Below are 72089 nucleotides of genomic sequence, written 5' to 3'. Positions count from 1 at the left end.
ATTAATATGTGCTTGTAGTTATGATTAATTCCCTGTACATGTTATATGAAATATCTCCAATAAATTGATGCAATTGACTAGTGATGCGATGTTAGTGGTAAAATCATACCCCTAGTTCTCTCTCTCTCTCTATTTACTACATCCTATTTAATCATTATTCTTTAGTTTATTTTATTTTTTTTCGATTTAGTTAATTTAGAATTAATCATCACAATTCGATTATCCTATTTTCAAGTTAATTTGGAATTTGAGAAATCTGTTGACAAACTTATTTTACACAAATCTCTTGGGTACGACACCCTTACAAGTAAGCCCTATCTGCAAAGATTCGTACACTTGCGAGTGGTACATATAAATCTCACAACAATTTTTACGTTTCAACAATAATTTTAGTTAAGTTTCAATTGAGAAATTAAATCTTGTTTTAATTTTGTTTTTATTTGCATAGAAGAAAAAAAAAATTAACATAATTAAAAATTTATTTTATTATTTACTTTAGTCAAATATATATTACAATTACAGAAGTACTTTACAAAATTCACCCGCCCCATCTTACAAGGGGGAGGATTTTAGTTGGGCTTTGAATCCTATTCCTACTTCTTTATCTGTTCATGCTCGTCCTCACACGCAAACATATCCAACTATTCATTTTGAGGTGTGGGGTGGTAGAATGAGATAGGGATGGCAAACTACATCCTTCTATTTAGAACTGTTATGGGAATGATCAAATGATTTTGAAGTGGAGATGGAGGTTGGAATTAAAAATTTGCATAGTTATGAGACGGGGATGGGGAAAGGTCACATCGTTCCACCCCACTTCATTTATAGTGATAAATTATAATTATATCCTTATACTTTATTTTATATTCAATAATATTAGATATATATTAAGCAAATCTTAGTTTATTCTATTCCAATCACTAAATATTATTTTGCATTATTTTTATCTGAGAACATTTATGTTTTATTTTGACGTTTCAACAATAATTTTTGTTGGCCTAAGGATTTTATCTAAAGGTCAATCTTATGTTTTGATGATTACAAACCATTAATGATATTTAAGTACTAATGTTTTAATTGAGTGATATATAGTTGATCAACATTCAATCCTCAATGATGAGCTAGAAGATCCATTCCAAGCATTCCAAACATTCAAGCAATGGATTCAAGGAAGCATCAAAGTTGCAAGAAATCAAAGAAAAACTTGGACTTCAAATATCACACAAAGCATTTCAAAGAAAGAAAGCAAGTCTTCATCAAGCCTAAACGATCATGGTCAAAGAATGAAGAAAAGGGTAGATAGGATGGTGAGAGCTTAAGATTCAATGTCAAAGTATATTTGAATATTTTTTGAAGCTCAAAATTATAGGACCATGCATATCATATATCATTCATATGCTCCTATGACCATTAGCAACAGACTAGGAACTTCATTTATATATATTGTCATATGAAATCTTTGCTAAGAAAGAGTTAGTTCAAGTTTGATAAGCTTTGAAAGAACTCATTTTTTAAGCTAGAAATTCTAGGACCATGCACATTAATCATTATATTTATTTTGGTCTCTAAAAAGAAAAGGAAAAGACATTAAATTAATTTTTCATCTTTAAAGCTTTTGTTGCCAAAATTTGGTAAATAACTCTAGGACACAATGCACTTGAAATTTATCATCTTTATATATCCCTAGACTCTTAGAAACAAGCCTTGAACTTAATTGAATCATTCATCAAAGTCCTAGGTGCTAGGAAGATGGATATCTCAAAAGAAGCTATTTTCAGCCTAGAAAATTTCAGACCAGCTTGTACTAAAACTGCTATAACTATTTGTGTAGTTGGAATTTTTACACAAGGCCAGTGGCATTGGAAAGCTGACTTCGAGCCCTTGAGTTTAGACTCAAATTTCACCTAAATTGGATTTAAAATGACTGAGATACGAGCTTCACAAAATACCTGATTCTGCTCTGCGAAAATTCTGACCAGGTTGCACTTAAACAGCCATAACTTTTTCTATGGTTGGAATTTTTAAGCAAGGCCAGTGGCTTTAGATAGCTGACTTCAAGACAATAAATTTAGACTCAAATTTCACCTCATTTGGAGTTTCATGGACTGAGTTATGTCCATTTGAAGTCATGCACTTTTTTCTATCCAATTTAGCAGCAGCCTTCATGAAGCAAGAGCAGCCTCTATAAGAAATAGAGCCAGCTCTCTCAAAGACTAGAGAAGGCTCTACAAAATTAGAGACGGCTCGAGAAAGTAGAGAAGGCTCAATGAAAAACTAGAGAGGGCTCTACCAAAATTAGAGAAGGCTCAGGAAAGTAGAGAAGGCTCTACAAAACTAGAGAAGGCTCCATTTTTCTATTGAGCCGTCTCCATTTCAGAAAAAGAGCCTACTCCACTTTTTTAATGGAGCCGCCTCCATTTGAAATTGAGCCGCCTCCACTTTTGCAAAGAGCCTGCTCCTTTGAGGGTTTTGAATTACAACGGCAATTTTTCTGCATTTATTTCCTTTAACCACTTCTAACAGCTATATTGAACTATGAATTTCTTTATATATACAGAGGGCTTGTCTGAAAAGTACACACCATTTTAAGAGACATTAAATTACATTGCAATCAGAGCTTTTGTTCTCAATCTTCTCTTCATCTCTCTCATTTCACTTTTATTCTATCTTGAGAGATTCCAGTAAAGATTAACAGGGCTTTTGCTCTTGTTTTAATCTTCAAAGAGTTTTTGCTCTATTATACTACTTGAGAGAGCATTCAAGAACATTCATTCAAGTGCATCAAAGAGAGCTTTTGGCTCTACCTTTATACAGAGCTTTTGTTCTGGTTTTACTCACTCATAGAGCCTCTCTTTAGACATCAATCTTCATCTCATATAGAAGCTTCCATAGCTGAACCAGAGTGAACTTCAGAGAGCATTTAGTGAGCCTTTGCTGAACTTTTGTTCTAGTATTTCATCAGAACTTTTGTTCTGCATTTTCCTCATCATCTCTCATACATTTCATACTTAGAGTTTGAGCTTCACTTGATTTCATATATACTCTATTGTGAGGTTTGATTTGTATCAGTTCTTGAGAGGATTTCTTGTACTACAAATTCTATCTACAAATCTGCTGTAAGCCTAAAAGGAAGAGTTTCTCTTAGCAAAGAAATTATAAGGGCTGGTGTGACCTATGTAAAACTAAGAGAGGTGGTCTCTTAGCAAGGATACTGTAAAGGGTTGGTGTGACCCAAAAGGAAGCCTAGGAGAAGGCTGTTCTCCTAGCAAGAAAGAGAAAGTCTCAAGAGGGATCTTGAGCCGAGGAGTAGGAGTTTCCGAACCTCGCAAAAATCGCTGTGTTATTGTTTGCAATCTCTCTTCCCTTATCTCGTTTACAATTGTGCTAAATTGATTACTTTCATATCTTGTTTTTTTTTTGCATAATTGGTTATACTGTTGATTAGAAATTGTATTTCAATAATTTACGAAAATTGACCATTAACTCTATTCACCCCCCCTCTAGAGTCAATTCTTGAGTAACAATTTTGGTTAAGTTTCAATTGAAAAATTAAATCTTGTTTTTAGATGTATAGAAGAAAAAAATATATATTAACATAGTTAAAAATTTATTTTATTATTTACATTCGTCAAATACGTATTACAATTACAAAAGTAATTTACAAAATCCACCCCGCCCTATCTTACAAGGGGGAGAATTTTAGTAGGGCTTAGAATCCTATTCCTACTTCTTCTATATCTGTTCATGCTCGTTGTCGCATACACCTTTTTTCTCTTTTTCTTTCAAACATGTCTTGGTACCAAATGAGTTAGAACTTAGGAGGCTCGTGGGTGGTCCTAATTCTACATGAAATTTGACTAAACATTTTGGACCAAACTAATAAAATTTGGTTAGCCCATAAAGAATACCCTGATCACCTTTTTTTTTTTTTTTTTTAGCTAGCCCCATCACAAGGGTTTACATCAAAGTTCATGTTTAATTAGTGTCCCATTTTCTTACAGAATATGATCTTTTTTCCTATGAGGACTGTTTTCCAAGCCTATAACATATTTCATTAGTTCAAAAAAAAAAAAAAATGAAGGGCAATTACATACAGTACTATGAGGTGTTAAAATGAGAAGACTAGAGATGATCATGTATTATAGTAGCTTAATTTTCCTCACTTAATCAAAAATTCGGTATTGAATTAATTCAACAACAACATATCGATGATCTTTCAAAATAACTTTTTGGCACTGTTTTGTTCAAAGTCATCTTTGCCTTATTTCAATATGAATGGAGTTATCTACGTTAATTATCTATCTCCATTCTTTTTAATTATCCGTCATATTACCTACTTTGTTTAACTCTTTAAAGTCATTCTTAATATCTTTATCCTACATTATTTTTATAGGTCTCTTCTCTCTTACTAAACTTCTTCTTCTCATGTGCATATATAAGTCTCACGCTTTTAGCGTTAACTTATTTTGTTCTATTCTTACTCTTAGAAATTTTACCATTAAAAGTGAAACAAAATTTAAAAGAAAACCATCACAATAAGGTAAAGAATAACCTAAACATAACACATATCATGATATCAACACGTCAGTAATCTAGTGGTACCAAGCTTTTACTTTTCAAAAAGAAATCAAATGTTCGAGTATGTGTGAGTACCAAACTAAAGAAGAAGAAGGAAAAAACAAAAAAACAAAAAAAGATTGGACAAATTTCCTTTGGGCATTAATGAGAGAATATGGATACATAGAAAATTTCCTTTTTTTCTATAGATGAGCACTTGGATACAAAGCCCCTCATCTCTTCAAGCACAATAAGTCACATGCCATGTGGCTTGAGAACAGTGGTAATTTGGATGGTTATGACTGGACTATAATTATCAGATTCCAAATTGATTAAAAATAATAATAAAAAATAAAATAAAAAGAATGAAAAATAAAATGAACTGTCCAAATGGTATGTGACATAATTAAGTACAAAATCCAATAAAATAAAATGTACCAGATTTAATGTGACATATAATTAAATACAAAGTCCAATAAAATAAATGCACCAGATTTAAGTGTTCTTATCCTTGGATCTGGCAGTGTTTGTGCACAATTGGCATGGCTTTGATGAAAGAAATCACATGCTTAAGCTTTTATAATACTCCATGAGTGATGGCATGTGCCTATGTGAGACATATGGCATGCCTACCCTTTCTTGTGACAATGACAATCCTTCTTTTAGAGTACAAAATGGGACCCACATATTGGTCATTTGCTTTGTCTATTAAGTTCTAATTTACTAATTTTTGTTAAATTTAATTGAATTTGGTGGGTGGTTGGTCATTTGTCTCTCAAATCCAATCTATATAATATGCGTGTGTTAGTCGTTAAAACATATAATATGGGACCACAGATTGGTGGATTATTCAAATTATTGGACATGACCCATGTGTCTCTTTTTCTTCTTTCCATTTTTTTAATAATTTGGTTGATCCAATTGTAAAAATAATGTGATCAGATAGATCTATAGATGATTAGATGTGGTAACAATACGTGGTCCATCTTTTATTTTAGATTGATATATTTACCATAAACCCCTATTTTGCTACAAAATTATTTTTAGAACTTGAAAATTCTTTTATAAGTTTATCAAAAGTTCTTTCAAACATTATGGGCTTGTATGGTTTGGTTTTTAAAATTTATAAAAGATGGTTATCTAATTTTTTTTTTTTTTTAATTGAGTTTTTAAAAAACAATTTTAGAATCTATCAACCAGTCATATTTTATTTTTTAGTTTTCAAAAATATAATATTATTATCACAAAACTGAACCGAATGAAAATTAATTTTCTAAATGGACTTTCTAATTTGTATTATCACTAGTCTTCAGTGTAATAGTAAAGTTGATTCATTATGACACAGAGGCCGATTATAATTTTGAAGTGTAAAATAGTTAGAGGCATATGGCCTAGTAAGGGGTTCGAACCTCAGTGGAGGCAGTGTGTGTGAGTCCCAACTAGGAAAAAAATAGTTAAAGGTCACTTAAATCTAACTTACCACCTCCGCCTCCCCACCTTGACCGAAATTCCCTGCATTGGACTAATCTTTTAAAAATCCCATAAAATTAAAATTTGAGTTTGTTCATACATAAATTTTCTAGAAGGGCAAAAAAAAAAAAAAAAAAAAAAAAAAATTCCATAATATTTAAAATTTGGGCAAATATCACTGCTAATGTTTTTTTTTAGTATATAAGTGCATTAAATTTGAAAAAATGATCAAAGAGCTTGAGGTCACTGTTTGGTTACAAATTGACATTTTTAAAATATAAATTTTTAAAAATACCCTTCTATACCAATAAGACCCTTATATATAAGAAGAAGAAGAAAAATGACACTTTAATTATTTCACATTTAATTATTTTTTTATCTTTTTTTTTATTCATTATAGATGGACACTTTAGTCTTTTGAGTATCAGGTCATTGTGAAGTCAAAAATTAAATGTTAAGAACTTTTTAAAATATATAAAGGGTTAAACACTGTACATGCATACCATATATAAAAATATTTTTCGCTCCCGACCCTTTCCTGAATTAATCTCACAATGACTCATTAATCATGGACACTACAAAACTTACTAACTTACAAAAGAATGTTCTCGGTGTTTTTCACTACACAAAAAAAGTGCTTTGATCCTTTGACAAAGCAGCCAATGACACTGGTCAATGGGGTTGGTTCTCTTCATAATTTAGTGGCATGAAATAAGTGCAAGATGTAATGTTTCAGAGAGCAATGGGGAAGTATATACTCAAGTAGTGTAATCAAGGGATAGGAGGTTCTCATTGTATTCTGATCCGAAGATAGGTGGCAGGTCACATGGGTGCATAGCTATCTCATGTGACCCTTCCTCCAAAGATCTCTCTCTCTCTCTCTCTCTCTATATATATATATATATACTATATTGTACATATATTAAAATATGTTGGGCTGGTAGATACAACAAACACAAATATCTCTCAGTTATCTGGTTGGATTTTATGGCATTCCATGCAAAATGACTTGGATAACCTTGTTTGTGCTTAGGATTGCTAGATTGTTTACAATTGAAATGACTAAGAAAACCTTCCAATTATATTACGTGTTCCTAACTTAGCAATCTCAGGTGCTATTACAATTGGATTATTGGGTCATACTTCGCAATTTGTATATGAATTTTAAATTTTAGATCCAATTCTAGTTTGATCAAACTGTAATAAATACAAATTTGGTGAAAATTTTCATATCCAGTACAAAAACTGTTAGTTTCGAATTTACAATTGCCTTCAAATTCAGAATTTATTGTCTATATATTCAAACCAAAATTGAATTTTCAACATTTTCAATTGGATAGTAGTTTGGGTTTGGCAGATCTATCTTGAGACTTGAGCAAGAAGTTGTTACCATAGGCGTATTTTAACGTAAAATACGTCTAGAGCAAGAATTGTATACAAAGTCTCTTGTATTCTTTAGGCGCAAGTCTTTTTAATTCACATATAAGTACTACACAAAATTAAGCTAGAGTATTAAAAGAGATGTAGTGCTTTTCAATTCACCTAAATTAAAATAGTATAATAAAAGATATGTAACCCTTTGAGCTTTTGTGTGTCGTGGATGTAGGTGATAGGATGAACCACATATATCATTGTGTTATTTCATTCTAAAATTCTCTTTTTAATTTTTAATATGGTATCGGAGCGGGTTGATGGTATTCTACTCTAAATCTGTCTTCCAATTGGTTTATCTCAATTGTTTTCCCCTTCACTCTCAATTTGTTAGGCAAAGAATTGCTGGTTTTTTTTCCCATCATTTTGCATGTAGCATAATTTCGTGCATTTCTTTTTTCATGTCAAATGAACAGTGACATCATCAGAGGAGTCTCTTTGTGACTATATCATTCAGGGGGAGCCTCCAAAATTATTTTTGCTATGTTAAACACATATTGTTGGCTATATGGCAAATCTTTTGATCAAGTGTTGATTTTAAGACTTTTTTTTTTTTTCTAACAAATTAGGATGAGGGGAGACTCGAATAAGAGCACACCCATTTGGGAAGACGAGTGTTCTATCAACTAGGCCACTGAATAATACCCATTTAATTTTAAAAACCACCAATATATTTTTCATAATCTTGGTGCTTTCGCCTAGGTTTGCTCAACAGGGGGAGATGGAATTTGTTAACCGAACAAATCCATATTTGGGTTAAAGTAGACATTACCACATAGGTTTGCCAAATTTTCTTTTGCTCTTCTTTAAGGGTGGCTTTTCCCTATTAAAGTCATTACTCATTATTCACCAATTGCAAGGTGATTCTTCAAGCTTTGTTTTGGTCTATTTTGACGCTATCATCATTCCTGAAAATGATGATTTGGCTGTTAAGTTTCTCAAGTAATTTCCCTCTTCAAAATTTTTAGTCAAATATTTGGGCAGCCTAAAATATTTTTTTAGCATTGAGGTCACCTGTTCTCAAAAGGTATTTCCTCTCTCAAAGGAATTACACTTGGACAATCTCAACTTGCAGATATCTGATATGCAAGTCGAACGTTATTAATTTCTATACACCCTCTACCTTAGGGGTAGTGTTAATGTTACTATACTTGAGCAGCAAATTGTTAACATATATGTATTTGACTTTCTTTGTATTCCCTAGGTACAAGTCTTTCTTTTATTATGAAATACTTGGAGCGTATGAATATTTTTTTAGGTGCAAGCCTTTTTCAGTTCACCTATGAATAGAGATTTCATTATACACAAAATTAAGAAAGAGTAATAAAAGAGGCGTAACTTTAAGAGGTTTGTGTTGTGGATGTAGGATGTAGTGGCCAATCTACTGTATCATATTGTTGTTTCATGCTCTCTTTTTTCTCTTCAACTTCGTTTTTTTAAATTTTTTTTATATTTACTTTCCATTCCCCAATCCTTAACTATGTGTAGTTTAGTTGCTCGTAAAGAACTAAAAATTTCTTCGTGAGAAAATACCCATTCGGCTACTTACGGAGGAATGAGGATGGAAGAGAAAATCAATGGACATTAAGTCATATATATGTATGACTTTTTTTTTTTTTTTTTGTCTATCAATGGAAGATTGAGTGTTCGAGTTCTATTAAAGGCAATATGATAAAAATGTAAGATGCTTCATTCAACTCTTTTAGAAGAAATTCAAGAAGACTATAGTTGTTTCTTTTTATAGGAATGTCAATCTAACCCATCTTGGAGCTCTGCATTAATAGAACGGAACAGAATTGGTGCATTCTAATGAGGTTAGGAACGAGTTGAGAAAGAGTGTATAGAAAACAACAACAGTCACTTTGTTGAATTTCTTCCAATAAACACTATCGTTGACACAAGTTAATATCATTAGAATGCACCAATTATGTTCCATTAAAGCAGAGCTCCAAGATCGATTAGATTGACACTCTTATAAAAAGGAAACAACTTTATAAAAATATTCGTCTCGATTAGTCATTAAAATATAAATAATAGTATTAGTTACAGTTTTTTTTCTTTTTAATGTTTTTCATAATAATTTTAAAAACATTAGGTTGTTGAGTGTTTGTTTATAATTTTATTCTTCCAAAAGAAATATATATAGAGCGCGATGACTCGAACCAAACAATGAAAGAAATTCAAATTCGTAAGGCATTCTATCCATAGGAACACAAAGATAAAAAAAAGCCTCCAATTGATTAAGATGATTATCATTAAATTTTATATCAGTCAAGTTATCTAAATCACTAAAATATTTAAAAATAGTGGGTAAAGTTTTTTAATTGTTTTAAGCCACAATTCTTCCTAAAACATACTCCCTTTTTTTTTTTATAACTCGGAGTGTCTGGGATGTCACGAATGTTTAGGGCCTCTCAACAACCCAACTAATCACTGAGAATCCGGAAGGGCGCGTCCCCACCTGGACAGGAGTAAGTTACTGTAAGGGCAGCAGACGCTAGTCACGAAGAACACCTAACGGGACTTGAACCCCAAATCTTGGGCTTGCTAAGTTCCAAAGTTCAGCGAATGAACCGTTAGGCCATATCTAAAGTGGATCATACTCTGTATTTGAATAGTATTAAATGTTCTCTAAGGGTTTGTATATTATTTACTACGAGTATATTTCAAATTTACTAATGGTCCTAAAAAGAAAAAGGGCAAATTAAAATGACCTCTCTTGAGGTTTGGACTAATTGTAACTAAACTTGAGATTTGCCATTTTGTTGCAATATGACTCCCCAAGGTTTATCCCATTTTGCAAACACCTCCCCTCCTACAAAAAAGTAGTACTTTTTATCAGAAAAAATGGTTGAAGTGACCAAAATGCCCATCAACCAAGTAAAAAGACATTATTACCCTTATAGTATTATCAAATAACAAATTTTAATAGACAAAAATGCCCCTCGCCCTCCCTCACATTAAAATTTTATTTACCAAACACATTCAATTTATTTTATAAATCACTTATAAATTTATTTTTAAGATTTTACAAAACTTAACTATCTTGAAAATATATTTAATTAAAATTTTAAACTCACATGTTAAATATGTAATTTATATTTAAATTTTATATTAATTACATTTTAATTAAATATTCAAATCAAATCTATAGTTTAAAATAATATTTATTTACAATTTAAAAACAAATAGATAATTTAATAATTATTATTTAGATTAATTAACTTAAATTTAGGATTGCTAAAGAAAGAGAAATTAGAACTCTTAATTCGCATTGACTATGTTTATTTTAAAGTGCCTTACTCAATTTTATTTAGAAAAAAAGCAAAGAAATAAAAGAAAGTACAATTAAAAACCCAAACGCACCGCCACTCCACTCCCTTCACCGCCACCGCCAATCCCCACCCTCCTTCACCACTCTTGTTTCTCTTTACTCTCGAACCCAACCACTTTTCCATTTTCGCCACCACCAGGCCCACCACTATACCACCATAGCCACTACCATTAATTGTCTTTCATTATATATATATATACACACACACACACACACACGTGTATATATATACACTCAAGAGCCACCACCAGACCCATCACTATACCACTAGACCCCCCGCCACTACCATTAATTGTCTTTCAATATATATATATAGACACACACACACACACACACACACATGTATATATGTACATACTCATGAAGAGCCATAGATCGGAAAGCGCCAAACGGAGAGGTTTTTTCGGAATCCTGCAATTCTAATTCAATCAACTAAATATTCAACTAGTCTAATTAATTGTCTTTTCTCATCTCGGCTTTTTCCCCTAACCTTCCTCTATACCCGGCCTGAGCCGATGATGTGAATGAAGAAAGATTTAAAGTCAAAAATTTTGGGGGAATACTTTTTGAGACCAGATTTGGAAACCGATTCCACATAGAAAAAGAAATTAAAAATTTAGGGGGAGTACTTTTTGAGACCAAATTTGGTGGTGGTGGATTTAAGGATGTGGCGGTGTTTGTGGAGGTGGAATGGTGCGAATCCATGGTGGTGGTGGTGGTTGACGAGGTAGGGATTGCGATAGTGGTGGCGCAGCTATTGTTACACCCAAAGATTGAAAGGGGGGAAGTACTTTTTGAGACCAAATTTGGTGGTGGTGGTGGTTTTAGGGATGTGGCGGTGTTTGCGGAGGTGGAATGGTGCGAATCCATGGTGGTGGTGGTGGTTGACGAGGTGGGGATTGCGATAGTGGTGGCGCGGCTGGTGTTACACCCAAAGATTGAAAGAGAGACTGGAGATTGATGGAAAGAGCTGAGACTTTGGAGATTGATGGAGCTGTTATTCTCAAGGACGCTAGGTAACAAATGTGGGGTTGTAAGTATAGGGGTTAAAATTGACATTTGATATATTTACATATTTTAATTATTTTTATAATATAATAATGAGGATAGATAAATAAAATCACAACAAAATCTGACAAAGGGGGCCTTCGCAAAAAAATAGAAAACCTTCAGTTTTGTTGCTATTAGTCCAAACTTTAGGAGACGCGATTGTTGTTTGCCAAAAGAAAAAAGCTAGTACTATTAATAGTCAACACTATAATATTATTTTTCAAATAAATATTAATCATAAAAGCGATACAATCATTCAAAATCAATGACTAATGACTGCCGCGGAATCATCTCCTACCTTTACTAAAATGTCCTTTTATTCAAAATCAAAGAGATAATATGAATGGTACGAAAGTCATTCCACAAAAGGGCATTTTCGTCCTAATACCAATAAACACCAAATTTTGAAAAAAAAGCACAGCAGTTATTACATCAAATCAGACCACCATCCGCACCGTCAAATCATTTCATCCGACGGCAACCGACGTTGTTAAAACAAGTCGGAGGGAAACAATATTGACCGTCCGATCTCACAGTCTCACCCTCCACTCTTATATAAATCACTTTCCTGTGTTTCATCTTCTCCATACCTACTTCACTCTCTCTCTCTGCCTCTTCGAGGTTCAGATCGGGTACTCTCTCTTGCTCGATCGCCGGAACCTCGCCGGGACCCTCCCATTATCGTCTCCGGTCGCCTGAATCTGCGGTATGTTTACAGTTTCTTCTACGATTTTGGTTTCACTTCAGATCTAAGTCATTTAAATTTTAGTTTTGTTCATTTATTTGAATATTTCATTACATTTCGCAACAATCTTCGATCTGATAACTGGATTGAAAGTGTTTATGAAGAGATAATTTTGTAGTGAGAGTGTGTTTGAGAGAGAGTGGGCTGAGCATCAATGTTGGAATCAGTTTGGTTAAAGTTCATATGGTTACTCTGGTAAGGATTTAGTGTGAGAGAGAGAGTTGCAGCTTGAGGTTCTGTGAATTGAGAAAGAGAGACTTCCTTATTTGAGACGATTTGGAAACCAGATCGGTTAGGGTTTCCCTACGATTTCATGTGTGCTTTACTTATTTCCCTTACAGATCTTGGTATTAGCATAATATATTGTTCTTTCTGCTGAGAACTTGATTATTGTGTTAATTGCAGGTAAAAATGAGGGAAATTCTTCACGTTCAAGGTGGTCAATGTGGAAACCAGATTGGATCGAAGTTCTGGGAGGTTGTTTGTGATGAACACGGTATTGATCCGACTGGTAGATACACTGGAACCTCCGATCTGCAATTGGAGCGAGTGAATGTGTATTACAATGAGGCTTCCTGTGGGAGGTTTGTTCCTCGTGCTGTGCTCATGGATCTTGAGCCTGGTACCATGGACAGTGTGCGAACTGGTCCGTATGGACAGATTTTCAGGCCTGATAACTTCGTTTTTGGGCAATCCGGTGCTGGAAACAATTGGGCCAAGGGGCATTACACCGAGGGAGCGGAGCTCATTGATGCTGTTCTTGATGTGGTGAGAAAGGAGGCTGAGAATTGTGACTGTCTTCAAGGTATATATCTGTTTTGGTCATCTTTGTGGTTCTCAAATTGCTATGTAGTTCATCGAAAATACCTGGTTGCATCTTCTGAATTCTTTTGTTGCCATGATATTAGGAACTAGTTTGTGGTAGACTAATGTGGAAGCTAGTTTCTGGCTTATTCATAATCAGGGTTGTGTTTCTATGTATAGACTATACAATTAAATTAACCTGTATATGAGTGAGAAATGGGTATTTCTATTAGGAGTTGGTATTTCTATCGGTAGTCATTTTGATAAGATATTTTTGTTTCCGAATTTAAATTCTGAATCTTTCATATCTGTTGTGTTGAAGGTCTATAATTCTGTTTCTTACCATTTTTTCCCATGGAACATGAGTTCATTTATTTGGTTTGGAACTATCACATGAAATATAGATAAGATATTTCCACTAGGAGTTATGGTTTTCTTTTTCACTATATCATTAAGCAACTTAATATTTAAAGAATGCCACTGTTTTTGGCAACTGGTAGATGGAAGATTGTTTTGTTTGCTTTTATAAAAAGTTGAATTGGCAGATCTTGACACTTCAGTAGTAACTTATGTCAACGATAGTGTTTTTTAATCCTTTTTCTATTGTCTCTCTTCTTTTTATCACAGTACACTTGTTTTTAAGGGAATTTGTGCTTGTAATTTGATGTCATTACTTCCTTGGTAAAGATTTATTTTAAAACTGCTGAATAAAAGCTTTGTTTTCTCTGAATTGTCGTGCAACTGATACATTGTATTTTCAAGACAATAACACATTATCTAGTGATGAGATTTCTCAAGAGTGAAAATGCATGCTGTTTGCTAAATAACTGATCTATAATATATGGTATTAGTTTTGCTGAATGAGAAATCTGGTGTTGAACTTTCTCTAATTTTTATATTGTCACTCGCTGTGATGAGATTTCTTAGAAGTGAAATTGCGCACTGTTTGCTAAATAACTGATCTTTATTATGTGGTATTAGTTTTGCTGAATGGGTAATCTGTGTTGAACATTCTTTAATTTTAATATTGTCTTTGTGTAGGTTTTCAAGTCTGTCACTCTCTGGGTGGTGGAACTGGTTCTGGGATGGGGACTTTGTTGATTTCAAAGATCAGGGAAGAATATCCTGATCGAATGATGCTCACCTTCTCTGTGTTCCCATCGCCGAAGGTCTCAGATACAGTGGTTGAACCATATAATGCAACCCTTTCTGTTCATCAACTTGTAGAGAATGCGGATGAATGCATGGTGCTGGACAACGAGGCCCTGTATGATATCTGTTTCAGGACACTCAAGTTAACTACTCCTAGCTGTAAGTTTATCATGCCCTTCTAGATATTTATGCTCTGTTTGATGCAAATGATGGAAATTTTAATAGAAGGGAAGGTAGGAAGGAAGGATGGAAGAGGCTTCCCTAAGGAAAGTAAAGAGGCTAATGTTTTTTTGGTTGATTTGATGGAAATAAGTAAGGGAAAACATACTTTGAGACTTGAATTTCATACTCTTCAACATAGAAAAATGGCTTTTTTAGCATGGTATGTGAAAAAAGAGGATGTTTCCCTTGTTTCTTTTCTCTTTCGTTGAAGATATATGATGGGACCAGAGGGATGGGGAATTGCCTCTTTCCTCCAGTCCCTTCTTTGTTTGCCTCTTCTTCCTTCCTTTCATTCTTCCTCCCTACCAAATATGCTATTAGAATTAGATTGGAATATATTTGCAGATGAAAAGCTACATTGGTTTGATTTACTTAATTCTGATATGTTCAGTTTGTTGCATGTTTGTACTAAATCATATATGATAGCTAGCTTGCTTGTGCTGATATCAACATATTCATCAGTTGTGCATATACATATTTACTTTGTGACTGTCTTTTGTGATTTTATGATAATACTGTTTTTCTTGTGCTGAAAATTTATTGATTATTTATCTTGTTTATTAGAAGTAAAAAACTTAAAATGGATGGAAATGAAAATCATGAGAAATTGATCCAGACAAAAGACCGAGTTCCAGGATTCTGTCTTTTGTATCTAAAATTGACACAATGCTCATTTGTAATGCATTAGCGAAACTATTCAATTATTTGTTGCACGAATTCTTCCCTTCCTCAATAGATCATTTCCTCTATATGCTTGTAGAGTAGCGGTGTATGCCCTGGTTTTTTATTGCTTTAATAATTCCTTCATAGCATCTGATTTGTCATTTGCCAGCTGTATATTATCTACTTGAGCTTGCATTTAGCTTGGGTGGTCGGGGTCCTCCTTGTTGGTTCTTTAAGATTCTTGACAAATGAATTTTGGTAGAGACTGGCATTTATATGGGTTGGTAAGCTGTTATAGTCTAGTTTTTACATGTATTAACTTACTGCCAAGGTTTCATAGTAGTGTGGGGGTGCTGATAGACAATGACAGAATTCTGGAACATAATCTTTTGTATCTAAAATTGACAAAATGCTCATTTGCAACTTATTAGTGAAACTATTTGATTATTTGTTGCAGAAATTATTGCCTTCGTCAATAGATCATTTCCTCTATATAAGCTTATAGGCCTTTGGATTAACATTTTTTCTTCTTCTTGGATATACACCTTTATAATTTGTATATATGGTTGAGAGTTGTATGATATGTTCTTATTTTTTATCGCTTTCATAATTCATTCATAGCATCTTATTTGTCAATTGCCAGTTGTATCTTATTATGGTTGCATTTAGTTTTGATGGTCCTTCTTGTCTGTTCTTTGAAATACTTGACAAGTGAATGTTGGTACAGACATGCATTTATATGGGTTGGTGAGCTGTTGTTCTTACATTTCTTTAACTTGCTGCCAAGGTTTCATCATAGTGCGGGGACCTAAAGACTATTATCATGATGCTGATAGACTATTACATTTCTTTAATGCTAGTTTTTGTCATATCAGTAAAAAATCATGTAGTTCAACATTTTCACGATTAGCTGAATTTTTTTCTCTTGCATACTACTACCTCCGTCCCATTTTAAACGTCGGTTTCGGGAATTGTGACTCACAATTTTATGAGTCACAATTTTGTGAGTCACAATTCCCGAAGCTAACGTTTAAAATGGGACAGAGGGAGTATCTGAATTCTAGATTACCGTTCAATGGAAACTGTATATGTTATCACTAAAAACAGTTTCGCTTCCGTTATTCGGACACAATTTCACTAGGTGCTTGTTCCTTTATCTTTTATTGGGGGGGACATGCTGAATTTTATTTCTTATTATGACAGTTGGTGACCTGAACCATTTGATCTCTGCAACTATGAGTGGGGTAACATGCTGCCTAAGGTTCCCTGGTCAGCTTAACTCTGACCTCCGTAAACTTGCTGTCAACCTCATCCCTTTCCCTCGTCTACACTTCTTTATGGTTGGTTTCGCTCCCCTTACTTCACGTGGGTCTCAGCAGTACCGGGCATTAACTGTTCCTGAGCTCACCCAGCAGATGTGGGATTCCAAGAACATGATGTGTGCTGCAGACCCACGTCACGGACGCTATCTCACTGCCTCAGCCATGTTTAGGGGCAAGATGAGCACAAAGGAAGTCGATGAACAAATGATCAATGTTCAAAACAAGAATTCTTCTTACTTTGTCGAATGGATTCCAAACAACGTGAAATCAAGTGTCTGTGACATTCCTCCCAGGGGGCTTTCAATGGCCTCAACCTTTATCGGGAACTCGACTTCCATCCAGGAGATGTTCAGGCGTGTAAGCGAGCAGTTCACGGCCATGTTCAGGAGGAAGGCTTTCTTGCATTGGTACACTGGAGAAGGCATGGACGAAATGGAGTTCACTGAGGCCGAGAGCAACATGAATGATCTTGTATCCGAGTATCAGCAGTACCAGGACGCCACAGCCGACGAGGAACTCGATTATGAGGACGAGGAGGAAGCTGAGCATGACATGTAATGTGTGAGAGATTACGAGCCTTATGCCGCTACTATGGTGAAGAATGATGGATGCCTAAATATATCTACTACTGCTAGTTGAGCGCTGGATGTTTCAATTTATTTGGAATATGACTGCTATATTAGTATATAGTAGTAAATATGTGGTTGGAAAAATTCCCATTTTTCCATCTGGTTATGGTATAATAATATTCATAGGTGGGAGATTCAGAAAGTTGTTTGTATTGCCCTGTTTGAATTCTTTTTCTGTTTTCAATCCATTTCTAGTATATCTAAAGTTTTATAAGCCTCCTCTTGTAAATGAGTGTGGTCCCTATTTGCTAATTTGGATGCTTGTTATATTTTATCACAATGCCACCCAGTTTTCTCTGACTTGACAGAGCTTTTATCTTTTGATGATATATGATTGTGCACACGTCTTAGCATGGTTTGCCATATCGGTTCAAACGTGTGCATCGGTCGGTTCTTAACATGTTTTTTTTAAGGTTATGATATTGTTATATATTTTCATAAACCGGTCGGTTCGACGGTTTAAATCAATATTCGTCTGAGTCCGTTACATTGCATCAAACCGTCGGTTCAATTGGTTTAAATCAACATTCGCCTAAGTCCATTACATTGCGATGTGATTGATACCGCAATTGCGAACAATGCGAACAATGTGTGTGAGTCATCATGGCGGTCCGATGTGGTGCATCACAACATTGGATCCTAACTTAATTAAATCCACAAGTTTGGTCAGTGAAAGATTAAATTTGCTGAGAGCCCGTCTCAAAATTTTTGTCTACTTTATTTATTTATTTTGGAATGTCTTAAAATACATGTCTCAATTATAAAAGTGAATGTATTACTTTTTATAATATTTTCAAGCTATCATTTTGAATACTATTTAGTCTTTTAACAAGGACAAATTTAAAAATTTACTCTTATCAATATAATAAAAAAATATTTAAAATATACAACCATACAAAGTAGGTAAGTTTGTTTAATCAACAATATTTATGAAAACAATTTTCAAGTTTCCAGAGAACAGAAAATAGTTTTCCAGAAAACAATAAAATACAATTCCCTAAAAATAAGTTTTTTTATAATTAAATTTTCAGAAAACGTAACCAATCAGATTTTTTTTTTTTTTTTTTTTTACAATTTTCTATTTTCATTTTTCTGTTACTGTTCTCTAATCTACAAACCATGCAATGCCTAGAAGTTTTTTCTCCTTTCTTTTCTATTCTAGTTGATTCCATCCAACCAAACAAAGCCCCCAAACAATACCCAAGTAGCGGTTGTTAGTTGGCAATCAAATTGCTGTTAGGGTTAACAGACTACAATCCGGCGAACTTCATTAGTCAACAATGGAGACCAGAGCCTCAAATTCCGGCGTCGGGTGGTCTCCGATGAGGTCTTAGAGCTTCTACACTGTCCTTCAATTTGAGGGTAAGGATCTTTTTCTCTGACATCGTCAATGAATCTGTGGAGAAACAGGGATTGAGTCGAGCAATTGCCTTGAAAGATTATTGAATTTCGCTCCATCCAGATGTGGTAGATCGATGGTAGCAGGGATAGTCTAGAGGTGAGAGAAATCGATTGCCCTAATTCACAAAAGAGTTTCAATCAAGATGGGATATATATAGAAACCACATTTGGATTGAATGAAGGACCAGATAAGTTGTGTGAATTGGCAAGAGAGAGATAAAAATGAGTGATTCTCAGTGGCTGAATTGCAGAGGATTCACAGGTTATCAAGTCTGAGGTAAGTGGCATATTTCTTGTCCATTGTTGGAAGTTGATCGTGAACAGCTAGCAAGAAGTGAAGCTGTGTTTGGGGAATTGATGGCTGACTCCAAACCAAATGGAACCAAGGAATTGGGGAAAGAGGGGAAAGGGAGAAGGATTATGATATGTTTTGTTTGGAATATGTAATAAAAATTGTGAATATTATTAAATTATTATTTTTTGATTTATCATTATTGTTTTATTGTCTAATGTGACTTCTAGTTTATTATTACTTTTAACTCATACATTTTAATCGCCAAATTAGTTCTAAGTCTATACAAATTTAAAAGGGTTCTCTATGATACATGAATATGGTGGTGTGAGGCTGTGAGCCTATTACGTTGTATCTTGGACCCGAATTAGTTCCCTAGTACTTGCATGTAGGGAGGACTTCAGGACAGTGCCTAACATGCCTCAATATTTAGGCCAATTTTTTCCTCCTTATTTATCATAGTTGTTTTTTCATACTTAATTTCTATTGATATCTAAGGCTAGTTTGGTTCGTAGCTTTTAAAACAGTTCATTTTTTAGAAAATAATAAAAGAATATTCTTTGAAAATAGATATTTTTATAATTGAGTTTTAAGAAAACTAAACAAAATAAAACTTTTTTGTACAATTTTTTTTTTTTTTTTAATTTTCTGATAACAGAAAATTATTTCTATAGTGACAAACTAAACATGTCCTAAATTTTCTATTGTTGAGAATTATATGGCTTTTTGTAATATTTATGACTTGTTCAATATTCATGTTGTAGTTTCGATTGTATTATTATTCAATGTTCATTCTAAATTCTAACTGTTGTACTACTCATTTTATAAAAATAATTGTTAATTATTGATGTATTATTAAACTGTGATCTTTGTATATATGTTGTCGTTCTACGTAAAATTATTGAAGTGCTAATAAAATTTGATGTATTGTGTCTTAGAATATTGTGCTAATTCCCCAACATGTTTGAGTGAAAACAGCCCTGTTGGGGAAGGGGACCACATCATAGTGTCATCTGCAGATTGATTAGGGTTTGGAAGGGATGTTAATGAGGGGATGAGGTTTCTGTACATGAGCCGCTAAAGTCCAGGTCATGCCATTAATGAAGAGATCGAGAGTGGCGTATCGTGTAATGGGGGAAGTTTGAGTTGCATCAAGGCTTTGGCTGTGGTAAAGTGGGACCCCAATTATCATACCAAAAGGGAGTTATTCTTTCGTCAAAGACTGGTTGATTATGTACTCCGGTGGCCTTTTCAATCAATTTCGTTCTACTGTCCTGAACTTTTAGTATTTACCTTAGAAATTCCCCACTATTGGCCCGCGTGGTCATCTATATCTGAATAGTGTCACTAAGGCACGACTCCAAGATTTTGATGATTTTTAGCTTAAGATCAACTTACAAAATATGCTAAATAATAATTGTCATTTTTATTAAATTCTATCACTATTCAAAATACTGAATTGAGAGACGAAATTAACTTCCAACAATGTATTTTGGGAGACTTGAACCATCTACCTTTCACTTTGAAATGAGAAGAGATACCAATAAATCACAAGCGGTCATTTTATTTTGGACTTCTTTCGGTGTTACTTTTGAAAGTTCGCATTTAAAGGAAAAAAGTAAGAATAAACCACAACATAATCCATATAGCCATACCCCTCCTTTTCTTGTTCATATTTTTGCTCTAATTTTTTTACATATATATGCCAAAAAATTGGTTAGACGTTATTTTTTTATTTTTTATTTTTGCACTTAATGAGATATGAAATGCTCTTCGTCTAAAAGAATAATCTTAGGTCTACGAAATACTCTGTTTAGAAATAATCTAACCTTTTTTTTTTTTGTTTCATATTAAGAATATACACTAAAACATCTATCATAAAGAAAAATATACAATAGTTCATATTATATGTTTTGAATTTTGTTTTGCTAAATCATTTATTATTATCATAATTTTTTTCGAATAGTGTTTCTTTGAATTATCGTCGAACCTATAGCTTTGAATATTCAGAAGCTTCATGGCACCACCTGATCTTGAGATATTCGTCAATAACCTCACCAAAAAGGGAGAGGTATCACCATGGATAAGATCCTAGCAGCTGCTTTGGCATCTGGTTCACTCATAGATGGGGACAGGATTGATCAGCATCAAGAAAGGTTCATATTTTCTTTGGGATCAGATTTGAATACAGCACATTTGTTGCTGTATTTGAATGGAAAGAATTGGATGTAAAGGAAAAGGAAAAGAACGGTTCATAGCTTCTTTGGTTCGTTCGGGTCAAAGGTCATGTTAGGTTGGGTTAGTGTTAACGTTTCATACGTCAAGTCAAGTCCGAGTTGCACCTGCAACATACCCAACCCGCCCGAGTGCACCCCTAGAAATACCTTCCAAAGGCCTTATCAGTTGAGTTAGCCTGTGGTGACCAGTTATTATTTGTTTGATTATATAGCAAATAGAGGTAAAAATATCTTGGTTACCCTATTGTCCCTTAAACTTCAAATCCCTACTTGCAGCATAGTTCCACCAAAACTGAAACTGTTGAACACTGATATTGTACTGACCCTAGGTAATCCAAAACTTACATCTACAAGAGATAGCAAACTAATTTTGAAAACATGCTTAATTAGGATTGTCAAAAATAAACTCATGCTTATGATACCATGGATTGATTATATATAGGCTCTAGCTTATACAATAAGAAAATAATCCACCCTTCCTAACACCCAGGAATAGTATTACCACAAATAACGAGGACTATACTGATATGAACTTTCATCATTTGTAGAAATCCAAGATCCTAAGTGCACGAACCTCTTGTCATTGCGAGGTCTAAGAGGGTCAGATGTATATAGTCTTACCTCCGCATGGAAAAACTATTTCTAGTTTTAAACTCTTCCAAGTCATAATGTAACAACCTCATCGTTGCGTGAAGCCTGCTCTTGCTAGACCCGAAGGTGAAACAAAATTAAAATATTCTTGAGAAGAATCACCATGGATAAGACTTACAGCTTTTATTGGGACGAATTCACACAAAAGTGGGGAGGGGAACTAATCAATATCAAGAATAAGATTCAAAACTTTTTTGGCATTGGATTCGCACACACAAACTAAGTATCCTCTCATCCCACTCTAGCCATAGCCCTTGTCTTATAAAAGCCAACATAACTTGAAGTACCTAGCATAACTTGAATTCGTGTAGCTATCCAAGAAATCGAAATTAATGGCAAATCAACCTAATCTAGTCTTAAGTCCAGGCACGCCTTTACTACATCGTCACAATTTTCCTCCTGGTTTTGTGTTTGGAACATCATCATCTGCTTATCAGGTAACAACTATATGTTGTTGAGTTTTCGGTTTTGCTTTGTTTCATGTAAATTATTGTTGATTAAAAGCTTCTTATTTAACATCTACAGCACGAAGCTATTCTTATGTGTGCTTGCTTTTGTTGCATGTTTTCATTCTTAATTGCAGTATGAAGGTGCAGTGGAGAACCGTGGCAAAAATATATGGGACTCTTTCACACGGATCCCTGGTCTCTCTCTGTCACTCTCCTCTGTTGGCATATAATTTATGCCTTGTTTTAATTCATAATCCATATGATAGAGTAGAATTAAATATATTTGCTAAAAATATTTGTGATATATATCTTTGTCCATAATTTTATGTGTTCCTTAGCTTAGATGTCTTCATCCTTTTCTTACAGCTCTTTCCCTGCATTTGGATCATTGGGTGGTGCATTATATATGGTTCATATTTCACTTATGCATTTGGGCCAGTATATGACCACACCACCATATTTACTTTTATATTTTATTACTAATACTTTTTCCCTTTTAATCGTGTCTTTTATCCGAACTCGTCTCATACTGCAATATTATCCGCTTTGCACTCTGTTCAGACTCAAGGTTTTTCTATAGACACCGCTCTTGGAAACCAACATCGATCCTCGTGCTTGGAAACCAACATCCTCGCTCATAGTCTTATGCACACTCCCTCATGTTTCGGGTGGGGGTTGACTTTGATTCCATCTATCAAGACCCACATCACACTGCAGATATTGTTGTTGCACCACGATTTGTTTTCAAAATGCGTCTATGCACTGTCACATATTTTCTAATCATTCCAATTATCCATGTTGACATCTATTTCAGCTACATGTAACTACGATATAAGTTACACTACATAAGGTTCTACCTCTCCTATTTGTATACACACACACTTCTATAACGTTAACCTTTGATCTTTCATTAAGTGTCTAATCCATTACAATGATTTAATACATGGAAAACTTGGGCAAAGACTAGTACATGTAATTATCTTCGTGTGCCCTTTATTTAGAAAAAACTTTATTTGCTTAATGGCAGGTAAAATAAAGGACGGTTCTAATGGAGATATTGCTGTTGATTCTTATCATAAGTTCGAGGTAAAACGTAACAAAAATATATACTATATATATATATATATATACACACACACACTTATATCAGTTTTGACAATACAATCGTGTGTTACAATTAGGAATGGCAAACAGATTTTGGTGATAATTATATTTTTTTTCTTAAACCATGTTGTAGGAAGATGTGGCGTGCATGAAAAGAATGGGTGTAGATGCCTACGGATTTTCAATTTCATGGTCTAGAATATTGCGAGGTAATTGTTGTCTTTCAATTTCTGATTAATAAATAATAATAGTTTGCTTTTTCATAAAATAATAATAATAATAATAGTAATAATAATTGATTTCCACGGTTGTGTAGACATTTATATATGAAAGATTGTGCATTATGCAGTGTGAATTAATTATTTTGCACAAAGTACAACAACAACCGAGCATATTTGGAATCAGTTACATGAATTTTATGTTTCCATTCCGTTCTATAAGGCTATAACTTCGTACTTTTCAACTCGAACTTTTATCATTACACCATTAAATGCCCCTGATTCCAGAACTAGATTTTGAAACAGAAATGATGATCAAGGAATTCAGAACAAACATTCATATTACCATAACCATAAAACCATATGGTTGAGTTACTCACTTGCTCCAAGCATTTGATAGAATGTCTCATTGATTATTTAATAGTTGCAACACTTAAAAAAGTTCAACCTATTGTTCCCATACTTTAGTTTTTGTTAGTTTTAATTTGTTTTTGTTAATTTTTGCAATATATCTTTAGGTGGAAACCTCAGTGAAGGTGTGAGCTCAGAAGGAATCAAATACTACAAAAACCTCATAAAGAAGCTCCTGGACAATGGTTTCCCTTCAATCTCAACTCTTTCTATGATTGATTATTTAGCTTGTCAAATGCATACTTTTTTCTCTTCTCAAATTAAAATTTTATGTTATCATATATATATATATATATATATATATATATGCAGGCATAGAGCCCGTTGTGACTCTCTTCCACTGGGATCTTCCCCAACCTCTAGAAAATGCTTATGGTGGCTTCTTAAGTCACAAAATTGTGTAAGTAATCAAGTAATTGTGTCATCCTATGATGCCGTTGTGTTTGAATTGAAAGAATTGGAAATAACAATATAAATTACATATATAGAAAAATTAACGTGTACTCTAAGGTTGATCTTGAGATATATGGTAAGACACTATACAACCATTTGCTAACTAATGAAGCCATGTTGATCTACTTAACAGGGCTGATTTCTGTATATACGCGGACTTTTGCTTCAAAACATTCGGTGATCAAGTGAAGAACTGGGTGACACTGAATGAGCCAAGTTGCTATAGCAGCGGTGGGTATGCAACAGGTTCACTCGCACCGGGTCGTGGTGCTTCAGCGCAAGGGCATGCAACAGTTTCACTTGCACCGGGTCATGTTTCTTCATTGCCAAGGCATTCAAATATGGGTATCATTCCTCCTACATGGGGTCGATATACTTCTTGGCAACCAAGTTGCAACAATGGCGGTGATAAAGGCATAGAGCTGGGTGATTCCGGCACAGAGCCGTATTTGGTGACGCATCACCAACTCCTTGCTCATGCAGCTGCAGTAAAACTTTACAGGGAGAAATATCAGGTCCCTACTTGATAAAAGGATTTTTTTTTATATTTTTTTTTAATTATTGTGTTCAGATGGCTTTAATTTTGAGTAGTGGATAAGGTTATAGAACACAATTGGTGTCTTGATTGATTGAATGTTTAACATTATTAATTTGTAGGCATCTCAAAAGGGAAAGATTGGAATCAAGCTGATGGTAGTATGGATGGAGCCTCTCACTGAATCCAAGGGCAACCGCGATGCTGCTCTACGAGCTCTAGATTTTCTGTATGGATGGTGAGTGTTTTTATATTGTTTATTCATTGATGTGTCATATATATCTAACAATGACTACGTACATTGGGTGGTATGTCTTAATTTTGAATGTTCAATGTGCATTGTAGGTTTATGGATCCATTGACTAATGGTGACTATCCACATAGCATGCGAACTCGTGTAGGAAACAGACTTCCGAAGTTCTCTTCTATAGAATCCATGATGGTGAAGGGGTCATTTGATTTCATTGGACTAGACTACTATACTGCTAGATATGCAGCTAATGAACCTAATTGTACTGGGAAACCAAGTTACCTTACAGATTCTGGTGCTCAGCTCTTAAGTAAGTTCAAATTCATCTCTAATATCTATATATATACATATATATATATATATATATATATATATATATATATATATATATATATATATATATTTGCTCTTTAATTATGAACTTCAAATGTAAACTAATAATCCCTTCTGATTGACCATGATGATGTTTTGTTTTGGTAGCTGAGAGGAATGGGATCCCTATTGGTCCAAAGGCAAGGCCTCTAAATTCATTTCATTCTATTTTTTGTGGTGTTTAAAATATGAATTACTTTGCTTCTGATTAATTGATTTTAGCTTTGTATTTGACTCGGATACAATTGCTAAAAAACAATGATATATTTGCCGATGTATGTCTTAACATTGGCTATTCATTTGGTTAAAGGGATGTAGAGGAAACCTAAAGTAGTTTAATATGCCTTTCTGCAACCACCATTACATGCCTTAAATGTATTAAGAGACAAAAATGTTTTAAGATCTTTTATTTAAAAATAAATAAAATTTTTGATACCCAAATGGAAATTCATGAGAGCTTTATATATATATATATGAAGTTCAATTAATATATACTTATCTCTCCTTTATATATCCTTATATTTTTCAAATGTGGTGCAGGCTGGTTCAGATTGGCTCTATGTTTATGAAAAAGGAATTTGGGATATTTTACTCTACACAAAGAGAAAGTACAATAACCCACTTGTTTATGTTACAGAGAATGGTAATCAATTTGTCAAACCTTTTCTCATCAGTGTCAATAAATGTCCCAATTATATTATTTTAAGGTGATAAAATATTCAAGATTGGTAAATTGAATACGACTAATTTTACATGAGATAATATCACCCATTGTTTTGCAGGGGTTGATGAAGCAAATGAGCCCACATTGTCACTTCCACAAGCCTGTATTGACATCCACAGAATTGATTTCCATTATAAACATCTCTGTTTCGTTAAGCGAGCGATTGAGTAAGTGCCTGAAAGGCTTCAAACGATAATATGTGACCATGCATACACGTGACCTTTTATTATTATTTTTTCTTTTTGTTTTTTTAAATTATGCAGGGATGGTGCCAATGTGAAGGGATATTTTGCATGGTCGCTGATGGATAATTTCGAGTGGAGTGAGGGTTTCACCGTTCGTTTTGGCATAAACTATGTGGATTTCAAGAATGGGTTAAAACGATATCCAAAACTCTCGTCTGTATGGTTCAACGTTTTGCTCAAAAAGTAGTGACATCTGTGTGTGATTACTGCTAATAAACTACCGCGTGCTTGCTGCCAATAAGCTGAAGATAATTTCTCGGTTATGTTCTCTAATGAATATCTATAATATATATATATATATATATATATATATATCTATATATTCTCAAAATCCCCATCTTCAGTGTTGGGATGGGTTGAATTTGAGGGATGGGGAAGGGCTACCCCTGCTGTTTAGCTTGCTGTTGTCTTCTGGTCAAGAAATGTGTGTGTCTATGTATACAATAAGTAAATAAATTAATGGCCTTGCTGTTGGATGGCCTTTTTGTTTCATCTTCAATGTCATGCATTTGCGGGAACAAGACAATGTGAATGGCTGTCACAAATTTCAGTTTTTCATTTTAATTTTGTGAGTTGTAACTATTAGCAAATGAAAATTGTAAATTATCCATTACTCATGGGCATAGTTTGCCGTATTGGTTGATATGAGACGTATCGGTTGGTTCGTAAAAAAAGTGTTCGATACCGTTGCACTGTTGGGAAACGTGCAAGTTTTTAAAACTTTTTGAGGGATTTGCAATCATGGATCTTGATTCATCACATAGAGACAAGTTTTATGCAAAGATAAATAACAAAAATGATGCCTAATTCAATAAATACTTACATCAAAGGTCATCAAAGGTCTGAGTAAACCTTTTGAACTTTCCTCTAAAGTGAATGTTCTCACTTATTGTAAATCCCTTTAGCAAGATCATTTCTCCTTCTTTTTGATTATTATCTTCCCTTTAGGAATCACCAATATGCCTTGATGAATGACCTTGGAATCTAGGCTGGTGGTAGCCTCCTTTAGAAGAGAAACAAAACCCTAAAATCTAGAGAGAGAAAGTGTATTCCTTTTTCTTATTCTCCAAGTCACACCTAAAATATACATGAACTCATGTATATATAGGCAAAATAAAAATAAGAATAAGGAAACAATAAATCATTCTCCATCTCTAATTCAACTTTCTCAATCCTAACATGACTCCAATATCAACTTGGGCTATTGGTGAGAATCCTTTTGGGCTTACTATTTTCTTGGCTCTTATAAATTAATAATTGGTCCGGTCTATTAAACCATGGACCCAATTCAATTAATTCATAAATTAATTTCTACTCCACTAAAAGAAATTAATTGCACTCCAATTAAATAGTAAATAACCTCTAAATCAATGTTGCACTTTGACCCCTTTATACTTAATTATTTATCGGATAATTAAAGCCATCAATCCGACAACATAATTAGTATAATTATTTTGTTACCTTTGATTATTTCCGGCTCGATCACAATAAAATATTTATTTGACAAAAAATAATAATAATTTATTAAATAAATATATATATAAAACATTTGTCTAAAACATACGAAGGCCTTCGAATTTAATTTGTGATAAACCATAATCAAAACAAAATAAATACAAATAGCACTGATGCAAATATTGAGAATATAGACCTCTAATTATTAATTACATAACTACCCAAAGTGTCGATCTAAGGATCCCGAGGTATCCGCCGAACAAATCAAAGTAATTATTAATTAATAAAAGAGTCTATACTTCTCTCATGCTTGAGAGTCAAAAGCCATGACTGTGATAGAGAGCAATTGCATACGACAGCTCTCGCAATATATCTCAATCTATCGTGGATTCGGTTTAAGTCTTAACTAATTAAATGTCCATCCATAATTACCGACTTTAAACCATTTATGATTACTAATTTATATCATAGTATTAATTGCCATTACATACATATATAAATATATTTTGTAATCAAGCGGACACCATCAATTCCATAAAGAATCGAAAAATAATACATTCCATTCACTAATTGTATAATGCTTTAATAATAATATCCAGACAAGAAACCATGACTTTTACAATCCAAAATTAGAATTTGCTATGCTAGGGCACACATATCCTAACAGCTCCCACTTGCACTTATAGCCAATTCAAATCACATCTAACTCCCATGTTCTCCATATGACGATCAAACATCTTGAATGGTAAAGCCTTTGTGAATGGATCAGCAAGGTTATGTTCCGATGCAATCTTGGCTACAAGTATATCTCCTCGCTTTACTATATCACGAACCACATGATGTTTCCTCTGAATGTGTCTTGTTCCTTTATGAAATTTTGGGTCCTTGGTTTGGGCTATAGCTGCACTATTATCACAATGAAGCATCATAGGCCGATCTATATGCTCCACAACCTCTAGTTCAATTAGAAAGTTTCTCAACCAAACAGCTTCTTTTGCTGCCTCAGAGGCTGCAATGTATTCTGCTTCCATGGTTGAGTCAGCAGTACAACCCTGCTTGACACTCTTCCAACTAACTGCCCCTCCATTGAACTTAAACACATATCCAGATGTAGATCTCCTGGCATCTGGATCTGATTGAAAATCAGAATCCGTATATCCGACTGGAACCAGATCATCACCTCCATAAATGAGCATTAGATTCTTAGTTCTTCTAAGGTATTTTAAGATATTCTTCACAGCTGACCAATGATCAAGTCCAGGATTGGACTGATATCTACTGACAATCCCTACCGAGTAGCAGATGTCCGGTCTGGTACAGACCATGGCATACATGAGACTACCAACTGCCGAAGCGTATGGTACCCGCCTCATTTGCTCAATTTCCTTATCAGTCTTGGGAGACTGGTCATTAGAAAGAGCCAACCCATGTCTAGATGGCAAAAACCCTTTCTTAGAGTTTTTCATTCCAAACCTGATCAGAACTTTGTCAATGTAAGACTCTTGAGACAAGCCTATTTTCTTTTTAACCCGATCTCGCATAAGCTTGATCCCAAAAATATAGCTTGCTTCTCCAAGATCTTTCATCTCAAATTTATTGAACAACCACCTTTTAACTGATGACAATGCTTCTACATCATTACCAATGAGCAAGATGTCATCAACATATAAAACGAGAATCATGATGACATTACCTTGTTTTTTCTTGTAAACGCAAGGTTCAAACACGTTTTGTTCAAAGCCAAATAATTTGACTGCCTGATCAAAACAAATGTTCCATGTACGTGAAGCTTGCTTCAGTCCATAAATAGACCTATTCAACTTACATACACAGTCCTCACGACCTTTAACCACGAAACCATCTGGTTGCCTCATGTAGATGTCTTGTTCAAGATGGCCATTTAAAAATGCCGTCTTAACATCCATCTGCCATATCGCATAGTCATAATAAGCATTAATGGCCAAAAGAATGCGAATAGATTTAAGCATTGCAACTGGTGAGAATGTATCCTCATAATCAATACCTTCACGTTGAGTGAAGCCTTTGGCAACCAGTCTAGCTTTGAATGTCTCAATATTCCCATCCATTCCTCTCTTTCGTTTGTAGATCCATTTACAACCAATGGGCTGAACCCCACTAGGAAGTTCTACAACATCCCAGACTTTGTTAGATAACATCGATTCCAACTCTGATTTCATGGCATCTTTCCAACGATTCGCATCTATATCGGTCAACGCTTCCGCATAGCTTACTGGGTCCGACTCATGCTTATCGGGGACGGCCTCATAGACCTCACCCAAAAGTGTGAGTTTTTCGAGTTGGATGATAGTCCTCCCACTACGCCGAAGGACCGGTGCAGGAATCGATGTACTAGATGATGGTAATTCAATAGGGACTTCTTGTGTCTCATCATTCTCAGTATTTATATTAGGTGTGTCCACAGGGGGTATATCTGACGTGCCAACCATCTCCTCTAACACTATTTGGCTACTAGGTTTGTGGTTCATAATATAATCCTCCTCCAGGTAAATAGCATGAGTGCTGACAATAACCTTATTGTCCCTGGGATCATAAAATAATTCACCTCTAGTGCCCTTAGGATAGCCAACAAACAAGCATGCATCTGATCTTGCTTCCAACTTGTCTGCCTGTTTCTTTCGCACGTGTGCTGGACACCCCAATATATGCATGTGATTTAAACTAGGTTTACGTCCAAACCACAGCTCATATGGCGTTCCTGAAACAGACTTGGATGGAACACAGTTCAAAATATACATCGCTGATTCTAAGGCTAATCCCCAAAATGATAGAGGTAATGTAGCAAAACTCATCATAGATTTAACCATGTTAAGTAAAGTTCTGTTTCTCCTTTCTGCCACTCCATTCTGTTGAGGGCAGTCAGGTGCGGATAACTGGCGCACAATACCCTCATTGACCATATGATCCTTGAACTCCCCCAAGAGGTATTCACCTCCTCGATCAGATCGAAGTGTTTTGATAAGTTTACCTAATTTACGCTCCACTTCCGCCTGAAACTCACGGAATTTTCCATAAGCTTCTGACTTGTGTCGCATTAGGTAAATATATCCAAAACGTGAATAATCATCAATGAAAGTGATGAAATACTCAAACCCTCCTCTCGCTTGGGTGTTCATGGTACCACACACGTCTGTGTGCACCAACTCTAATTGTTCTTTGGCTCTATCTCCTTTGGCTGAGTAAGCCCTTCGAGTCATCTTTCCTTCAATACAGGATTCACAAGTTGGCATAGGCTCCTCTGCCTCACCAGGTAATAAACCTTTTTTAACCAACCTTTGAATCCTATTTTGATTGATGTGACCCAATCGTAGATGCCAATGATACAATGAGTTTGGAGAAACTGCTTTTCTTTTAACATTCAATCTAGATGAAGTTGCATTTAATTCATAATTTTGCATTTGATATGAGCTAGGAGTTAAAACATATAGATTATCTTTCAATGCACCAGAAGTTATAACACAACCATTTAATTTAATTAAAACATTTTTTCCAAAAGTAAAAATATAATTTTTACAAACCAACGAAGAAACTGAAATTAAATTGTGCCTAACATTTGGCGCATAAAGACAATCTTCTAAAATAAGACTCCTCCCACTAAACTGCATATGAACCACTCCCACTGCTTTAGCTTTCACCTTGGCATTAGATCCCATATGCAAGTATATCTCTCCTTCATTGAGGCTTCTGGACTCCTGGAATCCCTGCAATGAATTGCAAACATGATTAGTGGCTCCAGAATCTATGCACCAGGAATCTATAGATTCAACCACATTACATGCCTCAACAATGAATATACCTTTTCCTTTGCCTTGTGTGCGAAGTATTGGGCAGTTAGGTTTCCAGTGACCCGGTTGACCGCAATGAAAGCAGTTTCCTTCGCCTTCAACCCGCACTTTCTTCTTTCCCTTATCCTTTTGGATTACTTTGTTTGGCACAACCACAGTTTTGGCACCATCCTTCTTCTTTTTCTTGCCCCTCCTCTTGGGCCTAGAAGTGGATGGTCCAGCAGACTGAGTGTAGTTGATAGATGCACTCTTGCTTTTGTTTATCTCTTCAAAGGTTACCAACTCTTTCAATAGTTCAGCGAGTGTGTACTCAAGCTTATTCATGTAATAATTAACCCTAAAAGAGTTAAATGAGTCTGGCAATGAAGCGATAATCATGTCAACCTGAAGTTCACCATCCAAGTTGCATCCAAGGATCTCCAGTTCATTTAAAAAACCAATCATTTTTAAAGCATGTTCCCGAACTGAAGTACCTTAGACCATCTTAATGGTCATCAAATTTGTCATAGCATTTTGGCGTGCACTCTTACCAATTTGCCCAAACATTTCCTTAAGGTTAAGCATGATGTCTGCAGAAGTGAGATATTGAAGATGTTGACTTTGGAGTACATTCGAGAGTGAAGCAAGAATGTAGCACCTAGTCATCTCATCTGCTTTATTCCATTTCTTAAAAACTTCATGCTCCTCAGGAGGATCCTCAGGCAAAGGTGGAGAAGGTCTGGGAGTAGTAATCACATAATTCAACCCCTCATATGTGAGTACAATATCTAGTTGCCTTTTCCAATCGATATAATTAGGTCCAGTTAATCGATTTTCTTTTAGTATGTTTGCAAGTGGACTGAATGGACTAGTCATGATAAATCTGAAAATAAAAGCATTCATACAATAAATAAAGTGAATAATAATAATCATGCAAGTATAAAATAATTAATTAATTGTGGGTCCCTTAACCACATTGCATGAAAAATCGGACAATCAATATGCCAATAACTTATCCGGTTGGCGGAATTCATTATTGCTTATTGACGAGAGTAACTCATTATTTCCATATCTCTTTAGACAATGCCTTATCTAAATATGAAATAATTCCCGATTAGATTTAGCCTTTCTAAAATCACCTAGTATAGACCACTCCGTTGGGGAGCTAATACTATTGATTTTAGATTGAGTGTATAAAATAATTAATGCTCCAACGGAAAAACAAATATTAAATATATTGCCATTAATAGCTTAGACTCTTTAAATCATGCGTAGGGCCTTATTTTTAAAGATCTAACTACAATGGTTATTTAATAAAAATATTTTCGTGAGACAACCATTCTTGTAATCTAGACTCTTTAAATCATGCGCGGAGTCTTATTTTTAAAGATCTAATCATAATGGTTATAATTACGAAGGCCATGGGGTAATGTATAAAAAATCCCCACTCCCACTCAATTTTTAATAATATAAAACTAGGGTTTTTAATTCATGATTTAATGCATGCAAAACGCCTTGATTTTAATCCAATTAAATTTAGAAAATATATGGATTTTAAATGATTCACTAATCTTTAATTTGAGGCAAAAAATAATTTTTAAAAATAATTTTTCTGTTTCCCAATAAATGTCCTCAAATTAATTAGCAATCTAATCCAATTTATCTTCATAATTTAATTAATATAAATCAAGCCATTTTAATTAAAAAACATGGATCCAATGCATGAACAATTATAACAACTATTAAATTATTCCATGCATCAAATAATAGACAGAAGCAATATAAATGGCCAATGGATTCAGCTTTTAACATTTAAAAACTATTCTTGCTGTACGGGTATCTTTCAACTGTCTGTAAACACCCATAGGAAGCTTGTACGCGTCAGGAGAATCAAAACGCCTCTTGGAACGAGCCCGGAGGACCCCACACGCGCTGACACGCGCCTAGGGCAAGCTGCACGTGCTCCCACGTGCCCCCACGCGCCGGCACGCGCTTGGGGCGCGTGGAATGCACCCTCACGCGCTCCCACGCGCCTGGGGCGCGTGGGACGCGCCTCCACGCGCCTTCACGCGCGTGGAGGTCAAGCTACCTTGGCTGGCGCGTGCAATGCACGCGCCAGCATGTGCACTCTCCTGGCCCGTGTGGAACACGCGCCAGGCTCACCATCTTGACCCACACCTGATGTCCCTTCTTGCCGCCGACGAAGCTCCGGCCACCGGAAAAACGCCGAAAAAATGCCAAAAAATCCGGAAAAATCCCAGAAAATTAAATTAAGCCTCAAAAAATTCCGGAAAAATTCCAAAAAATTACTGAAGCATAATTTAACCCTTTCGGACCCTCTTAAAGCTTAATAGCATCCTTTGATGAATATTACATGGCTTTAATAAATACTTACAATTTGAAATACAATGGAAAAAATTAAATTACATCATTGAATTTTCAAACGGCTAAAACAAAGCCTTAATTACATTCATCCAAAAATAAAATTACATTCTATATACCTATAAGCTTCATCCATGGCCCAAACACACATAATCATCCATTCACAATTATACATACATCAATATGTATTAATATATATCAACATAATAAATCATACATCAACATATATCAATAATTTTATATATGTATCTATAATTTGGATCCATGAATATAATTTTTATAAACACATGTTCTCTAGTAATGAATCAAACCATGTGCTCTGATACCACTGTTGGGAAACGTGCAAGTTTTTAAAACTTTTTGAGGGATTTGCAATCATGGATCTTGATTCATCACATAGAGACAAGTTTTATGCAAAGATAAATAAAAAAAATGATGCCTAATTCAATAAACAGATTGAATACTTACATCAAAGGTCTGAGTAAACCTTTTGAACTTTCCTCTAAAGTGAATGTTCTCACTTATTGTAGATCCCTTTAGCAAGATCCTTTCTCCTTCTTTTTGATTATTATCTTCCCTTTAGGAATCACCAATATGCCTTGATGAATGACCTTGGAATCTAGGCTGGTGGTAGCCTCCTTTAGAAGAGAAACAAAACCCTAAAATCTAGAGAGAGAAAGTGTATTCCTTTTTCTTATTCTCCAAGTCACACCTAAAATATACATGAACTCATGTATATATAGGCAAAATAAAAATAAGAATAAGGAAACAATAAATCATTCTCCATCTCTAATTCAACTTTCTCAATCCTAACATGACTCCAATATCAACTTGGGCTATTGGTGAGAATCCTTTTGGGCTTACTATTTTCTTGGCTCTTATAAATTAATAATTGGTCCGGTCCATTAAACCATGGACCCAATTCAATTAATTCATAAATTAATTTCTACTCCACTAAAAGAAATTAATTGCATTCCAATTAAATAGTAAATAACCTCTAAGTCAATGTTGCACTTTGACCCCTCTATGCTTAATTATTTATCGGATAATTAAAGTCATCAATCCGACAACATAATTAGTATAATTATTTTGTTACCTTTGATTATTTCCGGCTCGATCACAATAAAATATTTATTTGACAAAAAATAATAATAATTTATTAAATAAATATATATATATAACATTTGTCTAAAATATACGAAGGCCTTCGAATTTAATTTGTGATCAACCATAATCAAAACAAAATAAATACAAATAGCACTGATGCAAATATTGAGAATATAGATCTCTAATTATTAATTACATAACTACCCAAAGTGTCGATCTAAGGATCCCGAGGTATCTGCCGAACAAATCAAAGTAATTATTAATTAATAAAAGAGTTTATACTTCTCTCATGCTTGAGAGTCAAAAGCCATGACTGTGATAGAGAGCAATTGCATACGACAGCTTTCACAATATATCTCAATCTATCGTTGACTCGGTTTAAGTCTTAACTAATTAAATGTCCATCCATAATTACCGACTTTAAACCATTTATGATTACTAATTTATATCATAGTATTAATTGCCATTACATACATATATAAATATATTTTGTAATCAAGCGGACACCATCAATTCCATAAAGAATCGAAAAATAATACATTCCATTCACCAATTGTATAATGCTTTAATAATAATATCCAGACAAGAAACCATGACTTTTATAATCCAAAATTAGAATTTGCTATGCTAGGGCACACATATCCTAACATGCACACCTTTGAATTGACGGTTTATTCGGATGTTTGTCCAATTTTATTATACTACGACTGCAACTGATGTCGTGACTGCGAACCATATTCAATAAACACATACCCGGGCTCAAACAAACACGACTGCGAACCTTTGAGTCATGACATATACAACCATATATTTATTTTTTTCATGACAATAAATACATACCCGAGGTCAAATCCCTTGACCATTCTCTTTGAAGATGAAAAGGTTATACCGTTCAATCAGATTTCCGTTGTTCCATGCATTTGGACTAATTGGTCTCTTATTCCAAGAAACTGATAATCAAGGCGTGCTTATCTTGGTAAGATATATAAAACTTCCATTGTCACAGGCTTTGTTGAAGATATGTTTTCACTTCCCTGGTTTTGGACTCTTACAAAAGCCACCTTGTTCACAACACTCTTTACCACAAGTACAGTTGGTAAGTGTTCTCAGTCACAAGTAAAAAGTTGCAACCAATTTTCTAGTTCTATTTTTATTTTTTTTCACTATTCATCAAATTTGAACCTCGAAGAGTTTAGCACTTATCATTCCAACAAAATAAATAAATAAATCTACCAAATCATACCATTAAAGATTGTCAATTATGATTTAAAAAAAAAAAAAAAAAACCTTAACTACTTTTTGTACTCTGATCTAACAATATGTAAAACTCACCATGTTTCAAGGAAATCTCCACCCTCCCATATTCAGTTCGATCCAAATTAATAAAAAAAACACTATAATCAATAAAATGGATTCAACATCGGACATATTCATCATGTTACAATTAAGACTTGACATTACAATGTGCGACTATAAATGGCATAATGATCATAACATTGGCATGTGATTTGTTTTTTTGGGTGAAGATTATAAAGCTAGAAAAGATTAATGCAATTCTTGAAAAATGTTTTTGTATTAATAATCTAATTTATCAATATTTTTATTTTCACTGGATAAGAAGAGTTTTGGGATTGCAATCTTCAACCTTCTCTCTGAATCAACCTCACTTCACCTTCTTCGTTCATACATGATCCATGTGATTTTCTGCGGTTGAATTGAACTCCACACAACCTAACATGTTTTTTTTTTTTGTTGGTGAGACGCGTGTCATTATCTTTCACAACACCCCACGTGTATAAGGTACAAAAGCAATCTTCCAGCTATCATTTCACATGATGCATATACAGATCTGTATATATAAATATATACATATCTCATATACATATAGCACCGACACAAACTTTATGTCATTCTCTTGAAGATAACATATAAATACTAAAAAAGACATGCCTGTGCATTGCTCACACCCAAATAACTACTGCATGTCGACTCATCAACCAATTTTAAGTACTTTAGTGCCGGAACTCTTATTATCGTACCGAATGCAACACAATTATAATTATTATTTTTATTTTTATTTTTATTTTTTTATTTTCCACTAACACACTTATATAAATAAAAATGATACATGTGAGAGTGGAGTATGGTTCTATCACGTGATGTTGGGGTGATATTATATGAGGCTCATATTTTTACTAACATAATATTTTATTGGTATTATTCGAATTCAGAGGATATATTATTTTTTTATGAATAATACTATCAAAAGAGTTTTCTCGTGAAAAGGATAATAAATTTTATATATTTTATCATTGAATTAAAATGATTTTTTTTAATTTATAAAAAGTGAAATGAACCATTTAACCTACCGTATCTTTTAATATTACTCATTAATTCTTGAAGGAAATTATTTTAGAAATGCAACACAACTAAATTGATGTTGCAATACAACAAGTAAAGAATGCAACATTATTATTTCGGTCCTCGATTAATTATGTTGCTCTCAATTAATTATTTGGTCAAAATAATTGTTTTGAAATAAGTGTGTTACACATGTATACAACCAAGATAACATGAAATGAAAGATGAGTCATTAAAAAATATAAAATTTATTGACATAGACCATCCAACTTATGAGAAAGAGAAATAGGGTATATATTTATATATAATTGTTGTCATTATATATAAAAGATTGGTAGCAATTTCTTCTTGGAAGTTTGATCTTTTTATCACAATATCAAAAAAAATAAAAAATAAATAAATAAAAAATAAAAATCGGCAAGATAACATTAATGTACAACAAATTAGTTTAAAATGATTTTGATTGATTTTTGTAGCTACTATTTGGAAGTGGGTCCAAAGTTAAGATCAACCAAGTGCACACTCTTCTCTCTACTTGCCAAGCTGAACCTAATTGATTGTCTCTTTATGAAATTACTAAGTAGTCATACACACATAATTCGGGACCCCACTATCCACCTGTTCCACATTAGTCTCCTACCTACAATATGGTGTGCTCAGATTCCACCATACAAGCAATTATATATATATATATATATATATATATGTATACTATATATGTGTGTATGTCTTTCACCTTCTTCTTGTTTCAATCAAATAAATAATTTTGAATGAGATCTTCATAATTCAATACACCAACCATTTTCAAATGCTACACCAACTAAACTTCATCAACTATTGTTCTAAACTTGTAACAGCAAATTTTATTGCATTGATATATATATCTATTCAAGAACCTATGAGTAGAACAAAATAGAGACCATTATATAATTGAATGATGATCCTCATAATTCAACAAACAAACCATTTTCAAATGCCACACCAAATAAAGTACTTTAAAACTTTATCAAGTATTGTTCTAAACTTGCGACAGCCAAATTTAATATTGAGTAATTTATACTTATATCTTCTCTAATTAGGATTTATTATACTTATTTTTCATATATTTTAGATTATTACAATTACAACCCTTTTAATTACATGTGTATAACAAAATGACACCAATTTTATTAACGGAGACTGTTAACGTTGTAACAAGTGTTTATTACACTTATTTCCTATATATTTTATATTATTACAGTTACTTCCATTCTAGTTGAGTATGTATAACAAAATGACACCTGCCATCAGTTTCATTAACAGTGAGAAATGGTTATGTTTTACCTTCACATGACGAACATTCTCTTTAAATTTGGAGTATAATTGTCTTTTTGCATAACAAGCATTAGACAAAAGCATCTACATAGAAATTTTTTAAAAAAAATTACCACATCAGCGTTGATAATCTCTAGCTGTTAGAGCAATTGGCCGACAGGATCGTTTTGTTACACACATTTAACTAGAAAGCAGATAATTATAATAAATTTTTTTTAAAAAAAGAGTGTAATAAACCCTAACTAGAGGGGATCTAATTGTAATTTATCATTGCAGGTAATATATATTCAAGAACATGTGAGTAAAACAAAAGACTATAGAGACACCCACCATTGTGGTTATTATGGGGAAAAGAAAGGGTATAGAAGTAAAAGAAAGTTGTCATGCAGTACTTTAATTTCATTCCCTTTATTGTTGTGAAGAGGAGGCAAATCTTTGACATCCACTAGTTTCACAAACCCCAACAACAGAGATGGAACAGAGAAGCAAAGGTTCTGAGCTTCTATTCTTCACACAGTCGTGTCTTCTTCTTCTTCTTCTCTGTTTTGGTGGATCTGTTGAGGCTTACAAGAACTACACAGTTGGTGACTCCTTGGGTTGGTATGACAATCAAATGAAGCCAACTGTCAACTACCAGAAATGGGCTACTGGCAAGAACTTCAGCCTTGGAGATTTCCTCAGTAAGACTTCAAAACCATCATCATATATACTTGTTATACTGGTACATATACACACACACACACATATATATTTTTATATATATAGTGCTCTCTCTCTAGATTGCTTTTTGCTTATCTTGTTTCTTCTTGGATAACTAGTGCTTACTGCTTATATGCTTGAATTATAAGAAATTTTAGTGAATTTCCTTTGACTATAATTTTTTTTTGATATATAGTTTTCTTAAATATATCAATGCTGTGCCTTAAAGTGTGTGGTCCTTAGTTTTGAATAGATTGTATATTTACTGAATTCTGAATATTTAAAACTTTAATGATTTAGTTTGATTTTGAATTCAACTGTTTTTCTAATTTTTCCCTTCATTTAATAGATAGCTTGAATTGTAAGAAATTTTAGTGAATTTCTATCGACTAAAGAAAATTCTTGCAACCCATTTAAGAAAATTGATTTTTTTTCTTCTTTTTTTTTTCTCTTAATTGTATCACTTTTTGTGCCTTCAAGTGTGTGGTCCTTAATTTTCTTGAACACATGGCATATTTTCTGAAATCTGAATGCTCAAAACTTTTGTAATTTAGTCAAAATTTGAAATCAACTGTTTTTCTAATTTTCTCTTCATCTAACAGAAAATTTTAAACTAATACAACAATATTTTCATAAAATTCCCAATTTTGATCTGAATCTTTTGTCTTCAATTTTAAATTCTCTTCAATTTTGGGAAATTGGACAAAACTGAAAACTATGATTGTAAATACAGTAGACTGTAAATGGAAATTAGGAAAAGGACTTGTGGTACCATATTTCACTTTCCATATTTTCTGGAAATTTTAGAATTTAGAAATCTTTATAGCTTGGAGGTCACATAATAGTAAAAATATGGTTTAATTTAACACTTTTCAATTAGATCTTTTTCTTATGATTAGTGTAGATGAGACTTGTAAAAAACAAGTTAACTAAAACGAATAAAGAAAAGTGATTCCACTATGCTTACCGACAGGTTCATGGCTTTTCCTATTACAAACAATTAAACAATATTATTTTTAACTTAAGTTTCAATGGGAAGAGTAGCTATTGGTTGCGTCTTATCCGTGTCACGATATTGATATACTCATTCAACTATAATTAGGGACGGATTCAAAAACATATGATATAGGGGACAACTTTTAACAAAATAAAAAATATTGTAGAGGATAATATTGTGGGGGCAAACTCAAAATTTTGTTAGCTTAAAAGGGAAAAAATTTAATTGGATAAATATATTATTAACATGACGTGGGTCACCTAATATCTATTTTAGTGGGATATACACACTGCAAAGTTTCCAGAGAAAATGGTGAGCTGTGTTTTATAATATGGTCTCTATCTCCACTGCTGTGAGCATGTGTTACTACTGACTGACAAAGTATAATCAAAACCCTTGGTACTTTTTTTCTTCTCTGGTGGAAAAACATAGTAATTGGTTTTGTCGGTGGACCAAGTCACCAAACTATTACAAGTGCCACAATTTTGTGAAAAAATATGCAAGTTCATGTTTACTTATTTGTAAAGTAGTTATTCTTGTGAATTTATGAATTTGAAATGTTTCTATTTTAAAATTATTCATTTTTAAAAATTTATTTTTGGTTATTTATCTCGAACTTGGATCAATATTTAACTAAAGAGACATTGATTAATTTATGTATATATTGTGATGATAATGCAGTTTTCAACACAGACAGTAACCATTCGGTTGTTCAATCATATAATTTCACCACCTACAAACGTTGTGATTACGACAATGCTCTAGAAAACGATACAACCGAGTGGTCGGCTGCAGATCCCTCCTCCACCACTCCCCAGCCAGGGACGGTGGCGGTTCCTCTCTTGAAAGTAGGGATGACATATTTCTTTTCGGGTGATTACGACGGCGACCAATGTCGCAATGGGCAACACTTCAAGATAAACGTGACCTACGGGCAAGGATTGCCCGCGAGTTTAAAAGATCCACCGGATGAAGCCCCAGGTCCGGCGAATGCCGTAGCCGGCGACGACGAAAACGCACCGGATACCGTAGTTCCTTCAAATTTCAATAATCCTCATGAGGAGAGTAGTGATGATAAAGTGGAATCAGGGTCTGTTTCTTTGTCAGTGTTTTTGAAGCACTTTGGTTGGCAATTAAATGGATTTTTGATTTTGGTAGGGTTAATTTGTAGCTTTTGATGAGTATAGGTATTTACCTTTTATATTTAATTTATATTCATTTGTGTGCTGTTGGAATGTTGAGTGTGTGTGATTGTATAATATATTGATATATTTATAATGTTTTAATTTTTATTCTTTTGAAATTTGAGTAATCAGGGTCTGTTCCTTTTTCCTTTAGTATGAATCAGACAATTATTCAAGCTCCAAGATATTATTAATGTTTCAATGACGAAAAAATCACATGAATGAGTTGGTTTAGTCTTCCTCTCACTTAAATTATGTTTTTTTTAAAAAAGAAATTAATAAGAATTGAAGATAAATTTCAAAAAAGAAGTGTGATTAGAAACAGAGGGATGAAACCATGTTACACCAAATAATGTACTTTGAACTTTATTAAATATTGTTCTAAACTTGTCATCCATGCAGTATTTATTATTCCATTGTCTTTATTCTTCTGAAGAGGCAAATCCTGACACTCACAAGTTTCACAAATTCAAAAGAGATGGAACAGAGAAGTAAAGGTTTGGAGCTTCTATTCTTCATACTTTCCTGTCTTCTTCTTCTTCTCTGTTTTGGTGGATCTGCTGAGGCTTACAAGAACTATGTATATAGTTGGTGACACGGAATCAATGTTTGAAATTTTTCCGATTCCAAAATCCAAAGTTCCGTTTTGGTGCTTCCAAACATAACAATGAATTTTTGTTGACCATATAAAATTCTCGTTATTTGACCCTTTTTCGATCTTGTAATGACAGAACCCTTCATATATCCCTTTTTGTGCTTTGATTGAAAGTGCGGTCCTTAATTTTTTTTGAATATATGACATATTTTTTGAAATCTGAATAATAAAATTTTTAACTCAGATTTTGAATTCAACTGTTTTCTAATTTTTCTCTTCATTTTATAGAATTTTTTTTTAACTAACATAATTAGGAAGGACTTGTGTTACCATATTTCACTTCCCTTATTTTCTGGAAATTTTAAAATTAAGAGATCTTTCTAGGTCAAAATAGTAAAAAATTATGGTTTAATTAAGCAATTTTCAACTAGATATTTGTGATTCATTTCTCATGATTAGTGTAGATGACAGAATGTTAAAAGCAAGTTATCTAAAAGAATAAAGAAATGTGATTCCACTATGCTTACATATAGGTGTATGGATTTTCCTATTACACCAGTTGGGTGCAAAAGAATTTGACGTCACACACTGCTAGGCCATTAACCTGTTGATTGAGCTGTGTTTTAAAATATAGTCTGTGTATACTACTGTGAGCCTACTTCCTGACAAAGTAAAATCAAAACCCTTGGGCCGTTTTTTTTTCTTTTTCACTTGTAGTAGAAACATAATTGATTTGTCAGTGCACCAAATTATTACAAGTCCCACAATTTTGTGAAAATTTTAAATGGTCGTGTTGGTACTTGCAAACAAATTTACTTGAAGGAGTTGCAGATGCTTCGATTGTTCGATAATTCGTTAGTATTTTTGGTAAATTTTAGAGTATCAGGTTTCAACTATCTGCATCTACTAATTTAACTTCTAACACTTCTTGTCTTGTAAAAATAATAATAATAATTGAAGCATTTAGTCTTATGAATTTAAAATGTTTTTATTTTTAAACTATTTATTTATTTTATAAATTTATTTTCATTTATCGGACAACAACCATACAATTATTCAAACTTATAATTTCACCACCTGCGAGCATTTTTTTTTTTTTTTTTTTTGAACTAGGAAAAAATATATATATGCTCAACAAATCGGTTACAAATTATCTCTTCACCACTCCACAGATGTTCACGGTGGTGGTTCATCTTTTGAAAGTAGGGATGACATATTTCTTTTCGAGTGACTTCTATTAAGCCCAATGTGAGCATGGGTAGCACTTCAAGATAAATGTTACTTAAAAAATTCACCAAATAAATGCTCGGTTCTGACGAATTATAAAGAGGAATCAGTATCTGTTTCTTTCTCAATTTTTTCGAAGCTCTTTGGTTGGCAATTAAAATTTTTATTTTTATTTTTATTTTGGTAGGGTTAATTTGTATCTTTTGATTAGTAGATGTATTTACCTTTTATTTTTCATTGATATTCATTTGTTAGTTGTTCAAATGTTGAGTATGCGCATGTGATTGTATAATATATTAAAATACTTATAAACTCGATTTATTTGGATGTAAAATATTTTTTACAAAATATATATATTTTTTATTTTTTAATGTTTGGTTGTCGTGAAATATTTATGAAAAAAAAATATTAAAATCTAATAAAAAAATAATTTTACTCATCAGTTTATTTTAGACTCGACCTTAACCAGGGCCGGCCCTGGCCCAATGCGGTCTCCTTGGGCCTCAAATTTTAGAGGCGCCAACTTTTGAGGCTTATAGGGGATGGAAAAAAAAAATTTAAGTTAGGGCAATTTCAGACTACACAATCTGCTTCGACACTCCGCAGGGCTCGCCTCAGGTGACAAGGTATGTTCAACCTCTATCTCTCTCTCTCTTCTCTCTCCTTTTACGTGAATCGATCTTTTGTATATGTTTCTTTCTTTCGTTCATCTCATCATTTGATTTGTTTCTAACTTTGGTTCGTTTGATTCGGGGTTTTTTGTGTGTGTGTGTCACTGTGTGTGATGGTTATCAAAAGCTGAATGAATATATTATGGTTCTCTTAGTATTTTAATAAATGTGTGCCTTTCTACATGTGTCTTTCATGGCGATCGAGTCCATAATCTATGGCGGGTACTTTTTTTTTTTTTTTTCCTCTCCCTAATTCCAGTCCAATCTCACAACAGCAGCAACCATACCCCTTTTCCTCATAATTTTTTGCATTTTCACATTCAATCCTACGAAAATTAAGGATCCCTCCTACTGGGTTGAGCCTTTGAGGTAATAAATAACTTTTTCGATCTCTAAATTATGCTCATACTTAAAAGTGCCAAATTAAGGTTTTTTTTTCTATTTTATTTTTATATGAAGATACATACCACCGTTATTGATGTTATTTGAAGTTGGCTCAGCTAGAATTTCAGTTAATAATACTGTCAAAGCACTTGCCATCAGAATGTACAAACACATGGAAATCAAGAGCAGGCTTTAACAAAACAAAAGTTTATGGTTTTTCTATTAATTTGCACAGGTATTCTGTAGCAATGATCAACCAATCACTGCTACTAAAGTTGATTCCTCATCCTGAAATCAAGAAAGGGGTAATTGGCTCCCAAAAAAAAAACAAACGCGTGGTGTAGTGTAGTTAATACAAAGAGTGAAAGGCAAAACTATATATGATAGTGGATGCCACATATAACCTAAAAGTCCCACTACTTCTTCGGTACTACAAGTTCAGCCTCCTATAATATATATAGTCATCTCATCTCCACATATTTTTGTCATCTGTAATCATCAAATTTTAGTAGCTATATAAACAATGAATGTAAAAGAAGCTGCAGCTTTCTGTTCTCTAGTAAACTGTTCTCTTCATTTTTTATTTTGTGCGTGTGAAAATTTCGCCCTCTTTAATTGATAGATTTATTGTTATTAGTTAGCTATCTTATGCACACTGCACATGCGCACAATTATTTATTGGTGATGATAGATTTATAGTTATTATTTAGTTGTCTTATGCAAACTGCACAGGCGCACAATTATTTATTAGTGATGATAGATTTATAGTTATTAGTTAGTTATCTTATGCAAACTGCACAGGCGCACAATTATTTATTGATGGTAATAAAAATTTATAGTTATTAGTTAGTTGTCTTGAGCACACTGCACAGGCGCGCAATTATTTATTAGTGGTGATAGATTTATAGTTATTAGTAGACCTGTCAATGGATCGGATTTTGATCCGAATCCGATCCGATTAACCGGATATGGATTGAATAAAAAATCCGATAATCCGATTATGATCCGAATCCAATAACCCGTTAACTTAACAAAACGGATATGGATTAGGGCGATCCGATCCGCTAATAATCCGATCCAATTAAAATTATATATAATTATACTTATATATATATATATATATATATAAATCAGATATGACCGTTGGATTTGTTTAGTTGTAAGTTGTAACTTATAATGATGTGCTTACCCACATAATAGAATTCTCCCAATATATATATGTTGTATATCACCTACTTTAGGGCACAATGAAAACTGAAGGAGGCGAAAAGTGAAGGAGAATTGGGGAGGCTGCGGATGGACTGCTGGAAGTGGAACAGGAAGGGCAAGCCAGCAATGGATTGCCGAAACCATGGTTGGAATGCTTGGGAAGTAATTTTTTTTTTTTGTTACTTATTTCTCTCACTTTTCTTGTATTATTCCTTTTCTCCTATCCAGCCCTAATTTTCTTTCTTATATGTTTTTTCAGAATATAACTTTCACTTTTCAATTTATTCTTCCCACTCATTCGCTCTTTCATTTTTATCTCTTTTTGGTGATTTTTGGTATGTATTACAAAAACTGTTTCCCTCTCTTTTAATACCCTAACTTTGATTCTATTTGTTTTACCAAATTAAACATATTTTCAGCAGTGGAATGATCTTCACAGATGAATTTCATAGATCAAATACATGCTGATATTTGGTATATTTGGATCGTTTTGTTTGATTTGTATTTTTTCAAAATATTGCATTTGTATGATATATAATCGGATCGGATTAATCGGATCGGACATCCGATACCGTTAATATCGGATATGGATTGATTAGGAAAGGATCCGTCGGATTATCGGATCGGACCGGATCAGTTATTTTGCTTATCGGATTCAGATCGGATTGACCATGATCCGGTCCGAATCCAACCCGTTGACAGGTCTAGTTATTAGTTAGTTGTCTTATGCACACTGTACAGACGCACAATTATTTGTTGGTGGTGATAAATTTATAGTTATTAGTTAGTTGTCTTATGCATAATGCACAGGCGCACAATTATATTAGCTATAGAATTTGAAAACATCGTGTGAAAATTTCGCACACTTATAATTTTTTTTCGCACGTGTGAAACTTAAGGGCCTCACATTTGAAAGTTCGCCAAGGGCGTCTCAAAATATTTGGAATCTCAGGGCCGGCCCTGACCTTAACTTCAACCTAGATCTTTGTCAAATACCAAAAAAGTAAAAACAAAAAAATATTTTACCTGAAAAAGAAAAATCTTTTCCGAAGAAAATATTTTACTAAAAAACAATCGGAGAGCGTTTTAATTTTATTCCATGGAAATTTGGGTACTGCAAATTGATTGATAAATTATACTTCCTCTTTTCCTTTGTTGCCTTAATAATAATACTTGTCAAAAGGTATTTATATTAGTAATAATAAATCTTGCTTTAGGGTTGAGAGGAAGACCAAAAAATATAAAGAAAATAGAAGAAAAGTTCGATATTTGATTCTTAATTAAAGGAAAAAAAATAAATAGCAAAAAAAATCAATTGGAGGAAGTAAGATTTAAAGCAATTGAGGAAAAACTGAAATAATTAAGAGTTCAAATATCACATATGATAAAACACTATCTAAACAACCTTTTTGATTAATTTTTTCCAATTGCATATCAATTAAATAAAAGACAATATATACATATATCACATTCTATAATGAATTGGGTCAGGTTATTAATGAATCGAATTGATAATACGTATTTGATTTGTTAATTCAACATATTATTGAATTTGAAAAATCAACGAATTATTATATTAAATATTTAATCTATATTTGATTTTTTTTTTTTTTTTGAAATACTCACACACCCACTTGTTCATATAGAAGTTATTAGATTTCGGTTCAAATTTAGATCGAAATATGATTCATTGACATGTCTAACATGAAGGGCTGGGCTTGTTAAAGCTTGGGCTAACCCAGAAAAAAAAAAAAAAAAAAAAAAAAAAAAAAAAAAAGAAGAAAAAAACAGAAGAAAGAGAGATGCTTTGCAACCCAATTCTGCTGTAAAATTTGTCGTGGCCCAGGAAAAACTTCATTACTCTCTCTCTCCGATCATCGCTATGCTTAGTTCCCTCTTTTGAAAAAAAACCCTAATTCTGCTGTAAAATTTGGTGTAGTAGTGAGAAATTTCCTCAACAACCAGTAGAAAATTGTCTCGGTACAATCAGTCGAAGAATAGGAACAGCAGCTATCTCTGGCGACCACCTGCAACCTCCCGTGAGCGCCGGCGAGGGCTTTAATTGACTTCCAGCAGACACGAACATCATCTACTTTCCACCATTTTGCTCTTTAATTTCAAAGGTATGTCCATTTTTTATCTTTTCTTATTGATTTCTCTATTTATCTCTCTTTTACAATGTAAAAATTAGAGGAAATTCTGTTATTCAGCGTCTATATTGAACCAAAAACACAGAATTTTTATTTTTTTTCCTGTGTTTAGTGTTTGCTTTAATTGGTTGTGTGATGGTTCTGATTTCTTCTAATTACTAGACTGTTATGTGATGATGTTTGGTTAAAAATGTATAGTTAGTGCGAGAGCTCTACCTCTAATATGCTTAGATGGACTTAAGGACGGAGTCATATACATGCAAGAGAAATTCTACACGTTTCACACATGCTCAATACAGTACCGTGAGGGTTTCTAGCCTCTTCTATGTCGTTTCATCCTGTATCGTGTCCTATACTTTTACGGTATTCCTGCAACAACTACGTTACATCGTTATTTATGATGCCCATTTGAAAACATGTGATTAGTTTCATTTTTCTTTTCTCACCATACACTGATATTATAACCTCATGAGAACAACCCTTACCCCCACCTATAGTTTTCTCTCCAACACATGAGATCAGTATACCTGACTGTCCTTGACCAACACATGAGAGCAGCTGAGAGACGGCTTCCTCATCAGCGACCACTTCATAACAAACCCTAAATCCTAATTTTTCTTTCTAAGACAATTTTGAGACAATTCGCCATTCTAAGACTTGAGGCAACACTATTTTAAACTTACTTTGAGTGGATTAAAGCTTCGATTAGGAAGGCTAGTATCAAAAAACTTATTTTAACCCATTTCAGTTTTTCTTAATTTTTTTTTTTTGGATTTTTCCATTGTCATTATTGCTTATTTTGCATGATTTGATGATGCTTATTTGTGTTGGACATTGGCTTAAGTTGAAGTTTGGAGGTTGTAACACATCTTTAATGATGTGTGCATGCAATCTGGATATGTATAGGCATAAATACACATTGCAGGTTTTTGCGATTTTGGTTTCAATTTTCTTACCTTTTTTTTTTTTGTTTTTTTCTTTTTTGTTCTATGGAACTCTATTTAATGATTAATTGGCGATTATTTAGTTGAGTTTGAAGGTGCCAGTTTCCGTTTGTATGTGTTGTGTGCATATATGTAGGTTGTGGTTTTCCGGATTCAGAGGTGTTTTGGGTTTAATTTTTAGTTGTTTTTTAAGTCCTATTTGGTTCGAATTGATACTGAACATGTTTTCAATTGCTTTGGGTAGAGATTTTATTGAGTTGAATGCATTGTAATATGCGTCTCCATGTATATATGTGTTCATATATAAGCCATGGGCATTTTTATTTTATTTTATTTATTTTTTTTTTTATCTTGCAATGATTTCTTATTGAGTCATGATAGGGAGGCCAACAGCGGACGAGTCTGACTGTTTTTATGTGAAAGGAGGCTGCCGTCAGCCCCCACTCACATAAAAACAATCGGATTAGTGGGGCTGTTTATTATTATTTTTTCCATCGGTTGTTTCCTGCAATTTCCTTGATTTCTTTTTTGGCAATATATATTTTTTGGCCTTCTGTTTTGTGGGTAGGACAACCTATATTTGTCTCTCCATCAGTGGATTGGAATTGTTGTATGTTTTACACTCACACACGCTTAGAGTAGTATTTCTTTATGTTTTTTTTGTGTGTTTTGGCCCTATTCTCTAATTATTTTAAAGATATTCCTATTTAAAAAGTTAGTATGAGTTATTTTTCTACTAGTACTGTAGAATCTCACTATTCTACGATCCTGATCCTACGGACCCTACCGATCCTAGATAGGATCTGATCCTAATGACCCCCCATTGTTCCTAGGTAAGATCCTGAACCTAAGGACCCATTGATCCTAGGTAGGATCATGATCCTAAGGACCCCATCAATCCTAGGTAGGATCCTCATCTTGACAACCTTGATATATATATATTAGCTGTGCAAAGTCTTGTTCATGCTTTCTCATTTTATTGCGCGACTTAGTATTATATATATATAGATCACCTCCCAGGTTTTTATATGGCTGGCCTTGAAGGGTTTTTTTATGAATTGCCTGAACATTTTGTGTTCTTTCTCTTTGCAGTTGAATCAAAAGTACAGAAATGTCTAAGAAAATGCATACCGCTAAACGAGGATCATCAACAAGTGATATGGATTTGATGGACCAAAAAATGGACATAAAGTCAATACTGAAAGACATCGAGTTTTTGGGTAATAATTTCTTCTTTACTATTCAATTTAGCTGACATTTTACTGTTCAAGATGTGAAATTCTTGTTTAAATGGCTTAGCCAACGTGGACTGTCATTTTCAGTGTGAACTACGTTCTTTAGTCATTTTGATTCTTATAAATGTGATAGTGTCACATGGTTTAATACTTATAAGGAACGAGAGGAAGCTACTTATATCTTTCGGGCATTTTTCTTTCTTATGGGGTGTCCTTTTCTACTTTTTGTCTCTATCTGATCATGCATTTGAAAAGACTGAAGAGTATATATGGGCGGAATGCAAATGGATTACCATAGAGAAGCTACATTCTTAGTAAAGCTTAAATTTGCCACTTTTATGCTTATTTGTTTTCATGAAGCTTTTTGCATGTAAAAATGACATAAGACTAATGTAGCTAGAAAAACCTATACCACTTCACATTTTCTTGTAATACGGAAACCACTAGTGGAAACCTATTCCTTGATGTATATACAGTGGAAAGACATCTACTATCTACTGAAAGAATGATCTTTAAGATAAATTTCTAAATACATGAATGATTCATTTTTAGCCAGTATATATTACTGAGATAGTCTGTTGATTCAAAAATTGGTTTCCTTTCTTAGAATTATATAAAACACAAACATCAATAAAAAATTGTGGAATTGTGATGAACTGAAATCTTGTAACTTCTCTATTTTTGTGATGCCACTGTGAAAATTTCACTTGGAAGGTTGTCAGTGTGAAAATTTGGTTGTCAACATGCCAATATTCCTAACCTCGCAGTGTGGCAGCTTACACTTGCAAGATGTCACTATGTTAACCAGTGCATGATCATAGAGCTGGCCATTTGTACGATATCAATTGGGTTATGAGTAAAATTATAATATTCTCTAGCCAGAGGGTTGAGAAAAACCCCTTTTCTTCATCAATTTTTTCTCATTGAAAGAAAGAACGCTAAAAAACTTAGGAGTGACTTAATACGTGAATACAAGTATTGCAACATGACCTGTTCTTTTACATTATATTTTTTTAACTTCTTTTTTTTTTTGATAAGACATTACCTGTTTTTAACTAAAAAAATTATCTGTATTGTGGTGCCTCTCTTTTCCTTCATAATAAAAAAATACTTTTTAACTAATGTAATGTGTTTGTAGTAAAAATTAATGGAAATTGAATTCTATGGCTTGCTCAACTAACAGCTTATTTATAACAACTGTTGTAGAAGTGTTTCATGGGTGAGATTATCTTCTAATTGGCATCCATAAACTTGCATTTGGAGTCCTTACAGGGAATTTTTTTCTTGCATTTGGAGTGAAATGGTGTTAGGTTCTTGGAATCCTTTTGTTGTGTTTCTGGTTTTTGTCCTGCTACCTAGATACCTCCTTGGTTTACTCTTATATTTGTAAGGTTTTCTTTGTCATTGGTTCTTATGAAGTTTCATTACAACCTCACATGGTTGAATCGAATAACTTACCTTAGGCATGACTGGCCCAGAAAGTGTCTCTGACCACCTCCCTCAAACTGGCTTCTTTTCACTTAGTTTTCATCCTTCCTTAGTTTTCATCCTTCCTTGAATATTCTGTTTTGAACTTCAGGAATTATGATTAGGTGAGAGTCTTATCGCAATATTATGCTAGACTGAAATGTGTGGAAAAGAAAATTCTGCTAATGTTGGTTTGTGGCTGGGGCAATTCTGACTGTCAACAATTATTAATGAAACCTTCAGTAGTTCATCTTAATGTAGTTTTGAGGTTTTTCTCCTGAAGCCTTTCATATGTGTAAGATCACGAACCAGTTGCATACCAAACTTTGATACGAAAAAGTTAAGTAGGTTTTACTAAGATGGTGTACTTAAAAAGCAACCAAAAACTCACAACAATCTTGGTCCTTGTTTGTTAAGCTATTCCACATAAAACTCAAATTTCTTAGGCACCTAAGTAAGGTTATTGAAATTGGATTCTTATGTTAGATCTATTTGGGGTCCTCAAGATCTGATCGAGAATCGTAAGATTCTACAAAATGAGAAAGATAATTCCATAAACTATTTTGTGCATTAAATAAATCTTTTGAGGATTTCTCCTAAAGCCTTTTTTATGTGTAAGATCAGGAACCAATTGCAAATCAAACTTTGGTGCCAAAAAGTGAAGTTGGTTTACTGAGATGATGTTAGTTAAATACTTAAATAGCAGCCGAAAACTCACTACAATCTCTGTCCTAGTTTGTTGAGCTATATTGGAAAGTAAAATTAAACACCTCTACCAAAGAACATGTTGAAATCTGAGTCTTTTTTCTTTTTTTTTTCTTAACAAAAATAAAAATGAAAATAAATTGTGTTTTCAGAAAAATAAAGTACTTTTTTTATTTTCTTTTCTGTTTAATGTATTTTTTGTATCCTTTTGTGACCAAAATTCTAGAGTGACGTGAATCTTAAAAGCATGCCTAGGGATCACCTAAGCAAGGTTATCAAGATCGAGATCCTATGTTGGATTGATTTGGGGTCTTTACTCTTTAGGATGGGGTCGAAAATCATAAGATTCTACAAAATAAGAGGTTTTTTTATCCCACAAAATGAGAAAGCTAATTCCTAAATCTATTTGCATATTAAATTATACTTCTAATATATTCAAGAATCTAAAACTCATAAAAATGTGCGTGTGTATGTGTGTATATATATATATTATTAAGACATGTATTTGGAACACAGAGACCTCCGAAATCTCTCCCTTATAGTTTTGGACACACAAACACATTATTAGTATGGGAATTGTTTAATTTATATAGAACTAACCATGATATCACCTCAATGTTAGATTTAAAATATATATATATATATATAAAATCATAAGTCATTCTTTTGAGTACTTTGTAATGAATATTTACTTATAAAAAAAGAAGCATCGTAAGTTATCATTTTGTGATCCTACATTCATATGAAAATCTTTAACTTATATATGGAAAAAAAAAAATGCTGGTTTAAAATACTCATGCTACATGTCCAAGGATACCGATAGTGTAAGAAAGCCTAGAACATAGAGTTGGGGAAGAAAGACAAATTAAACACTAGAGATTTATGTAAATAAAAGATCTATTTTTTGAAGCAAACTTAAGCTTTAGAGAAGAAAGAGATGGAAATTGAACTCATCGTGTTGTCGGATTGTCTTTAAAGCAAAACTTTGTTCACCTTCTCATTTATATACCCAGCCGTGAGGAATCGAAGAATTACAGTACCAAATCAAAATAGCTAACCACAAGAAAAAATGAAAAGGAAAAGGAAAGGCAACAATGTTGAATTCATACTCATTAAAAAAATTGTAATGAGGTCGCCTAAATATGTTGTTTAAATAGGTAACTAGTTAAAAGCAAACTTGAAGATTCATGGTGGAGTAGAAATGAGAAAAAAAATGAAAAATAAAAAAATTGTTATATATAGGACATTGTTGGTCTTGACCTTTGTTTCATAATATTTTTTGGATCTCGGATCCTAATTTATCAATAAGGAACAAAAGAGTAACATTTTATGACTATGATAGGATCGGTATAATCAAGTGTCAAATCGATTCCACGATTCTTGTGATCATATAGAGATTGCATATGGATTCTGCCATAGGATTTTTGTGGGATCGGAACGAATGCAATACTTTTGGTTCGTAAAATCATAGGATCATAAGATCCGGATCACGATTTTAATGACCATGCATCTAAGCGCACCCTTCTAAAATTGATAGGGAAGATAAGATATTCCTTAATATGCATGAAAAATACTTCTTACACCCCAAGAGGCTAGGAGAGAAATAAAGAAAGATACCTCGTTGTCAAGGTTGACAGGCAATTAGTAAACACACCCCAAGGTCATATTATCAGCATTACCTTGAAGTCTCATAGTTGTTAAAGGTGCGCCTCATATTCATCAGCATTACGTGAGCCAGACTTACATAAAGCCATCCGGCTCATGCTTTTTATTTTTTTATTTTTGGATAAGTAAGATTATATAAGAAGGCGTTCAAATGAGGAATGCAACCCTCATCAGGTTCATGCTTTTTAGCAAGGCTCCAAGCTTTAAAATAAAATGCGCCTTTTATTTTTTAATCATTTGTTCAAATTGTTTTATTTGTATCTTTCTTCTTCTTTTTTCCTGGCAGAATTTTCTTTGTATCTTTAAACGAACCTAAATTTTTACATTCTAAATTTACTGATGGATCATATTGTTTATTCTTTTGCATCTTTGACAAAATACATGAGCATATTTAAAACCTACATAAAAATTAAAATGCATCCTGTGCTTGATTTTAATTTTCATCCTAATGTAATGTATGTTTAAAATTAGATGACTAATGCTTTTTATGATTGGACAATCATAATGGCATTTGATTTAGTTAATGCACATGCATATTGATAAGTAATTTGGAAAAGGCTTGGTTGTTGTTGTTGTTGTATACGCATAATGATAAGATTTATGCGCATCTTTTTCCGTACTTCTATTAAATATCTCTTTTCTATTACACATGCGCCTTACTTCAATCAGGCTCATGCCTTATGTTGCACCTTGTACTTAGGCTCTGAGAAACTTTGGTGCCTTAGCGCACCTTGAGCCTTTCATAACTATCTCTCGGATGATTGCAACCAACTCGACCATTCAATAATTATACACAAGAAGTTGGAACATGTTCTGGCTATTAGGCTCCTAATTCTTTTTTGGAAGTCCTATGTATGTAATGATATTCCTACAAGTATCAAAAGTGAAAAATTAAAAAATAAGAGAGATAGAAGTTAGTTCTCTTTTTTATTTTAACAAGGCATCTGATGATTTTGTTTGTACAGCTTGTTGATATTCTATGAAAGTGACAATGACTGCAAAATCTTAGTGAAATCAGTAAGCTAAATATGGTTTTGGTGTCTACTTTACTTGGGTGTTAGGGCACTTGGTTAAAATTTTGTATTTCCTATAATTCATTGTAAAAAACTTGCCTTTTTTCGTAGCTGACGGGCAGTTGTAACTATATGGACTTGCTTAAAGTTGTAAAATATATAGCTTGTTTAGTGTTTAAATCCTGCAGATTATGGCTACTGAATTGAAGTGGAAATGTCGGTATTTCATGGTACATTACCTAGTTCCAACTCAAATCCGGGTTGGTTCTGGCTCTAGTCTATGAAGGAACCAATTATTTAGTTGTTAGCATTGTCTTGTGGGCTGTAGCCTACTGTCAATCATATTATATCCGTGGTAGCTTTTCAGTATTCTTGTTTACTTATTAGAGGTCATTTCATTTCAGGCTCCTCGCATATGACATGGAAAGAGAGGAAGGAGTTGGAAAACAGGAAGGTAGTTTCTCTTGGTGGAAAGGTACTATATATGCCTTATTTCATATTTTTGACATAAATTCAGCTCTGATCATACTGCATTCGAAACTTTGTAATTTGTGTGCACTTTCCCATGGCATAGCCTTCAAAGAAGCAGAGATTACCACTAAGTGTAGCACGGGTGATGATGAAGAAACAAAAGGAAAGAGAGCAGAAAAATCTACATGAGGTTGTTAACTTGTTTCTTGCCCTTTTCATTTGCATGGCTCGTCTTTTGCAAAACTGGAGTTGCTGACTGGTTTAGTTTTCAGAGTTCAATTCTTGGACATTTTGGAGGAAATTTTGGCGGTGGCAATAAAAAGGTCGCTGACAAGCGCAAGGCTGAGGACAGAGTGCTGAAGTCTACTGAAGGTCGTTTCAGAAACGGTGTGCTGGACGTGAAACATTTATTGAAACCTGTTGCCTCTAGTGACACTGTTAAGGACACACCTACAGTCGATAAATGGAACAAGAGAAAGGGTGGTAAAAAGAACCAAGGCAAGAAGAAAGGTGGTGGGAAGAAACGCCACTGAACATTAAAAACCTGGGAAATATCTAGGTCAGGAAGCTCTTTTTTATTTTTCATTTTATTCTGAGCTTCCTCCAATACTTGAACGAGTGCTCAAGAATGCCGAAGACTCTCAAATAGTCTCCATGTAATAGATATAGAACTGCTGAGCTCTATCCGGAAAGTTGGTGTACTTGTGCTCTTTCCTTAATTGTTGTGATGCACCAGACACAGCATTGTCTTGCTGAACTCCTATGTTCTTCCTGGGATACCTATGAAGAACAGATGCATTTTCAGGGAGTTGTATCCAGACCATATTTGCTTCATATATCAAATACCCTGAAATTTATCAGCACTATTTGCTACATTTATCTATAATTTGAATATACATATATATATGTCTGAATGCTATATATTAGTATTTTATATTGTAATGTACCACCGGATGCATGTCTGAAACGTCTTGAACCTAAAAATGCAACCTTTATAGTCCTTTATGATAGTACACTTGTTAAGAAAATAGAGGGTTTCAATGTGATCTTATTAGAGAAGAAAATTTGATATAGAAAAATGATAGGGAAACCGAAAATTTTCACTGAAAGAACTACCGAGCCTGACGTGGATCGGCCGCGTCATATTATGTAAACTGTTCTCTGTAAACCTGACTCCCGTTCTCTCTCTTCATTTTTCTCTCCTCTTCTCTCTCTCTCTTGTTCTCTTCCAATTTAGGCACAAGTGACTTTATCTTAGTCCAATGCCAAGGAATTCATCTCTATAAGCCCTTTTGATTGGTTGAGTTCAATTGAAAATCCGTGAACCAAAGAACTCAAAAATTGTGTTTATATACATTAAAAACTGAAGAGTTACTGATAGATCAGGATAGAAATATAGCTTAACCGATCCATGGACCCGTCCTTACAAGATTGAAACCCTAATTATAGTGTTGGAAGGTTCTTCCAATCATACTTGCATTCAATTTGATTGATCTTGGATTATCGATGTAATACTAACCCTGTAAATTGAATTATTTCATGAATGCATGCATAAATTAGAAGAATCTGAATACCTTACCTGAGTTTTGGATCTTCTCTCTAGAAAACATCCTATAGATGTGTGAAGGGGAATCAAATGATTTGGACCCACTTTCTACAACAATATATCTCAAGTTTTCATTTTAGAGGTTTCTTATTAGTTTTTCTGTTAATTAACATGGAGAATAATGATGAACGACGAGATGAACTAAAGGGAGAGAGAGAGAGAGAGAGAAAAAAAAAAGAAAAAGGGGAGAAAAAAATCAAAGAGATAGAGATGACATGGCTAGAGCCACGTCACGTTCGGTTCTTTTTTCAGGAGAACCGTTGGGTTGGTCTATCACGGCTCTTTGATATATGCGTGCCTATATATATATACACCCTTGAGAAAATTAAAATCATACTACTTTAAGTCCAGTGCAAAAAAAAAAAAAATTACTAATGATAGCCCATCTCAAATTAGCCCAATCCAAAATTAACCCACTCCATTCAGAAATGCTGAATCCGCACTTTTATATATATATATTTCAAAGTCTAGGTCCATGTAGCATTGGTTCTCAGGTTTGTCATGGTACACATAATCGTGTATATATCATTGCATCTCCATTGTGTATATATCTTATTTTAAAAAAGAAAATGGGTTCGCAAGAAATAAGGAACAGGTTTTGGAAATTGATAAAAGAGTTTCTGGTACATTTGCAATTAATCAGCACTTAATATTAAAAACAACATTAATTTGTTAAAATGAGACTTGCTTCATATTTCGAAAATGTATTTCAACCCCATGACCTCCTTTCCCCACCTCCATCTCTCTTCCAGAAAATCTGCCCCAGGATATATTACGACGTCCATCTTACAAACAAGATCTTCTCTATAGTCCATAAAACGAGAAGAAAATGAAGTAATGCATGCAAGAGACTATCATCCAGAACTTTTTTCCGAGTTTATAATGCTCCGGGCAGCATCCAAACTCAATTCCTCATAGACCTGAAAATATCATAGAAATTGATTCTTTCTCTGTGAGTTAAGAAAAACAATAATTGCAATAATGACTAGAGTAGAGTAAATGCATACAAGTTTTTTGTGAACTTGTTGAAAAGCTTTGCAAAATCTCTCCGCCCCAGCAGTGCCCACCTGTAACACACAGGAGTATCCAAGTGAAAAAGATGCCAACCCAAAACATCAGAGTTTTGAACCAAAGTGTAGCCTTATACTTTTAAATTCCGAAGAAGGACTCAGTCTCAAACGTTTTAAGAGACAAAAAAATAAAAAATGAATATCAACAATTCATTAAATTTTAGGTTTCAGGAATGATTCATGAGTACAGTAGTTATAAAGTTAAAAAAAACTCGGGCAAGCTATGGATAACGGCAAAGAAAATTTGTCCTTGACTGCTATTGTTGCGGTTGGTTACAAGCGTTAGCAACGATGGGAGCCTAAATAAAATGACATTAGGGTTCCCTTTAGGCTGATGTCTGGTTATACAGATGCATTACTTACATGTGAATAATTCCCACCAAGGAGAACAAAAGTCATAATTCCAAGTGAGCATTCATGCTGGTTCTGCAACTACCATATTTATTATGGCTAACCAGTATAAAATGAGGACACACTTCCTGATAATTTCCTCCTCCCACTCCTCCTTTCTCTTCAAGACTGAGGGTTGCAATATCCTCAACACTATAAAAGGGTGTGCTTTCTTCATTCTCTCTCATTCTTGGCAGCTCTAGGAGTTTTAAAATTTGTTGGGATCCACCCATTCCCTCATGTTGCTTCCCCCTTAGTTTTTCCCATATCTCCAATTAACAAGCTTAAGGTTCCAGATTGACTTTGATGCAACGGAGGGTGGATGCCATGGTGTCCCCCAAACCAGCTGATCTCAGAATTTGAGGTCAAGTGGTAGGGCAGCATTTGAGCCCGGAAATGAGTATCTGGTTAAGAGACCTCTTGTTCACTACCTCCTTTGCAATTGCAATTTGAGCAGATGCTTAATCCCAGCAGCAAAGTCATGACTGCCTTTGCCTTGGAATCTCCTCCTTGCAGCAACCTCAGTCATTGCAACAACCGGTACCTCGGAAGAAGTCAAGCTGACACCAGGTCCCTCAATTGCAAAGAGTAATGAAGGACAAAGAGCAGCAGGTGCACTATTGGACTATGGCACCTTGAGCGATCTATCTTATAAACTAATGTTCCTTGCCCTCACCAGGATTAAGGCACCTCGAGAGAAATTCAGGAACAAATTGAGGTTTTGGTGCCAATATCTGGTGAAAACTAGCCTCACCGATCATTGGCGAAAAGACAAATTGATAAATCCCTGTAGTAAGGAGTTCCATATCTTCATAAACAACCCTCCTAAAACTCTCCTTATAAGACTCAATTTTAGACGTTGCCAGAACCTGCTGCCGGACTCCCTGGTCAAAATCTAACCGTCTACCACTACATGAGGTTGATAAGAAACCTTGAAGCCTCTGGCTTCACCCATTACCCGAATGCATCCAGTCCTAACAATTAGAAGAGCAAGCAGCAGAGCAGTAACCAGTCATAAATTGTACACTCAAGCCAGTGTGATTAGTACAGTCCCCTCGAAGAACAGAGACATCTCAATAGTTCCAACCTTTGGTTCATATAAGGCCTTAATCAGAACCCCTTTATTTCCAAGATTACTGCAAATAATGTGTTCCTTGTGATCATAGCCGCCATGAGAATCACTGACGTGTACTCACTGACTAAAGTAAAAAGGCTAGTAAAACATATCTTAGGAAGTGCTCATACAGAAACATAAGCAAGAAAAGAGTGTGATTGTAGCTCGCAACATACCAACCACCATACTGTTCCATGTCCTCACAAAGCCTGATGAGGTATAGCGAGCAAGTGAAGTAATGTGCCAAGGGGATGGATGATCCCTGCTTAGGTAGTATTAACTCTAAGGGAAATGCTCGAGGAAACAATCAATCCTCGGGAAGCCCTCCAAGATGCATCTAAAGCCGGGCCTGAGAAAAGGAGGCGATTCTCATTTTTGTTCATGGGATGCTCCACTGTGTGGCTTGTCCTCGGCAATATCCCTCACCGATAGCTGTCACTTCATAAAGAACTGGCATATCCACCCAATATAAGTCTTTTCTTCACACTTTGAGATGGTTTTGCTAGAAGCTCTCCCTTGATATGGTTCCTAAAGACGGCATCAGCACTAGGTAATGACCTTTTTTGGATGTCCTATGGAAATCAAGCAGTCTTGTTTTCCATTTTTTTTAAAGAACAAAGGAACACATTCTCCTGAGAAGGTTAACAACAAGTGGTTCCATTTAGAAGGACTAAAGAAAATATCTTCCTAAAGTGAAGGTTAATAAGAAACGGAGTCATAAGCATATATGCTCTTAGAAAGTGAAACAACAGCATTTCCATAAATTCTACAAAAGCTCCTACACAAGGGACAAGATTGACGCATGCTATCTGTCACACAACGCAACAGAATGATTTCATAACCACATAAAGTCAACATGTGCTCCGAACATGTATCAGAACATGGAAAATACAAGGCAATCATAACATATATCCTATCAAAGTAGACTTCCGAATGTACTAGAATAATCTACATGTCATAACCATCCAGAGAATGTCATGTAGTTCAACATTTGTATAATATTTAGATAAGATAGTGAAGACCAGCATACCTTCTTCTCAGCAGCCAATTTTAGCTTCTCCCAAAATGCATCTGTTGGAATACATTCACATTCACATGTTTAATTTAATTTCAACAAGAAATGAATACGAGAATACTGATTGAACTGCATTTAAGTTACCTGATACCCTCCATGCCATCAACCCCATTTTCACTACTTACTTTATTAAGCTTTTAGAAAAAAATTGATAAATAGAAAGGGAGGAAAAGGAATTAGGTGCCCAAATGGAAAAAGGAAATCAGTTCAGGAATATCATGATTAAGGAACTTGCTAGCACAGTATGCACTTAGAATCTTCATAGATCAGGTCCATTAACTACTAACTAGGATTGTTTTGATATGCAAAATTCTACTTCAACATGCAGAAAGCATGAAATGTTTCAAAAAATTACCCACCAACAACAAAACACACACACACAGACATATATGACAAGAACTCTTGACAACAGATTATTAAAATGAAAAGCCTCAATCTGTGAAAAGTCAAGGACGGATAATTGCCTTTCAATTCAATTAATGGTTTCACAACAAAAAATGGGTGCCTAAATCTTGCCAAGTTCTTACTTTCAATTAATTATGTAAACGGTATCAATCAAAATTGGCACAGAATAAATTATGATGCGGCAACCCACCATGTTTGTCCATTTGTTCAATTTCAGATTCCTTTCTATTCCCATCATTCCATGCATCTTGCCATTCCTTGGCCTGTTGGGACAAATTTTAACATCAAAATTTAACAAACTAGCACTGAATAGGTACAATATTCAACTGAAAGATGTAAGAAACAATTTCCACATTACTGCATCAGTCTTTGATGATTGAGAAGTTGATTGTCTTGAAGAATCCAAGTCAATCTGAAATCGAAGAACAAGAATTGGAAACTTAAAACTCAGAAGCAAATATAAACCACAAGTTAAGAAATGACACTCTTATATGATCTTCAAACATGTGCTCAGTACTGTAGAATCAGCTGGAACAATGACAGCACAAACATTGATGTAGTTTAATTAGAAGGCTTGGAAGTTCCAATAATTAGAAGTCCATAAGCAAAATATTTGGATGTGACCAAGCAAGCACATGCATTACAATAGCTCAAGGACTTGATCCAATGCAGGCACCTGTTGTAAACTAAAATTCACAATATTTCATACAAATATACACTGAAATTCATCAGTAGTTCAGTACATATTGATGTCACAGAACAACCAAAAATATTTGAGGTACATATACTCTCCTGTTCCCCTTAACATACCCGTGTCCATGTCAGCATGACATGGCATGGGTAGGAAATGTGTCCAAGGCACATACAAATTCAGACACTTGGATCTTCTATATATGATGATGGGAGAAAAAGAACTTAATTTTATAGGCAAAGAAGGTTTCCTAATACTAACTAAGATAGAATTGCATTTTTTTCACCACATTATGTGTAATTCAAATTATAATTGAAAACATTTTTAAAGATATCATCATTACACTATTAGATAACATGTCATACATTTAATGTCTGTTCACGTATCTGTACTGAAGTTTTAGACACATGTCAAGCCAAGTCCCTATATTGTAAGATTTGGGTAGGGAAGTCTAACACTTACATACACACCCGCACCCTATACACGCATCTGAGTCCATGTACCCTATGTTACATGGACTCTTCAAAAGTAGTTGAAGTACCTGTGTTGGACACACTATACTCCGACATGGGTATAAGATATGTGTCCAACACTTTCTATTGGACATTCCTAAAAAGCATATGCAATGATTCAATTTTATTATATTATTGCTTCCAAACGAGTTAAATGCCTATATTAAACACTATGTAGCATAAAGAAATTATTATTATTATTATTATTATTTTGATAAGTAGCATAAAGAAATTATTTTACTCTATAAAATTAAATAATATGAATATTTGGCAGTGTCCCAGTGTCCTATGCTTGAGGATTTCATATATCTGACACTTGGATATTACCCGCACGCGACACATGTACCCGAGTCTAGGTAACAAAACATGTAATATAATTCAAAACCATTACAAGTCCACAAGGATCCTAACAGCTTGCACAGTGTCGGCATGACGGATTTAACTGATTAATGCTCTAATCAGTATTAGGAGTATTTCATTTTAAGGGGCCTCGTGGAAGTAAGGTTACAAGTCGTTTGGGCTCAATCCAACCCAACCCGATTGATCGGGTTGCGCTTCGGTTCGAAATCTTCAACCTAACATCAATTTGGGTTAGGCTTTGGTAGAAAGGCCAGGAAACAGGGGCCCAACCTCTTATGACTGTCCATCTTTACTCAAACTTATCAAAGAAAAATAAAAACAGTCCAGCTTTACTCAAATATTTATTTTTCTTCTTATTTTTTCCCTATTTTGTGTTCATTGATAAAATGCATTCATGGAGTTTTTATTTTATGTCACAATAGGGCATATCAGAAGCTAAGAGCTTAGCATCCATGTGTAACAACCAGTCAAGTCTTATTCCAAAAGGTTGTTATAATTCATCTAACCATTCGCTCAATCTTATCAAAATCTGAAAAAAGCTGGTGATTGTTAGAATTCATCTAACCGCTCGCTCAATCTTATCATAATCTGAATTCATCTAATCACTCGCTCAATCTTATCATAATCTGAATTCATCTAACCACTCGATCAATCTTATCATAATCTGAAAACAGCTGGTTAGCCACAAAACCATTCTTCTACCAGTCCACTCCACTGTTAAGTCACAGGCCTCACGCCCATGAGATGGGAGAAATTACTTAAAGAAAAAGGAATCGCTGTTACAGCGGCATTGCCATTGCCGTTTCAGATGCCAGGCATAAGAATGTAGGTTTGAGTTTGAGGATAACCACTTTGTGCAAGTAATGCCAATGGTTTGGGTTGTACCATGTTCGGGCCCGTTTGGATTGGCTTTTAGAAAGCCGCTTTTGGCTTTTAGGACTCAAAAGCTATTTTTTGCCGCGTTTGGATTGCAATGTTGAAGAGCTTCAAGCCTGTGGAAGACCGTTTGATTGAAGCTGGGGGAGGGTAGCTTTCGCAAAACGCTCTTCCTGAGGGACACGGGAGGCCGTTTCTGGTTTTAATGAAACTTTTATAATTCCCATAATACCCTATGTTTTATAAGTAAAACATTGTTTGTTCCCAGCATATCCCAAATAAATATCCCTACCATTTGGCAACTCTTGTCTTCTAGGGTTTCTGCTTTCCTCTTGATGACGGCAGCAATACATTATGATATAGACCACTCAGCAGCCTCCAGCAAGAACGAAAAACCATCTTATATTCAAGGGCCTGTGATTATTTTTTTTATTTTTATTTTTTTCTTGGGTTGTGTTGGTTCTTCAATTTTGGGTAACTAACGGGTCAGTGGCCTAGCGGTATCAGAAGCAAATTTGGTGGTTTAATGGTCTAAATTTATGTCATTCTTTATTGGTGCGATGAATCTGAAGTCGAAGCTATCAGTGTGGAGAGAAAAGGGGAATAGCTGGTCATTAATTTCCATTGTCTCTAGAGCAAAGGCTATCAGTTTTTTTTTTTTTTTTTTATCCATCAAGTATGGTCTATCAGATTATTCTCTCTGGAGACAGTTTTTCCTAACAAATTGATGTAATTTAAGCATAGTTTCGTTGCTCAGATGATACTTATTTTAGATCGAGCATTCATTGGAGTTTCAATTTCTTCTTCTTCATTTTTTTCCCCTCATTATATTTAATTTTACCTACTTTAGATGCCGTGCTTGTTATTGTTGGGTTTTCAAATGACAGATTTTTTTTATGATGAAGTACTTGTTTAGTGAAAAACCAATAATCTGATGGGGTAGTTTTTTTTTTTTCTTTTTCTTCACTTTTTAGTACTATTCCTTCCATCTCTTCATTCTATTGTTCTAAATTCTGTGAAATTCCATGAATTAAGACAGTGAGGTTGCATGTTCTGTTGACTTTCTAATATGGAATTGTGAAATAGAAATTTAGTATGGATGGATTGCAATTTTTTGGTCTGGAGAATTGAAAGCAAACCTTCCTTGTGCCAGATGACACACCAAGCTGCCATCATATAATTTTTTGGAATATAAAAAAGATTGCCTTGTTAATAGAGCTTACCAATTTGGAAGATTGTGATTGAAGAATGACATATTGTGCTACTTCAATAACTTTGTAAATGGTATATTATGCCTCTGCACAATTTTACTTGTTAGTTAGTGGTACATGAAAAGTTTTAGAGTATATTACTTTCTATAAAATTTCACCGATCTAATGCCAGTATGTTAAGACATAAGAAATTTTATCAACTGATTTTTGAGGCCCTTATTTACTTATATGAAATGTAGGTGAAGAAATTATTCTACCTTGCGCACACATTTAAATTTCATAATTTGATATAATGATAAAATAAAATCAAAATATAATATCACACTTTTTGAAGCTTTTGGTTTATTTTTATGTGTTTAGAAAAGAGTTACTACTTTATGTTATCGAACAGTTCAAAAAACAAAACAAAAAAAAAAAAAAACAAAAAAAAAACATTATAAGGGTAAAATAGTTATTTCAGTAGTATAAGTGCTTCAACAAATATTTTGCCAAACAAACACATGAGTCAAATAGAAGTGTGATATCTTCTGCTTCTCTTTTTCTTCTACGAAAAAGCAGAAGTAAAAGCTATGCTAAACGGACCCTTCGTCCATACCAGCATAATGACTTATACATAGTTTAAGGGGCAAATCAATTTTTAGGGTAAGAGGTCTCTAAGATTGCTCCACATATTTACAGGATAAATCGAATAAAACTTAAAGGATGTTAGAATGGAGTTTCATGCTGCCCAATCACTTAAAAGAATGACTACAACGTCTATTGGTTTCTGGATTGATAGAGACTAAAAATCAAATACTAAAGATCCAATCAATTGAAGGCATTATAGTTGTTGTCATGTTCAACCCACGTGACTCTTATAATTAGCTGCTATTTTACCATGATCTAACGTAGTGACTCTCATAAAAAGTTGCTTTGAGTTTCCACAGCATACTAAGCATTTTTGCTAGTTCTTGAAACTTATAAAGATGCAATTTTTGGGTCTTTGGTTTTTAAAGACCAAGTGTGATTGCTCGCCATACACGATCTATCTTCATACCACCCTTCAAAATGCTCACAATTTTATTTTAGGGAAGGATTAGTTATCTAAATCCAAAGTGCCTCACTAGTGTAAACAAATATAAATGACTTAGACATATTGTTAGAATGGATAAAATACCCAAATCAAATAAACTCCCACATTACTATTCCTACTACATACTACTACTACTGTGTACCACCCACCACCACACACAAACCCTCCATCTAGTGTTGTTAAGCATTTATAAGATCAAATAATTGGGAATCACAGAAATCTACAGAATACCCAAAATATTCAGAAAAGAAAAAATCATTATTATATTGGAAATTTGAAGCAAGATAATCATTAATATCATGTCCTTAATACTTTATAATCCGAATAATCAAGGGAAAAAAATCCACAATCTATATAAGAGCAGTAATTTAGGGGAAGGGAAAGGGAATATACTGAAACACATGCATGCATACATACATACATATATATATATATTAAAAGAGAGAGAAGAGAGAGGGGGGGTTTACATGGTAATCGCGGGGCCGGACGACGGGGAAGAGATTAAGAAGGCGTTGAAATTCAAACTCATCCATGGCCTCTCTGCTCTCAAATCACTCTCTATTCTCTCTCTCTCTTCGCAATTCAATTTCACCTTTTAATTATTTATTTATTTATTTATTTTTTCATTTTAAGCATCAAGAGAATAAAAAATAAAAAAATAAAAAGTAAAATGACCAAAAAGGGATTGGGTTTTCATTCAATGACGATCATGAGCTGTCAAAGCTTCATGACCCACTAAGACGGCCCAATCTACAATGCGGGCCACATTTAAGTGGGCTTCCTACCAATTTATAGCCTGTTTTTGGTAAGGTACACCATAATCGTCCCACATTACTAAGATGTGTTTGTATTGGAAGCAGCAGCAACAAGACATCCATTGAGAGGAGCAGTATTACATGTGATGAAAACAAGCAGCTGTACATTAGAAGAATTTTCAGAGGTAATTTATGATTTATTAAAAACACTTTGAACTTGAATTCTCATATTATAAAAAAAATAAAAAATAAAAAATAAATTTTTTTTTTTTTTTTTTTTTTTTTTTCTGTCATTGTTTGATTTGTTTCAATAATTATTATTTTTGAATTAAATACAATGAATTTTTGTTCAGTTTAATTCTTATATATATAGATATATATATATATATATATATATATTTTATTTAGCAATGAAAGTGATAAATATATTTCTAACTGGTGAAATATGATTTAACAACACTCATCTTCTCTTTCCAATTTTCTAACCTTCACTAGCGGCACACCACCACAACCACCTCACCATGACAGCTGCCAGGCTGCAAACCACCACAAGCACAGTCACCGCAACTGTGCCGTGAGCCATGTACCTGTCCCAAAACTGCACATCCTCCTTAACCTCTAATTCTCTCCCGTCTTTAGCAACCCTAATAATTTAGTTTAAAATCTACGAGTGTAATGAGAATATATATAATAAATTAATCACCCTAACAAGCCAAATCAATCAACAAAAAACCCAGATCAAACTCAAATCAATTTTTGATAAGCAATTTCGGGAAACAGATGCTGTGACACGCCGTGAGCGGTCGTGTTAACTTGTGACACGTCACTAAATTAAGTGCGCCACGTTACTAACATGCAGAGGTTATATGTCGACACGTTATGTTATACTGTTCGCAGCGTTGACGATTATATCAAGTATCTTCACTCATTTTTTGTATCGATTCTCTATCTCTCTGTAATTTTCTAATTATATTTCAATGGAGAGTGAATCAGTGGTTGGAAGTGATAGTGAGTACTCATCAATTGAATCACTCTCTGAAAATGAGGGGGAGTTGTTAATTGAGAAAGAGCCACGGGCCCTTACTTCTAATCAAATTCAATTTGCAAGGGTAAGTAATGCTATTATTATTATTTTCAATATTTTTTTTAAATAAATTATAGTTTTATTTTTAATTTTAGTGGCTATTGATTTGATCACAGGATGCAGCCTTACATGTTATGAAAACAAGAAGCAAAGAAGAAGCGCTGAGAATTTTCACAGAGGTAATACTTTGAACAGATTTATTCACACACACTGACACATACATACACAGAAATGGACAATTTTAAGTTGGATGTCTCTTTGCATTGGGCTTAGTATCTTAGGTCCAGTTTGGGATTGTCTTATTTGGGTTGCTCATTTTGGTTTCAATCAACTTTTGCTCGGCCTGAATGGCCCATTCCACCTATAGTGGGCCTATGTACAGTTATTTATTACTACGTATTTATACATTGATTAACCATTCCAAAAGGAAAAACAAAATACAATAAATAAAGATAAGAAAAAGGCATAACAGTATAACACACTCCAAAATTTTCTAGGGTTCAACTAACATTAATACATATAAATATTACACTACATCTATTTTGTGTCTCCGTATATGTTCACAACTTCATACACATAAATATTACACTACATCTATTTTATGTCTTCCACAGTTTCTCTCAGACACTTGTGGTTTTTTTATTATTATTATTATTCATGAAATGATTGATTGTTTTTATATCTTTCATGTAAGGTTTTCTCATATTTACAAGGCAAATTTGTAAAGTTTATTCACATTAAAATTCTTGAGACAATAAAAATTGTGTGTTGAAAAAGTATTATCGTTTTCTTCGTATTCTTCTTTCTTAATTGAAACAAAAATACCAGAGGTGATTGGCCTTCAAGTTGCATAAAGGCGATGTCTTTTTTTTTTTTTTTTTTTTTTTTTTTTTTTGTAGGGTTTACAGCCTGTTGCAAATGGTGCAATGAACAGTGGAGATGTATTGAAAGATACGAGACAGGACAGGGTCGATGAACTATGATCTCCATTGAGGTATGTTGAAGAGGAATAGGTAGATGAACTACGAACTCTAGGAGAGGCACAAAACCCTTCTATTCATCATATTCACTTTCGCAGGCTAGTCACACGCCTGATGGAGATGGCGGGGGTTCTGATACCCCCGAACCAGGTCTCTCTCATTCTAGTATTTGTTTTTACGAATCAAAAAATTTTACGAAATTTTTTTTTAGCAATGCTTCGTCCCTCTCAATTTGATCATTCTAAACTTCCTATTTTTCAGTTTTTATTTTTATTTTTTTAATTTTTTTTATTTTATGGTTTACGAGCTTTTGAGGGAGCAAATTTAATAGAGGTAGAAGCTATACAACCTTTTGAGGGAGCGAATTTTGATGGAGGTAGAAAGGGATTAAAAAAAAAAATTTAATAGAGGTGAACCCATATAATATTTACTCAAAGCGGGTCCACTCTGATTAGATTGGAGGCTGGAGTGAATGTTCAATTAAATTCCTAGTTAATAATTTTTTATTTATTTATTTTTTTTTTCTCTCCTCAAAAGCAAAAAAAAATACCACTAGATTTCATTTTGGATGCATAATGAAAGGTCAAATCTATATATATATATATATGTTTGTATCATTTAGCAATGAAAGTGATAAATAGTAGTATCTGATATTGTTGAAATGTGAACCAACACTCTTTCATTATATATATATATATATACACACACACACACACACACACACACACACACATGCATCCTCCATAATCTCTAATTATCTCGCATCTTCTATCTATAAAATTCTCAATTCACACAGCAAACCTTCAATTTTTTATTTATCCAAAAAAAAAAAAAAAATCTTAATAAAAAAAAATATAATAAATTAAGTGGTAATCACCAAACAAGTCAAATCAATCAACAAACAATCCAAATTAATCATCCAAACAATCCAAATCAGTTACCAATAAACATATCTACAAGCGTTTGCACTGTCAAGGTTGGTTAACTAACACGTAGAGGATCACTTACCGAATATAAATATATTGTATCGTATAAATGTATCATATGATTGTTTTATTTATCTAGACATGCAAAAGTTATATGTTTCGACGTTACGTTACATGATTATTATATAAAATATATAGTATTGTATGATTGTTCTATTTATATGGACTTCCAATTGAGAGGAATCCTCAATTGAATCACTAAAATTGTCTCTCCAACATTATCAAGGGATTCAACTAACATTAATAAATGCACATAAATAGTACATGCAATACATCTATTTTTATGTCTCCCACACTTTTTTTCTTGACATTTATGGATTTTTTTAGACATGAAATGATTGATTACTTTTATAACTTTCACGTAAAGAATCGTAAAGTTTTCTCGTGTTTGCGAGAGGCAAAATTTATAAAGTTTATTCATGTCATAATTCTTAAGACAATTAAAATTGTAGACGAAAATCGTTGCTTGTATACCTTTCAAAATATTTTTTTAATTTGTAATCTCATCCAAAAAATTATTATCATATTCATCTTCCTTAATTGAAAAGATAAGATAAGAGAATGAGACGATTGTTCTTCTTGTAGGGCTGTGGGCAAATGGTGGAATGAACAATGAAGATGCGTTGAGGAATACGAGAGAGGAAATAAGCAATGAACTACGATCTCTATTGAAGTATTTAATCATGGGTTGATAAACTTGCCTTTCTAAGACAATTTGAATATTCTAATATTTATATTTTCAGAATTTTGTTTATGCTTTACAAGTTTTTGAGAGAACAAATTTAATAGAGGTACAACCGTAGATTCTTTAGCTTTTGAGGGAGCAAAGGTTGGACCGTTGTGGTAAATGTTGAATTAAATTTCTAGCTAATGGATTTTTAATTTTTTCTCATCTCAAAATACTCGCATACACTCATCATTTTTCTTCTAGAAAGCGAAAAAAAATACGGCTATACTCATATTATACTCATATTGAAAGGTTAAATCTTTAATTCTCTTGTTTTGATCTGTAATGTAATGGGAATTCACTATTTTAAATCTTTTATATTTTATAGTATAGAACATAAATGTAATGAGATCTTGCGAACCCCAATGTGCAAGTGATTTATCGTTTTCCATTTGTTTTGACGTAAAATATTGGTTTTGGAAAATATTTTTTTTTTTACAGGTAAAATATTTTTTTATTTTTAAATTTTCGAAATTTGGTAAAAATTTACATCGAGGTTAAAATCAATTCCATCGAGCGAGTATATAAAATAACTTGCTTAAAATTCATAAATATTCTTGAATATGTTATTTTTGTTAAATTTCAATAAAATTTTTCTTTACAAATATTTTAAGACAATTAAATACTAAAAAATAAAAATATATATTTTAAAAAATATTTTACATCTAAACAAATGAAGTACTAATTTAATAATCATTTTCACTTCTTATCACAATAGATAGATTCGTCGGAGATATTTAAACAAATATTATTAAATTATATTAAATTTGTTAAAAATATATTTTTTCTTTTTATATATTGCTGCACTATGTTTTCACGACTCCCACCTTTATCTAAAAGGGTAAAATAGTATGCACCAAACTTTGGTTAAAGTTATGGTGAGCTTTCCAATTGTCCAAATATAAAAGGGTGCTAATACTTATTGACCGAAATTGCCCTTGGTGAAGTTTCTGAGTTATCCCTACCAAAAATATGAAATGATTCATGTACCCTTAACATATGAAATGACAAAATTAGCCTTCTCTTTCAACTCTCTATTTCTTAACATTTTGACCACATTGATATAATCATTAAATTGAATAAATAATTGAGGATTTACACCGGGGCGGCTCAATGTTATTTGAGGCCTGACGCGAAAAAAATAAAGTGGCTTTTTAATTAAATCTATCCATATATTTATGTCAGTATTATGCTAATTATTTATTTTGTGATTTTTAAACCTATCACTAAATTTTTTCCAAACTCTTGTTCCATTGTTAATTAATTGGCCATATGCTTTCTAATAGTTACATTTAATCATATAAATAAAAATTATAAACAAAATATATAATTTTAAGATAACAAAAATTAATAAAACTATAAATTAATTTAAGTTATAGAATAATCGAAACTGATTTTGAATAATTTGGTATAATA

At 33.6% G+C, this 72089-nt stretch overlaps 5 protein-coding genes across 9 annotated transcripts; 4 read left to right on the top strand and 1 right to left on the bottom strand.

Moving 5' to 3' along the window:
- Nucleotides 1–12405: 12405 nt before the first annotated feature.
- Nucleotides 12406–17679, top strand: LOC132311531 (tubulin beta-4 chain). The gene is made up of 4 exons (XM_059809455.1): nucleotides 12406–12548; nucleotides 12993–13392; nucleotides 14433–14702; nucleotides 16632–17679. Exons 2-4 carry the CDS (start codon nucleotides 12999–13001, stop codon nucleotides 17306–17308), a joined length of 1341 nt encoding a protein of 446 aa, XP_059665438.1. The 5' UTR covers nucleotides 12406–12548; nucleotides 12993–12998; the 3' UTR covers nucleotides 17309–17679.
- A 4568-nt stretch (nucleotides 17680–22247) lies between these two features.
- Nucleotides 22248–27213, top strand: LOC132311530 (beta-glucosidase 24-like). Its single transcript, XM_059809454.1, has 13 exons — nucleotides 22248–22397; nucleotides 22544–22604; nucleotides 23437–23495; nucleotides 23647–23722; nucleotides 24250–24327; nucleotides 24455–24542; nucleotides 24729–25110; nucleotides 25253–25368; nucleotides 25476–25690; nucleotides 25861–25892; nucleotides 26293–26395; nucleotides 26535–26643; nucleotides 26740–27213. The coding sequence occupies exons 1-13, from the start codon at nucleotides 22293–22295 to the stop codon at nucleotides 26906–26908; spliced, it is 1593 nt and encodes a 530-aa protein (XP_059665437.1). The 5' UTR covers nucleotides 22248–22292; the 3' UTR covers nucleotides 26909–27213.
- Nucleotides 27214–39544: 12331 nt separating this feature from the next.
- On the top strand, nucleotides 39545–42151 carry LOC132311529 (early nodulin-like protein 18). The gene is made up of 2 exons (XM_059809453.1): nucleotides 39545–39823; nucleotides 41521–42151. The coding sequence occupies exons 1-2, from the start codon at nucleotides 39616–39618 to the stop codon at nucleotides 42015–42017; spliced, it is 705 nt and encodes a 234-aa protein (XP_059665436.1). The 5' UTR covers nucleotides 39545–39615; the 3' UTR covers nucleotides 42018–42151.
- A 2227-nt stretch (nucleotides 42152–44378) lies between these two features.
- On the top strand, nucleotides 44379–56625 carry LOC132311527 (uncharacterized). 5 transcript variants are annotated; one of them, XM_059809447.1, is made up of 6 exons: nucleotides 44379–44471; nucleotides 48052–48232; nucleotides 50296–50423; nucleotides 55693–55763; nucleotides 55863–55949; nucleotides 56032–56625. In XM_059809447.1, exons 3-6 carry the CDS (start codon nucleotides 50315–50317, stop codon nucleotides 56290–56292), a joined length of 528 nt encoding a protein of 175 aa, XP_059665430.1. In that variant the 5' UTR covers nucleotides 44379–44471; nucleotides 48052–48232; nucleotides 50296–50314; the 3' UTR covers nucleotides 56293–56625. The 5 variants fall into 5 exon arrangements, with proteins under 5 accessions (XP_059665430.1, XP_059665429.1, XP_059665433.1 ...); XM_059809446.1 differs by having other exon boundaries at nucleotides 48049–48232; XM_059809449.1 differs by lacking the exon at nucleotides 44379–44471 and adding an exon at nucleotides 44749–44885.
- A 1325-nt stretch (nucleotides 56626–57950) lies between these two features.
- Nucleotides 57951–66752, bottom strand: LOC132311528 (uncharacterized). Its single transcript, XM_059809452.1, has 6 exons — nucleotides 66609–66752; nucleotides 61778–61831; nucleotides 61610–61682; nucleotides 60970–61010; nucleotides 58373–58432; nucleotides 57951–58285 (listed from the first exon to the last, which is right to left on the bottom strand). The coding sequence occupies exons 1-6, from the start codon at nucleotides 66672–66674 to the stop codon at nucleotides 58220–58222; spliced, it is 360 nt and encodes a 119-aa protein (XP_059665435.1). The 5' UTR covers nucleotides 66675–66752; the 3' UTR covers nucleotides 57951–58219.
- Nucleotides 66753–72089: the final 5337 nt, after the last annotated feature.

This window comes from Cornus florida, unplaced genomic scaffold (assembly GCF_030987335.1).
Source record: "Cornus florida cultivar Cherokee Brave unplaced genomic scaffold, ASM3098733v1 CherokeeBrave_3.0.0_Hap2_Chr06, whole genome shotgun sequence".
Classification (NCBI taxonomy): domain Eukaryota; kingdom Viridiplantae; phylum Streptophyta; class Magnoliopsida; order Cornales; family Cornaceae; genus Cornus; species Cornus florida.
This window is presented reverse-complemented; position numbering and strand designations above follow the sequence as displayed.

Bases quoted from the DNA above. Each gene is read 5' to 3' on its own strand.
- LOC132311530 (XM_059809454.1), top strand. From the start codon at position 22,293: ATGGCAAATCAACCTAATCTAGTCTTAAGTCCAGGCACGCCTTTACTA. The intron at 23,723-24,249 runs GTAATTGTTGTC...ATATATCTTTAG, and splicing joins ATGGTCTAGAATATTGCGAG to GTGGAAACCTCAGTGAAGGT. The intron at 26,644-26,739 runs GTAAGTGCCTGA...TAAATTATGCAG, and splicing joins TTCGTTAAGCGAGCGATTGA to GGATGGTGCCAATGTGAAGG.
- LOC132311531 (XM_059809455.1), top strand. From the start codon at position 12,999: ATGAGGGAAATTCTTCACGTTCAAGGTGGTCAATGTGGAAACCAGATT. The intron at 13,393-14,432 runs GTATATATCTGT...GTCTTTGTGTAG, and splicing joins GAATTGTGACTGTCTTCAAG to GTTTTCAAGTCTGTCACTCT. The intron at 14,703-16,631 runs GTAAGTTTATCA...TTATTATGACAG, and splicing joins CAAGTTAACTACTCCTAGCT to TTGGTGACCTGAACCATTTG.
- LOC132311528 (XM_059809452.1), bottom strand. From the start codon at position 66,674: ATGGATGAGTTTGAATTTCAACGCCTTCTTAATCTCTTCCCCGTCGTC. The intron at 61,832-66,608 runs GTAAACCCCCCC...CTTCGATTTCAG, and splicing joins TCCGGCCCCGCGATTACCAT to ATTGACTTGGATTCTTCAAG. The intron at 58,433-60,969 runs GTATGCTGGTCT...TGTGTGTTACAG, and splicing joins AATTGGCTGCTGAGAAGAAG to GTGGGCACTGCTGGGGCGGA.
- LOC132311527 (XM_059809447.1), top strand. From the start codon at position 50,315: ATGTCTAAGAAAATGCATACCGCTAAACGAGGATCATCAACAAGTGAT. The intron at 50,424-55,692 runs GTAATAATTTCT...ATTTCATTTCAG, and splicing joins GAAAGACATCGAGTTTTTGG to GCTCCTCGCATATGACATGG. The intron at 55,764-55,862 runs GTACTATATATG...CCCATGGCATAG, and splicing joins TAGTTTCTCTTGGTGGAAAG to CCTTCAAAGAAGCAGAGATT.
- LOC132311529 (XM_059809453.1), top strand. From the start codon at position 39,616: ATGGAACAGAGAAGCAAAGGTTCTGAGCTTCTATTCTTCACACAGTCG. The intron at 39,824-41,520 runs GTAAGACTTCAA...ATGATAATGCAG, and splicing joins CAGCCTTGGAGATTTCCTCA to TTTTCAACACAGACAGTAAC.